This window comes from Hemiscyllium ocellatum, chromosome 47 (assembly GCF_020745735.1).
Source record: "Hemiscyllium ocellatum isolate sHemOce1 chromosome 47, sHemOce1.pat.X.cur, whole genome shotgun sequence".
In the NCBI taxonomy this organism is placed as follows: domain Eukaryota; kingdom Metazoa; phylum Chordata; class Chondrichthyes; order Orectolobiformes; family Hemiscylliidae; genus Hemiscyllium; species Hemiscyllium ocellatum.
Genome location: NC_083447.1, coordinates 133,118 through 193,812, shown reverse-complemented (window position 1 = coordinate 193,812; position 60,695 = coordinate 133,118). Strand labels below are relative to the sequence as shown.

The 60,695-nt window shown below is 45.0% G+C and overlaps 1 protein-coding gene across 3 annotated transcripts; it reads right to left on the bottom strand.

Annotated features, from left to right (window-relative positions):
* Nucleotides 1–7,099: 7,099 nt before the first annotated feature.
* On the bottom strand, nt 7,100–57,906 carry shkbp1 (SH3KBP1 binding protein 1). Of its 3 annotated transcripts, XM_060855943.1 has the most exons (18): nt 57,769–57,906; nt 41,338–41,391; nt 41,039–41,084; nt 40,805–40,878; nt 39,738–39,796; nt 35,222–35,302; nt 34,819–34,983; nt 33,632–33,722; nt 32,808–32,998; nt 31,057–31,172; nt 30,882–30,969; nt 30,055–30,171; nt 27,538–27,708; nt 26,014–26,169; nt 24,762–24,858; nt 23,128–23,312; nt 21,396–21,528; nt 7,100–8,208 (listed from the first exon to the last, which is right to left on the bottom strand). In XM_060855943.1, exons 1-18 carry the CDS (start codon nt 57,822–57,824, stop codon nt 7,626–7,628), a joined length of 2,463 nt encoding a protein of 820 aa, XP_060711926.1. In that variant the 5' UTR covers nt 57,825–57,906; the 3' UTR covers nt 7,100–7,625. The 3 variants fall into 3 exon arrangements, with proteins under 3 accessions (XP_060711926.1, XP_060711927.1, XP_060711928.1); XM_060855944.1 differs by lacking the exons at nt 39,738–39,796; nt 41,039–41,084; nt 41,338–41,391; nt 57,769–57,906; XM_060855945.1 differs by lacking the exons at nt 34,819–34,983; nt 35,222–35,302; nt 39,738–39,796; ... (2 more) ...; nt 41,338–41,391; nt 57,769–57,906 and adding an exon at nt 34,199–34,335.
* Nucleotides 57,907–60,695: the final 2,789 nt, after the last annotated feature.

The following is a 60,695-nucleotide window of genomic DNA, read 5'->3' as shown; positions in this document are numbered from 1 at the left end:
GATCATCAGCTAATAGTGTAATATTTTAATTTCAATATTTAATTAACTTCCCTTTGAATCTATTAAAATTAATTATCTATATCCCATACTTCATTAAGAAGCTGTCATTTTTTCTGTGCTGGCCCACTTCCTTTTAACCTGGCACTGTAGTGAAATTGGATTTAACCCTTCACACTCCGAGCTCCATGGGATCATTCAAAGTTGGGGAATTAGCTTAATATCTCATCTGGAATACAGCATTGCCAACAGTGCAACACACTCACAACACTGGTCTTCAATGGTGACAATGATGATGGAACAGTCAGTGATCAGGATGAGAAGCACTGCCTCAGGCTGAGGCTTTCCACAGAGAATTGGATTTATATCCATTGGTCATGGTAAAAAGTTGGAGGAGTGTGATCAGAGGAGCTGCTGATGCAGACACATTAGCCTCTCTCTGTGCTGTAACTGTAGATTATATGAGTATAGCTTAAAGATGTGTTGCTGAAAAAGCACAGCAGATCAGGCAGCATCAAAGGAACAGGAGAATCGACGTTTTGGGCATAAGCCCTTCTTCAGGAATGAGGAATTCCTGAAGAAGGGCTTATGCCCGAAACGTCGATTCTCCTGTTCCTTTGATGCTGCCTGACCTGCTGCGCTTTTCCAGCAACACATTTTTAAGCTCTGATCTCCAGCATCTGCAATCCTCACTTTCTCCTGATTACATGAGTATAGACCATTATCTGTTTTAGGCTTAGTTGAATGAAGCAAATATCAGCCACTGAACTTGACAATGAGTTCTCTCTCCTGAAAAACATCAATCATACTTCACAGGAGTATGGGATTTCCGAGGCCATTTTAAAAAAGGTAGGTCCTTCAAACTAACTCATAGCTCGTCATTCAACTCAGTCCCCTGTTCCTGCTTTCTCCCCATAACCTTTGATCCCTTTAGTCCTAACAACTATATCCAACACTTTCTTGAACACATTCCATCTCTATTCCATGTTCAGCCTTGAATGCTTTTTGAGAGAGAATTTCTCCATGGGTTGTGAGCCCAGGTTCTGGACTCTCAGTCATTACAAACATCCTTCCTGTGTCTAACCTGCCGAATCCTATTAGAATTCTATAAGCTTTTATGAGAACTTCATATCCTACCAACACACCCCCACTCCCACCCCAACCCCCATTCTTCACTTAACTTGATGTCAACCCAGAAACTTGTGGATTTAACAGATTGCGTACATTTCAATGTTCAGATCAGAACTGAACACGCAGTTTCTGGTAACAAACCCAGGAACATGAGGTAATTTTGCCACCAAGATATTCGCAAGTCTAACGGGAACAGGCAGGAAATATAACCAAAATTGCACCAGGATTTTATTCATGTTTGGGGATTGCATTCTACTATTCATTAGGGGATTGGCTGACAGTAACTGAAAGGCTTAAAAGATGAAGATTTCATGCTTTGAGAAGATCTCCCACACACATCATAAAAACCTAGGCCTCGATTCCTATGAAATTATCCCAATTAAATCAAATTCTACCTTACTGAACTGTCATCATTTCTCACTTGTCTTCTGAACTGCATATCTTTTCAACTATTCCAAAAGGAAGCCAACCTCTTCTCTCTGGAGTAACTTGTAAATAAATTTCAGCTTGAAGTGTATTCACCCTGCTATTAGCAAACTTTATTGCCATCTTGTGGAGAACTTTCAGGTTTTTACAATTCCATAAAGTTTTCAGAAGGACCATTCTGTACAACTTCCTGGTTCTCCGAGTGATCCTCTGTCCCCCAGACCATTATTGCCACATGATGGTGCATATAACTCCCATCAAGTAAAACCTCCTCTTCCCTTCAAATTGTTTCAGAACTCCAGAATTTTACTCACTCACTCAGGTCTCTAATTTACTCGTTGTTTCCTGATACCACCTAATCTTTACTGCCTTAACCTTGTGGCCTATTACGGGGTTTCATAAATTATCAATGCATGATCCTACTCCAGTCATGACTTTTCTACTGAGGAAGCCTTTGGTCCTCCAGAGTTGACAATGCCATGGCAAGTATAGAGGTTGGTGAAGGTCTAGACCCAACTAATCTAAACGTGCTCCTGATCAGACCCCATAGCCTAGCTTCTGTGAACACAAGGTCCTGCAAGATTCCTACTTCACAGCCAGACTTTGATCACATTTCCTCATCGCATCTGTGCTCACCCACCTCCACAGGCTCCTCATGAAATCACCCCTTAAATTTTATAATTCTCTTTCTTGCTTTTAAAGGCTTCATCTCTCCCCAACTTGGATATCTCCTCCAACCCCAAACCTTTTGTTTTCACATTTCCAACTGCGGCATTCAGTGGCCCCAGCAGAGAAGGGCAAACAAAAAAAAAAATGACCAATCTGGGAATTTAGTGAGAGTGGGAATCCTCGAACATCCATGATGGGAAAAAGTGAAATCTATTTTTAAACCTTTTGAATTGAATAGCTCACTTTAAAGGCCGTAAGAGTCTTAGAATGGCAAGGCAGGAAGCAGTACATGGTATCGTCATTTAAGTAGCAATCTGGGGTTAGGGGATAACAGATGAATCAGGAGCAGGAGGTGGTCATTTGCCCTGAGAAGTCTTTTCTGACGATCAATAAGATAGTGGTTGATCAGTTAGTTTCATATTCCACATTCTCACCTGCTGCTGCATTTAAAGATGGACTGCTTCAGTACCTGAATGTATACTGTTCAGCACCAACCATCAGCAAACATCCCCACTTCTGACCTTATGGTAGAGGGACGGTCAGATGAAGCAGGTGAAGATGGTTGGGCCAAGGACAATAGCCTGAGGACAGTATTACAGTGGCAGAAAAGACATTTCATTAGGTCTCATCTATTGAGATTGTATGGGCTGAGGTTAGAAACAGGAAAGGAGAGCTCATCCTGTTGGGAGTTTTCTGTCCACCCTATCTGACCCTCTGATTATCTTATATCTCAATTAACTCACCTCTCAATCTTCTCTCTAATGAAGACAGCCTCAGCCTTTCCTCATAAGACATTCCCTCCAGACCCGGCAACATCCCAGTAAATCTCCTCTGAACCCTTTCCAAAGCTTGCACATCCTTTCTATAATGTGGTGACCAGATCTGTATGCAATACTCCAAGTGCAGCCACACCAGATATTTATAAAGCTGCAGTATGGCTTTGAAACTCAAATTGCTCTACCAATAAAACCTAACACACCATATGCCTTCTTAACATCCCTATAAACCTGGGTGGCAACTTTCAGGGATCTATGCACATGGACACCAAGATCTCTGTTTATCTACACTACCAAGAACCTTACCATTCGCCCAGTACTCTGCACTCCTGTTACTCCTTCCAAAGTGAACCAATTCACTCTTTGCCACATTACACTCCATTTTCCACCTCTCAGCCCAGCTCTGCAGCTTATCGATGTTCCTCTGTAACCTACAACACCTTTCAGCACTACGCACAACTGTACTTAATGCCATCCACAACTTTACTAAACCATCCTTCTACATCCTCATCCAGGTCAATTATATATTAAAAAAATGACAAACAGCAGTGGCCCCAAAACACTTCTTTGTGATGCACCACCAGTAACTGAACTCCAGGATGAATACTTCCCATCAACCACCACCCTCTCTCTTCTTTCAGCTAGAGAATTTCTGACCCAAACCACTAAATCACCTTCAATCCCATGCCTGTGTATTTTGTGCAGGAGCCTACCATGGGGAACCTTATTAAACACCTTACTGAAATCCATAGACACCACATCTTTACCCTCATCCACCTGTTTGGTCACCTTCTCAAAGAACTCAATAAGGTTTGTGAGGCCCGACTACCCTTCACAAAACCATGTTGACTATCCCAAATCGACTTATTCCCATCGAGGTGATTATAAATACTCTCTCTCATAACCCTTTCCAACAATTTACCCACAACTGAAGAAAGACTCACTGGTCTATATTACCAGGGTTGTCTCTACTCCCCTTCTTAAACAAGGGAACATTTGCTATCCTCTAGCCTTCTGGCACTATTCCTGTAGATGATGACGACATAAAGATTAAAGTTAAAGGCTCTGCAATCTTCTCCCTGGCTTCCCAGAGAATCCTAGGATAAATCCCATTCAGACCAGGACATTTATCTATTTTCACACTTTGGAGTGCAATGTAGCTAAGTGTGAAGTCATTCATTTTGGTAGGAGTAACAAGAAGATGGATTACTGGGCTAATGGTAGGCTACTTGGTAGTGTGGATGAGCAGAGGGATCTTGGTGTCAATGTACACAGATCTCTGAAAGTTGCCACCCAGGTAAATAGAGCTGTGAAGAAGGCATATGGTGTACTGGGCTTTATTGGTAGAGGAATTGAGTTCCAGAGTCCTGAGGTCATGTTGCAGTTGTATAAGACTCTGGTGTGGTCGCATCTGGAGTATTGTGTGCAGTTTTGGTCGCCATACTATAGGAAGGATGTGGAGGCATTGGAACGGGTGCAGAGGAGGTTTACCAGGATGTTGCCTGGCATGGTAGGAAGATCGTATGAGGAAAGGCTGAGGCACTTGGGGCTGTTCTCATTGGAGAAAAGAAGGTTTAGGGGAGATTTGATAGAGGTGTACAAGATGATTAGGGGTTTAGATAGGGTAGACACTGAGAACCTTTTTCTGTTAATGGAGTCAGCTGTTACTAGGGGACACAGCTTTAAATTAAGGGGTGGTAGGTATAGGGCAGATGTTAGGGGTAGATTCTTTACTCAGCGGGTTGAGAGTTCATGGAATGCCCTGCCAGTAGCAGTGGTGAACTCTCCCTCTTTATGGTCATTTAAGCGGGCATTGGATAAGCAAATGGAGGTTATTGGGCTAGTGTAGGTTAGGTAGACTTTGGTCGGCGCAACATCGAGGGCCGAAGGGCCTGTACTGCGCTGTATTTTTCTATGTTCTATGTTTGCAGAATTGCTAACACCTCCTCCTTATGAACCTCAATCCAGTCTAGTCTAGTAGCCTGTAGCTCAATATCCTCCTGGACAATATTTCTTATCCAGTGTGAATACTGATGAAAAATATTTGTTTTGCGCTTCCCATATCTCCTCTGACTCTACGTACAACATCCCACTACTTTCCTTAATTGGCCCTAAGTTTACTCTCGTGTCGAGAATGTGGGGTGCTGGAAAAGCACAGCAGGTCAGGCAGCATCCAAGGAGCAGGAGAATCAACGTTTTGGGCATAAGCCACTCAACAGGTCCTGATGAAGAGCTTATGCCCGAAACATCGATCCTCCTGCTCCTTGGATACTGCCTGACCTGCTGTGCTTTTCCAGCACCACACTCTCCATCGTGATCTCCAGCGTCTGCGGTCCTCACTACCTCCTAATCTTTCTCTAGTCATTCTTTTATTCCTAATATACCTATAGAAAACCCTAAGATTTTCCGTGATCCTATCTGCCAACGACTTCTCATGTCCCCTCCTGGCTCTTTTCAGCTCTCTCTTTAGGTCTTTCCTGGCTAACTTGTAACTCAACCTTCATGTCTCATCCTAACATAAGCCACCTTCTTCCTCTTGACAAGAGCTTCAACTTCTTTAGTAAACCACGGCTCCCTCACTTGACCACCACCTCCCTGCCTGACAGGTGCATACTTACCAACGACATGCAGTAGCTGTTCCTTGAATATGCTCTACATTTCAATTGTGCCCATCCCCTGCAGTTTCCTTCCCCATCCTTTGCATCCTAAATCTTGCCTAATCACACATAATTGCCTTTCCGCCAGCTGTAACTTTTGCACTATCCCTTTCCATCACTAAAGTAAACATAACCAAATTGTAGTCACTATCACCTACCTCCAAATCTAACACCTGGCTGGGTTCATTACCCAGTAGCAAATCCAAGGTGGCCTCGGCCCTTGTTGGCAAGAAACCCTCCTGCACACATTGGACAAAAACTGACCCATCTAAAGTACTTGAACTATTGTATCCCCTGTCAATATCTGGACAGTTAAAGTCCCCCATAACAACTACCCTATTACTCTCGCTCCTATCTACAATCATCTTTGCTATCCTTTCCTCTATATCTCTGGAACTATTCAGAGGCTTATAGAAAACTCCCAACAGGGTGACCTCTCCTTTCCAGTTTCTAACCTCAGCCCATAGTACCTCAGTAGACTAGTCCTCAAACATCTTTTCTACAACTGTAATACAGTCCTTAATTAACAATGCCACATCTCACATTTTGCCATCTTCTCTGTTCTTAAATCCCAGAATGTGCAACAACCATTCCTGTCCCTGCTCTATCCATGTCTCTGAAATGGCCACAACATCGAAATCCCAGGTACCAACCCATGCTGCAAGTTCACCCACCTTATTCCAGATACTCTTGGCGTTGAAGTAGACATTTCAAACCAACCTCTTGCTTGCCAGTGCCTTCTTGCAACCTTAAAATCTTGTATCTGACCTCACTACTCTCAATGAGGAGAAAGTGAGGTCTGCAGATGCTGGAGATCAGAGCTGAAAAGGTGTTGCTGGAAAAATCACAGCAGGTCAGGCAGCATCCAAGGAACAGGAGATTCGACATTTCGGGCATAAGCATTCCTGAAGGGCTTATGCCTGAAACGTCGAATCTCCTGTTTCTTGGATGCTGCCTGACTTGCTGCGCTTTTCCAGCAACACATTTCAGCTCACGGCTCTCAACCTCCTGTACACTGGAACCACAGTTTAGGTTCCCATCCTCCTGCTGAATTAGTTAACACCCCATTCTGTGAAAGAATTAAAAGAAAAACTTGCTGATGATCAAGAGTAGACTAATGAAGCAGGAAGTGGCCAGGTTGACTTTGTCCTTTTTTTGAACATGGGGCATATATGGGCTGTTTTGCGATGTTGTGGATAAATGCAGTTCCTCACCTGAATTTAATGTCAACTGACAACCTCTGTCCATAACATCAAAACACCTCCCACCATCATAGGAAATGTCACAGTGCATCAAGTTTACTCTAGACATAGCCATTCAACAGTGAGAGTAAATGGAAGAGATCTGTCCATTGGTGAAAGACACTTCTGCAGTTACAAGTCTAACACCAGGAAATATTGTAAATAGCACCAACAGAAGTTGAAGAAACTTAAGAAATGCTTCAACTGTTTATTTTATTCAAAATCTGATTAACAAACATTAAAAACTTTACCAATATAACAACTCATAAGCGGTCTGGATCAATCTCTCGTCCAGGACTAACAGGTTTTAATCCTTTAAGAGCTAACATTTCAGTTTTTCCAAAATGTGAACTGCTAAACAGCAAGTGTCTTCCACAGGTGGAAGTTTAAACATGAACGGAGGATAACACCAGGTTCTAGGCATCAGAAACACTCGATGTTCTTTAAAAGCAGCATACGTGGATTAGCTGGGATCAGCTTTTGAGCCGGAATCTTGCTTCCCGAAACAGGGAAAAAGCAGTTGATTTGGGTTGGGCAATGTTTCTACTGATTCAGAACAGGATTTGCAATTGGAGGAGCCAGTTAGAAGTCAGAATGTGCAACAAAGATAGCTTGAAGATATCTGATGAACTAGTGAAGCCGCAAAACCTCAGGCAAAGGAGCTCACCAAGTCCATTGTTCAGGTTTCAGTGAAGCTTCACTGGACGGTGAGTGTTGAGCACTGATAATCAAAATGAGGTCTCATTCATTCGGGGTCTGTTGGCAGTTGCTGACTCCACGGCTGGACTGAGGGAACTGGTTACTGACAACCGAGACTCTACAGAGGGACTTGTCGATGGCACATTGGGTGGGACAGTTCTGATGGATACTGTTGGACTGGGTGATGTAGCTTTTAGCCCCTGTACAGAATCAGACTGACCTAGGGTTCTACTCCTGTTCAATAATCTATCAGACTCATGGCTAAAACGACGGAGATCCATGGATCCATGAAATTCATTGCAACGTGCTAACTCTTGGCATCGTTCAACAAAGCTTCCTCTTTGCCCTGCCCTGCCATCGCCTTCTGCAATGGCATTTTCATTGCTTGGACCGTCCGCTTGGATGGAGGAGCTGCGTAATCTCACTTGCCTGGGGCTCCCACTGGGAACATCACCTTTATCCAATGAGGTCCGGCTGGAAACAGATGATTGCAGACTGCACACACTGGAAAACCGCTCCTGCAGTCTAAGCATCATGGGGCTGTCTCTCCGAATGCTACCAGTCCCATTCCGCAACAACTTTTCACGGAATCCATCAACAATCTGAAACTGGCTGTTTCAACAGAAAAAGGAAAGAATTGCAACAAAACAATTTCCACTTGAACACAAAGCACCATGATGCTATCCCAACTGAACACTACCATGTCTCTTGGAGATCACATCCTTATGATAATACCCTCACTTCCTGCTGCATTTTTCCTGTTACAGTTTGTTCCCAATAGTACAAAGTTGAAAGATTAAATTGGACTATCTCCCTGGACATTAATGTAAGACTAAAGGGTTAAACTGTACTGTCTTCCTCCAGAAACTGAACATTCTGGAAGTGTGTAGAGACAACATGCATGCAGGAATGTGGATGACTCCGACTCCATTGAGTCAGTCATTTACCACTACTTCCCTACTATTATCAAATTAAACTCTCATTCAGTTCTTCCATTCAGAAATACTTTCATAGCCATCCCCCAGCCAATCAGATTCATTTGCGTGATCATCCCCGATACTGAAGCCTATCACACCTACATTGTCTGGGAAAGCAGCAGAGCTAGAACTCATTTGCAGGGCTGCCCTGAAGCTAGGTCATATCACACGGATATTGTCTTGGGGAATCAGAGTCAGGAAGTCATTTGCATAATGTTTCTCTAGAATTAGGACATTTACATGTACATGTTCTCCGAGGATGACCTCGTGCTACCATTGTACCTGGGGTAACATGGTTATCGAGGTGGGAGAGTGGCCAGAGTATCTGTGAACATTACCAACTGACCTGTATAAAAGAGGATGCGTTTTCTTTGTTCGGGAGCCTCATTTTTACTCAACTTCACACGACCAGCGAAGAGTGTCAGAGGGGTCAATTAGCTTGTACAAACTTTAATAAATTAACTGTTTGCAGAAGTTGGTGTGTGGAAATTGCATCTTTTGTGGGAAACATCAGGAAATTAACCTAATATGTGGTGCAACGGTGGGACTCCAACATACAGAGTTTCCAGGCAGACTGAATAAGCTATCACTTACGTGTAGGTGGAGAGAGATGGATGGGCCCATAAGGTAACATCAACCTTGATCATGCTCTCTAAACTTAAAATTCAGTCGACCTCTTGTTTCCTGGGACTCAATGGTGACGGAATCTTTGAGGTAACTGCACACCAACAAGTCACTTTGTACAGAAAAGGTTTTTAAATCAGAGTTAGAGACCCCTAGGAAGCAGAGAGGTTGAAGCCCACCCACCCTGGAATTCAGAGGCTAGAATCCCCCACACAAAGGTCAGGAATGTGAAGCAGGTACAGCAGAAGTTCCATTGAAGTTAGAGAGAGAAAAAGAGAAAACATAACTATGGGGCAAACATTAGATAAGTCAGGGACAGGAACCTCTTTGTATCGATTATGTCAGGATGACCCTCAGAACCAGAAATGACTCAGGCCTCTGTTTAAATAAGAAATTGGGCAATGAAATCTGGCTACTAGGAGGGATGTGGGACATAGAGAAATGTTTAAAGGCCGATGAGGCAAACTACAAGCGCAACGCAGGCACTCAGTGGAAAAGTTTAATAACTGCTGAGGAATTGAAAGACAAATCTAAGCAGAGCAGCTGTGATAACAACGCCCGCCAGAAAGCGATTAGGTTATGTGATGTGATAACAAGGGTAACCCTAAGCCTTGGGCAGTGTTGAAGAGCCAGTGCATGGACAATGATCTAAATAAGAGAAGGCAAGAAACGCTAAGAGACACTAGACTGACCAATGAACCAGGATTAAAGCACCAAACCCAGCTACCGGCCGACAGCAAAATGGAGGTACTTCTGGACATGTGTGGTGGGCTGATATTTTTCCAAATTGGTGACACTGATGAGCAGAGGAGGATTGGCAATTCCCACCCTCCAACTCCCCACCCCCACCATATCAGCCGCTACACCACCTACTACTCCTGCTTACATCATGACACCCCGACCTCCAATGTGCCAGCCTACACCCACCACCCCTACCGTACCCTTCACTGCCGTTCGCGCCCCCCCACGTGCTATCCCTCAGCCACAGGGATGTCCTGACCAGAACGAGGCTCCTTCAAGCTTCGCTGACCCAGTTGCTTTCAGGACGCAATCAAACACTTAGAAAGACGAAGAGACAGGCCCTTTTGTGAAGTGCAGAGAACAGGGCACATCATCCTACAACTCCAACCCAGACAATGGCAGCGAGCGTGACAGGCCCCACTATTACGATCCCGAGAGCATGGACTAGCCCAGAGAGGTAGCAAATGAATCAGCTAAACCCAGCCATCTAACCAAAACAGAAACGGCAACATCACCCACAAACATGAACAGAGACAGTTCCCTACCTGGACAGTCCCTAACCCAAACCCTGACGCAGCGGGAGATGCCACTATACAGGTTTATACCCCCTGGAAACCCCAAGAGACGTGCTCGATCATGTCCCATGCCCCTAACTGAAAGTCAATTCCAGAGGATTTCGCTGATTATGTTACAGGCACAATTCAAAAATTCAAATGGATCAAGCCACACCTCAGGACCTCTTCAGTCTGTGTTGCATAGCTTTGACCCCAAGCCAGGGTTCTAGGTGGAAAACCCAGTTAGGGGTTACAATGATTGGGAGACCTTTTCCAGAGCCATTCCCCAGCTGGGAATCAAATCCAGGCAATTATTGGGGTGGGGGGGGCTCTCCAGAGAACCCTACAACCACCGGTAGATGTAAACTAGAGCCTTGGAGTGCTGCCCAAAGCAGGAGGCGGCCAATTCAGATTTTTGGGATCGGTTTTGTTCTACATACTCCACCTATGCAGTGGGTGGCACAGTGGTTAGCACTGCTACCTCACAGCGCCAGAGACCTGGGTTCAATTCCTGACTCAGGCGACTGACTGTGTGGAGCTTGGACGTTCTCCCAGTGTCTGCATGGGTTTCCTCCGGGTGCTCCGGTTTCCTCCCACAGTCCAAAGATGTGCAGGTCAGGTGAATTGACTATGCTAAATTGCCCGTAGAGTTAGATAAGGGGTAAATGTAGGGGTATGGGTGGGTTGCGCTTCGGCGGGTCGGTGTGGACTTGTTGGGCCGAAGGGCCTGTTTCCACACTGTAAGTAATCTAATCTAATCTACATACTCCACCTATGCAGGGGTCACCGTTTATAATGCGGGATATCCCTCCCCCCAGTTTAATACCCTACTATTACAATGTAGAACCAACTATATTGATTGCCAGTAATATGCAAGTGCTCTTCTCATTTGTGGATGGGTGTTATCTGGCCATAGTCCTAAACAGGCTACGGTCAAGCATGAAATGATACAGTAGCATCCCCTGCCAGTGTCCCTGTTACAGCCCCCGATGCCCTCAGGAACCATCCGATGGGACCCCAGCATTGACCCCAGGGGTGGATCGATGGATATGACCATCCATATACCACTCACCCGAGTAGCTGCAATGCATCTTGACATCTATTACAGTCACCCCTGACCCCATGATGGTCCACCCCCACGCACAAGGACACGGCCAATGCAGACCTGTTTTCACCATGGTGCAGATGGTCATTGGCAGCGAGACTGCCCACTGCTGCACCCACAATATGGAGCCCTCAGCAGGGGGCAAGTTTACTTCCCTGGAGACACCTTCACAGTCCGATTAACCTTCTTCCTGCTTTACCTTGCCCTGACTAAAGACCCAGAGGATGAACCGGTCGTGTGCCTGAAGGTCGAGGGTAAAGAAATCCTCTTCATGATTGATATCGGCACCACTGCCTCAACACTCGAGACCTCCTGTGTGCGCCAACATGGGGTTTGGGATCTCACCTACCTCTATACACCCAAGTGGTCCAACTGGGCCGGAGAGGAAGTATCCCTTAACAGAACCACTCATGGTTCGGTTTGGCTGTACTGTCCAATTTGCTCAAACCCCTAATTTAGGCATTAACCTGGCAGGGAGGGATTTGTTTGGATCTAATGCGATCTGTTGAATTATAGCCAAAGGATTTTACGCCTCCTCTACAAGTCCCCGATTCCCACGTAACCCTTTGTAATGATCCCACTAGAGCCTCCACTGAGCTGGCAGCCCCCTTCCTAGAGTCCACTGTCACTGTTACTTTAATGGGACACATTGAAGGTGACCAGGGATCCGCCCACTTGGTAAACGTTCCTGTCCACCTCGGCAGCCAACCTGGCCCCCACATTACCTTGTCTGTGAATGAGGGATACAGAGTGAAGGCCCTGGGATTTTAAGCACAGCAACAGTCAGACCCTAGTATCACCGACCAGATCCAACTGCTGACCAATGAGAAGTTAACTTATTACTCGAGCCCTTTCACTGTTGCAAGGTTTACTGTGCCACTATCAGCCCTGACACGACCCCTCAGAAGAACCCTTTCCTGACCTTGGGTTGGCCTCTATGCACCCTATGAGGTAGGGTGCACTCTGTGGATCCCATCGAGGTCCAAATTACAACAGGAGTAGAACTGCCTTTGATACCTCAATACCCCCTAAGACCAGAAGCTAACTTTAATACACGTGTTCCTCCAACAAGGAGTCCTCGTTCCCTGCCAATCATCTTGTAATACCCATTCTACCTGTCCCATAGGCAAGACACTAGAGCGGAGGTTAGTACGGGATCTCCAATAGAGTAATAGAATAGTGCAGCCATTACACCCGGTTGTGCCAAACTTTGCAACCATTCTAAGCAATATCCCTGCCAGTGCCTGTGTTTTCACCATAGTTGACCTATAGCATGCTTTCTTTGCTCTCCAACTGGCAGTGGAGGCTCAGTATGTGTTTGCTTTTACCTTTAAGGATTAGCAGTACACTTGGACACACCTCCCCAAAGGATTTGTCCACTCATTCACTCTGTTCTCCCAGGTATTGCACCGACAACTGAGTTCTGAGTAGGACGACCTACTCCTAGCTAGCTCCTCGAAATCTGCTAATATTGCAGATACCAACCATCTCCTAAATGCCCTCCAGTCTTGGGGATACCTTATACTATCCAACAAGGTTCAGCACACCCAGCGACAAGTTACATTTCAGGGGAAATTGCTCAGCACTTCAGAATGGCAGTTGACCCCGGACCACATCACACCTGTCCTGACAAACCCCTCTACCCAGGAGCGCCAAGCAGTTGCATTCCCACCAGGCCCAACACCTTACACAGGCTCAACTTAGCTGTTACGAGCTAGCCCTTCCTAACAACCCCCTTCTGGATCTTCTCCCACTGCTTGACCATAAACTGGGCGACTTTCCTCGGTGTCCCTCCAGAGGAGCTTCCCCATCCTCCCCATGACTGCCTTTTGCACAACAACTTAGGAGTAACAAGAAGATGGATTACTGGGCTAATGGTAGGCTACTTGGTAGTGTGGATGAGCAGAGGGATCTTGGTGTCCACGTACACAGATCTCTGAAAGTTGCCACCCAGATAAATAGTGCTGTGAAGAAGGCATATGGCGTACTGGCTTTTATTGGTAGAGGAATTGAGTTCCGGAGTCCTGAGGTCATGTTGCAGTTGTATAAGACTCTGGTGCGGCCGCATCTGGAGTATTGTGTGCAATTTTGGTTGCCATACTATAGGAAGGATGTGGAGGCACTGGAACAGGTGCAGAGGAGGTTTACCAGGATGTTGCCTGGCATGGTAGGAAGATCGTATGAGGAAAGGCTGAGGCACTTGGGGCTGTTCTCATTGGAGAAAAGAAGGTTTGGGGAGATTAGATAGAGGTGTACAAGATGATTAGGGGTTTAGATAGGGTTGACAGTGAGAACCTTTTTCCGCTAATGGAGTCAGCTGTTACTAGGGGACGCAGCTTTAAATTAAGGGGTGGTAGGTATAGGAGAGATGTTAGGGGTAGATTCTTTACTCAGCGGGTTGAGTGTTCATGGAATGCCCCGCCAGTAGCAGTAGTGGACTCTCCCTTTTTATGGTCATTTAAGCGGGCATTGGATAAGCAAACGGAGGTTATTGGGCTAGTGTAGGTTAGGTAGGCTTCGGTCGGCGCAACATCGAGGGCCGAAGGGCCTGTACTGCGCTGTATTTTTCTATGTTCTATGTTCACTTCTTGACAACCCCAGAGCAGACCTCTCAGAATGCTCCATTGCCCACACCAGATTTAACTCTCTTTGTGGATGGCAGCTCACCCCAGAAGTGCCTTTCAGGATATACAATCGTAAGCCTCACAAACACATTGGAAGCATCTAATACAAGGAAAACAGTGAACCTCTACACAGACTTTGGCCCCACTGAGAATTCCCGACCTCCTCAGGCACCCCTATTCACAACACACTGTAGGTCCAAAAGCTCCTTAAGGCCATCCTCCTCCCGAAGCAATTGGCCACAACCAAATGTGCTGCCCATGTCACAAACACTACAGATGTCAGCCACGGCAAAGCCAGATGTGACCGAGCCACCAAGGTTGCAGCAAGGGTTCGTGCTTCAATCGTCTCCACTATTAACCGGCAAGCACCCAACCAAAAACCAGCCTCAAAAACTCAAGGTACAGCATTTACAGGAGGACACCCCTGATTCAGAAAAGCAGATATAGTGGGCGGCACTGTGGCTCAGTGGTTAGCACTGCTGCCTCACAGCGCCAGAGACCCGGGTTCAATTCCCGACTCAGGCGACTGACTGTGTGGAGTTTTCACATTCTCCCCGTGTCTGCGTGGGTTTCCTCCGGGTGCTCCGGTTTCCTCCCACAGTCCAAAGATGTGTGGGTCAGGTGAATTTTCCATGCTAAATTGCCCATAGTGTTAGATAAGGGATAAATGTTGGGGTATGGGTGGGTTGCGTGTCGGTGTGGACTTGTTGGGCCGAAGGGCCTGTTTCCACATTGTAAGTAATCTAATCTAATATAGAAGACGCACAAGTGCTCACACTCTATGCCAAGAGGCCTCTGGATCACTCCAGTCGGTCAAGTACGTATACCTTGTTACCAAAGCTCATTGATTGCCTTCACACTGATACACACTCTAGCAAGGGGGGAGAGAGATCGTATTATGTTGCGGATCTGGTGACCAAGGCAGTTCAAAAAGCAATCAGACCATGTCTGATATGTCAGCAAAATAATTCAGGTCAAGGGGTGTGGTGTGTAATAGGAAAAACCCCCTTGCCAGCTGGTCCAATTGACTGTATTCAGCTTGATCTTATTGAACTATCACGCATACACTGCTATAAGTGTTGCCTTGTGGTTATTGATGTATTTAGTAGATGGATTGAGGCTTTTCTCATTATTAATAACACAGCCTCAGCAGTGGTACGATTACTTCTAACAGAGATCACACCGAGCTTTGGAGTGGCCTGACAGCTTAGTTTAGACAATGGCCCCTACTTTATAGGGAAAGTTAACACAGAGCTGTGTGAAGCACTTCATATCCAACAGCAATTCTATTGCACCTACCACCTCCAGGCATCAGGGATAGTGGAGAGGGCAAACACGACCCTTAAAACCAAATCGACCAAGCTGACATGTGAATCAGGCCTGAACTGCTTGAAGGTCTTGCTTTTGGTCCTATATCACATCAGGATTACCCGCACTCAACTACGGAGTTGTCAGCAGCTGAGATAATCTACGGCCGACCCAGTAAGACCTCTTGGGATGTAGACACAAACCCATCCACCTGCATCGACCTTAAGTGGGAGCAGCAGCTGAGTATAAACGAACCCGGAATACTACAGCTAAGGTAAGACAGTTTGTTTTAAAATTACTTTCCGGTAGCGGGCAATGGTGTTTTTTTTCTCTCTCTTCTTTGTGGGCGGCACGGTGGCACAGTGGTTAGCACTGCTGCCTCACAGCGCCAGGGACCTGGGTTCAATTCCCGACTCAGGCGACTGACTGTGTGGAGTTTGCACGTTCTCCCCGTGTCTGCGTGGGTTTCCTCCGGGTGCTCCGGTTTCCTCCCACAGTCCAAAGATGTGCGGGTCAGGTGTATTGGCCATGCTAAATTGCCCATAGTGTTAGGTAAGGGGTAAATGTAGGGGTATGGGTGGATTGCGCTTCGGCGGGTCGGTGTGGACTTGTTGGGCCGAAGGGCCTGTTTCCACACTGTAAGTAATCTAATCTAATCTCAGAGAGCGGGAGAAGTAGGGGGAAGTGACGACGACCAGAGGGGCAGCCGGGAAGGAAAGCAGTGAGTATATAAATTAGGAAGGCGGCTAAACCCGAGACTCTACAACTGTAGTGTCTCCCACCCACCCTCCTCTAACCTCCTTAAGAACTCTGTTTTTTTAAAGGTAAGGATTTTCTATTTCTTTACCAGTGAGTGGTTAAAAATGTACTTCTTTTGTATATCTATTAATTCTTTTTTAGGAAAAGACTATAGCAGAGAGGTATCAGAAATATTTTAACTCAAACCCGTACAAAGTAACAAAGTAATTAACTAAGTAGAGATGGCTGGGCAGGTGCTGTGCTGTAGCTGTATGATGTGGGAGCTGGCTGATCCCATTGTGAATGGCAGTGACCACATCTGCAGCAAGTGTTGGTTGCTGGAAGAACTCCGGCTCAGAGTTGATGATCTGGAATCTGAGCTTCAAACACTGTGGCACATCCGGGAGGGGGAGAGTTACCTGAATGCTTGGTTCCGGAGGCGGTCACACCTGGGAGATTAAGTAATTCACATTCAGCTAGTGATCAGGGACATCAGAGTGTGACTGTAAGTGAGGCAGGTAGGGGGAACCTGAGTTCAGGAGTGGAGGAGCCTCAGCCCTTGACCTTGTCCAACAGGTATGAGATTGTTGCTCCCTGTACGGAAGAAGAAAAGGGCTCTGGACAGGATGAGCCAACTGACCAAGGCACCATGGTGCAGAAGGCCATTCAAGAGGGGGGAGCAAATAGACAAGTAGTGGTTATAGGGGATTCTATAATTAGGGGGACAGATAGTATCCTTTGCAAGCCGGATCGGGAGTCTCGCATGGTGTGTTGCCTGCCCGGTGCCAGGGTGCGGGATATCTCCGACCGGCTTGAAAGGATATTGGAGCGGGAGGGGGAGGATCCAGTTGTTGTGGTCCACGTTGGTACTAACAACATAGGCAAAACTAAGGTGGAGGACCTGTTTGGGGATTACGAAGCACTAGGAAGGAAATTGAAGTACAGGTCCTCAAGGGTCATAATCTCCGGATTACTGCCCGAGCCACGTGCCAATTGGCATAGGGATAAGAAAATTAGGGAAGTAAACACGTGGCTAAGGGATTGGTGTGGGAAAGAGGGATTCCACTTCATGGGGCATTGGCATCAGTTTTGGAACGGGGGGGGGATCTGTACCGTTGCGATGGTCTCCACCTGAACCGATCAGGTACCAATGTTCTAGCGAAGAGGATAAATAGGGTGGTCAGTAGGACTTTAAACTTTTGAGTTGGGGGTGGGGTGGGGGAAGGGAAAGTGAAAGCGACAGGGAGTATGGAGTTAAATGGAAAGATAAGCAACAGGATAGCATATGTGCAGGCGGATTTAAACTCGAGGCAGACTGGGAATGCAGCAAAAAGGAAGGATAACTTAGGACATCTTATGACTTCCAATACCTCTAATGATAAAGTTAGCATTAAGGCACTTTACCTGAATGCTCATAGCATTCATAACAAAGCAGATGAACTAATGGCGCAGATCATCGTGAATGATTATGATGTGGTAGGCATCACAGAGACATGATTACAGGGGGGTCAGGACTGGCAGTTAAACCTCCAAGGATTTTCAACTTATCGAAAAGACAGGGAGGTGGGCAGAGGGGGTGGGGTTGCCTTGTTAGTGAAGAACAAAATTAAATCGATGGCACTGAATGACATAGCGTCGGATGATGTGGATTCTGTGTGGGTGGAATTGAGGAACCACCAAACCAAAAACCCATAATGGGAGTTATGTACAGACCTCCTAACAGTGGTCAGGACTAGGAGCGCAACATGTACCGGGAAATAGAGAAGACATGTCAGAAAGGCAAGGTCACAGTGATTATGGGGGACTTCAATATGCAGGTGGACTGGGTAAATAATGTTGCCAGTGGATCCAAAGAAAGGGAATTCATGGAATGCTTACAGGATGGCTTTTTGGAACAGCTTCTCATGGAGCCCACAAGGGAGCAGGCTATTCTGGACCTAGTGCTATGTAATGAACCAGGCTTTATAAAAGATCTTAAAGTAAGGGAACCCTTAGGAGGCAGTGATCATAATATGGTAGAGTTCAGTCTGCAGTTTGAAAGAGAGAAGGCAAAATCGGATGTAATGGTGTTACAGTTAAATAAAGATAATTGTGAGGGCATGAGAGAGGAACTGACAAAAATAGACTGGAAGCAGAGCCTCGCGGGGAAGACAGTAGAGCAAAAATGGCAGGAGTTTGTGGGTATAATTGAGGACACAGTACAGAGGTTCATCCGGGGAGAGATTAGATAGCCATGGCTGACAAAGGAAGTCAGGAAATGTATTAAAGAAAAAGAGAGATCCCATAAAGTGGCCAAGAGCACTGGGAAATCAGAAGATTGGGAAGGCTACAAAAACAAACAGAGGATAACAAAGAGAGAAATAAGGAAGGAGAGTATCAAATATGAAGGTAGGCTAGCCAGTAATATTAGAAATGATAGTAAAAGTTTCTTTCAACACATAAGAAACAAACGATAGGCAAAAGTAGACATTGGGCCACTTCAAACTGATGCTAGAAGCCTAGTGATGGGAGATAAGGAAATAGCAGGAGAACTTAACAAGTACTTTGCATCAGTCTTCACAGTGGAAGACATGAATAATATCCCAAAAATTAAAGGGAGTCAGGGGGCTGAGTTGACTATGGTTGCCATTACAAAAGAGAAAGTGCTAGAAAAGCTAAAAGGTCTTAAAATTGATAAATCTCCTGGCCCTGATGGGATACACCCTAGAGTTCTGAGAGAGGTGGCTGAGGAAATAGCGGAGGCATTGGTTGAGATCTTTAAAAAGTCACTGGAGTCAGGGAAAGTCCCAAATGACTGGAAGATCGCTGTTGTAACCCCCTTGAAGACAAAAGATGGAAAATTATAGGCCGATTAGCCTAACCTTGGTTGTTGGTAAAATTCTAGAGTCCATCATTAAGGATGAGGTTTCTAAATTCTTGGAAGAGCAGAGTCTGATTAGAAAGAGTCAACATGGATTTAGTAAGGGGAGGTCGTGTCTGACAACCCTGTTGGAATTCTTTGAAGAGGTGACAAGTAGGTTAGACCAGGGAAACCCAGTGGATGTGGTCTATCTAGACCTCCAAAAGGCCTTTGATAAGGTGCCACACGGGAGGCTGCTGAGGAAGGTGAGGGCCCATGGTGTTCGAGGTGAGCTACTGGTATGGATTGAGGATTGGCTGTCTGATAGAAGGCAGAGAGGTGGGATAAAAGGTTCTTTTTCGGAATGGCAGCCGGTGACAAGCGGTGTCCCGCAGGGTTCAGTGTTGGGGCTGCAGCTGTTCACATTATATATTAATGATCTGGATGAAGGGACTGGGGGCATTCTAGTGAAGTTTGCCGATGATACGAAGTTAGGTGGACAGGCAGGTAGTACTGAGGAAGTGGGGAGGCTACAGAAGGATCTAGACAGTTTGGGAGAGTGGTCCAGGAAATGGCTGATGGAATTCAACGTGAGCAAATGCGAGGTCTTGCATTTTGGAAAAAAGAATAAAAGCATAGGCTACTTTCTAAACAGTGAGAAAATTCGTAAAGCCAAAGTACAAAGGGATCTGGGAGTGCTAGTCGAGGATTCTCTAAAGGTAAACATGCAGGTTGAGTCCGTGATTAAGAAAGCGAATGCAATGTTGTCACTTATCTCAAGAGGGTTGGAATATAAAAGCACCGTTGTGCTACTGAGCCTTTATTAAGCTCTGGTTAGGTCCCATTTGGAGTACTGTGTCCAGTTTTGGTCCCCACACCTCAAGAGGGACATACTGGCACTGGAACGTGTCCAGCGGAGATTCACACGGATGATCCCTGGAATGGTTGGTCTAACATACAAGGAACACCTGAGGATCCTGGGATTGTATTCATTGGAGTTTAGAAGATTAAGGGGAGACTTAATAGAAACTTACAAGATAATACATGGCTTGGAAAGGGTGGACGCTAGGAAATTGTTTCCGTTAGGCGAGGAGACTAGGACCTGTGGACACAGCCTTAGAATTAGAAGGGGTCAATTCAGAACAGAAATGCGGAGACATTTCTTCAGCCAGAGAGTGGTGGGCCTATGGAATTCATTGCCGCAGAGTGCAGTGGAGGCTGAGATGCTAAATGTCTTCAAGGCAGAGATTGATAGATTCTTGATGTCACGAGGAATTAAGGGCTACGGGGAGAATGCTGGTAAGTGGAGTTGAAATGCCCATCAGCCATGATTGAACGGCGGAGTGGACTCGATGGGCCGAATGGCCTTACTTCCACTCCTATGTCTTATGGTCTTAATATTATGGGAGAGGAATTGCAGGCATACTTTTGGCAACAAATTCATCTCTAAAAGTTCCTTCACTCACAAACCGGCAGGAACTCTCAGGTCAGGAACGCCTTCGGATCACCACCACAAACAGTGAACCAGGACTTGAACGACCCAAATGAACTTCCCAACCTGCAGACAAGAGAGCTTGTGCTGATCCAAAACTGGGACCGTCCCAAGCTCAGACAGGGTGGAGAAGACCGTACCAAGTGTCCTGCGAATGCCAATTGCAGTCAAGGTCCAAGGACAAAGCAGCTGGGTCAATTTAAGTGACTATTAATGATGGTCCCCTCAAACAGCCTAAGTACTGTACTCAACCTACAGCACAAGCCTCTGTTGCAGCTTTCAGCCGAGAGGACACTGTTTTATGAGGCTCATATGTATTTGCATGGTAATTGGACTGTATGCTACCCACTCCCCCAGTCAGTAGATGTGTTGTTTGTTGCCATTCCCAGGTGGGACCCCCTTAACCTATACATGGTAGATACCTCAAACACCCCCTGTGTAGGCCAGAGTGAGAGGCTTAGAAGGATGGATTCTGGTCATTGTGTAGAGCTGATATATTAAGAGAAGACTCATTTCCCCAAACTACATGGGAGCCACAAGCTATCCACTTTGCTTCTAGGGACGGGGCTAGAGTTTTGCCTATGCCTTGGTCCCCACAAATGCTTGTGCCCAGAAACAAAGTACCCGCAGGCATTGCCTGGTCAGTGATGGAATGTTCACCTGCACCTGTGATGAACAAAGGTGCTTAAATGTTACTGCAGGACAGTAATTTATTTATCTTTGATCGATATTCAAATCCCAGTCTCAAACACACTAACTTTCTGCACCTTAAATTTCTTTTTCTTTCATTGAATTACCTGGATGATGAGGCCCGCAGCATGATAGGATGAGCACATGATTCTGCAGGACTCATAGCTGGTGTTCGGGACAACGCAATGTCACATTGCTCCAGGTGTCGCAGGAGCTCCTGTTCTGTGGGACCGCCAGAGTCTAACAAAAAGAGAAACAACATTGAATGAGGACGTCCTTTCTCCTTCCCCATCCACTTTGCCTCAATTCATGAACTTCCCACGTGAGCCAAGTGCCAACCAATGAACAGCGTTAAACCAGCCTCAGTTCATCACATTCAGGCAAATTTTAAACACCCAACAGAACAATGACTGGGCCAGAAACAGTTAGTAGCCCTGCTACCCTTCACCCATGTCTCCTGTTCCCTGCCCTCTCAAGGCCCACCTGCCATCCCAAACCAAAGTCCCACCCTAGAGGTGGAGAACAGGACTAGCCAGGGGTTGGGTGGAGTGGTCAGTTTCTGGTGTTTGGTTGTTGAATGTGACCACACATTGATAGACAGGAAAGCTAGCTGTGAAGAGGACAGAATAAAGTTACAAAGGATTAGATAGATTAAGTGAGGGGACAAAGATCTGGTAAAATGTGGGCAAAAGTGTGAAGCTGCCCATTTTAGTAGGAAGAGTAAAGAGCTGTTTCTAAATAGAGAGATTCAGAGCTCTAAGATCAGAGATCTGGGTCTCCTCATGCATGAATTGTAAGTAATCAAGATAGCTAATAGAATGTTAGCATTTATTGTGAGCAGAATTGAATGCAAAAATAGGGAGGGAACGCATCGGTTATGTAGGACATTAGAGGGACCATTAGAGAGAGTACAGATTACAGGCAAATTTACTTAAGAAGGGATGTAAATGTATTGGAGGCAGTTCAGAGAAGGTTTATCAGATTAATGTCTAGAATAGAATTAGAAGAATGAGAAATGACCTTATTGAAACAGACAAAGATTCTGAAAGATCTCAACAGGGGAGAGGCAGAAAGGTTGCTTTCATCTGTAGAAAAGTCTAGAACAAGATGACATCACTTCAGAATGAACAGTCAGTCATTGAAGCCAAAGATGAAAAGGAACGTCTGTGAATCAAAGGAATCCTTTAATGCAGGGGGCTGGCAGGTCTGGGTCATTAAGTATTTTCAAAGCTGAGTGAGACAGTTTTTTTAATTCAGGAAGGAAATTGAGTATGATCAGATTGGCCATGACCTCACTGAATGGGGGAGCAGATTCAATAGGCTGAATGGCCCATTTCTGCTGCTATGTATTATAAGCAGATAATCTGACGAGGAAAGGTTGGACAGGCTCGCCTTGTATCCACTGTTGCTTAAAAGATTGAGGGGACTTGAAAAACATTAAAAAGATCCCGAGCAGTTTTGGGTGGGGATGGAATTTGGAGGTGGTGGTTTCCTCTTGTGGGTAAATTTAGAATGAGAGTCATTATTTAAAACTGATATGCATAAAATGTTTTTTTCTCACAGAGTTATAAGACTTTGGAACTCTGTACATAAAAAGCTGGTGGAAGCAGGGTCCTTGGATATTTCTAACACAGAGGGAGAGCTTCTTGTTAAGCAAAGGTGGTGAAAGGTCACTGGGAGAGACTCGGATGTGAAGTAATCAGGTCTGCCATGATCTCACTGGATGGCGTAGCAGGGTGAAGGGGATGAGCAGCCTAGCCTTGCTACTAATTCATATGTCTGCATGAAGCCGGGATGACTCTGAACCCAATTCCCTCATGCCCCCAACTGCCCACAGACCTCTCCTGGCTGCCTTGCCAGATGTCTCCATCGCAGTGGTAAGATCCCACATCTGGATGCTGCCATCAGTGTGCCCGGTGAAGAGGTAGCGACGGGCACGAGAGCTGATGCGGCTTGAACCCTCACATTCGTGTACAGTAAACGCAGTGATTGCGGTGCCATCCACGGAGGAAATTGCGCAGATCCTGCGGGGGAGATACCCCGGACTCCGGGGTGGGGGACAACGAGAATGGGGACAGTGAGAGAGGACATGGGGAAATGGAAGTTGGGGGCAAGGGGAGTGTGACAAAGAAGGGCAGGATGGGAGGGGAAGGTGAGGTGAGGAAGTAGGAGGAGGAAGAGACATAGACAAAGAAATAATGAGCCTGTGTTTTCTTGAAGGATTTCTCCCATATTAACTTCTGACATTCCTATTTGATCCTCAACCTCACCCAATTGATCAGCCAGTCATCAGGATAACATGATCAGCTGGAGGCTCCCAGATATTGAACTAGGAGAGACATTCCAAACTGGCCACGATTTCACTTTGGTGTTCAGTGATTGGCCCACAAGAGGTTAAATCTGCCTCTCCCTTACTCCTCTACTGAGTTTGTCAAGCTGTCCCAGTGCCTCTGACCTGCTCCCATGGAACCCCTTCTGCAGCATCAGCACTGCTGTCATGAAAGACACTGCATCAGATTCATGCACAGCAAGATCCCACAAACACCAGTATGATGATGACTAGTCTGTGCTGGTGACTGACCAGGACTTCCAGGAAAACTCTCTGGCTCTTCCTCAAAAGATCACATTGTACCATTTTATGTCAATAGTAAGGGACTGTTTTTTAATGTGCAACCTGAACAGCAACATCTCACTTGAAATTCTCTCACCTCTCAAATTCCACCCCTTCAGATTTCAGCTCCTCACCTGAGGCAGGAATTTGCAAGCCTTTTCCCCTGCAAAACATGCCTCAGCTACAGATTCCCACTGCCTCCAAACACACCCACACCCCATTCCCACCTAAGGCCATACCTAGTAACTTTCACACGATCAACACCATAATCATAAAACTCTTCCTGTCTCTTAACCTGCACCAATTCCCTCTTCACTTGTCACCTCCAAGCTCACAATGGATAAAATAACATGTTGATTTTAAAATTCTTGGTCACATTTGCCAATATCTCATGACCTCAACCCTTCCTAACAGTCACCTCCTCCAGCCCCAATGCCTCCCCCTGTTGTCGCCTCCTCCAGCCCCAATGCCTCCCCTCTACTGTCACCTCCTCCAGCCCCAATGCCTCTACCCTGTCACCTCCTCCAGCCCCAATGCCTCTACCCTACTGTCACCTCCTCCAGCCTCAATACCTCTACCCTACTGTCACCTCCTCCAGCCCCAATGCCTCCCCCCTACTGTCACCTCCTCCAGCCCCAATGCCTCCCCCCTACTGTCACCTCCTCCTCTAATTCTTGCCTGTTGAAAGCTGCCTCATTTTAAATTCTTCCAAGGTATCTGCAGCTGCCTGGTCCCAAATTTTTTCTTTCAAAGACTTCTTAAAAATTGATCTGTTTGCACTGTTCTGGAAAGTACTTTACAGTTTATCTCTATTAGCTGGGCTTGTCTGGCCAGGTTTTGTGGTTCTCGAGGGCTCCTTTACCTCTTGCCTGTTGAGGATAGTCGCACAAAGAGTTGATTCGTGTCAGGAACAACTTTCTGGATGAAAACCTGCTCATCATCTCGTTCCCCAAATGGGCCTGTAACAGAGAGGGTGGTGGTGGGGGAGGTGGGGGAAAACACAGTAGGAAGTTATTCACCGCAATAATGATCAGGGAGAGTCAGGCTTTCTGTAAAATGCATTTGGGTTTCAGTGAAGGAAGGCTGTCATTCTGATATGGTCTGACTCCATGTGTTTTCAGCAATACAGTTAGCTCTTGGCAACCCTCAGAAATAGTTCAGAAAGCCCTTTCCCAGTACTGTACCTGCTGCAGAAAAGTTGGAAAAGGATCAAACTAGATGGAACACCCAGCATCAACTGGGGTACCAGGAATAGCACACGTGCTCTGCCCTCCTGAGTTTAACAAGTTATTGTACCCAACATCTGAGAACTGGGAGAATCAAGAGAGCTGTCCCTCAGACTTTGGAAACAACATCCTGTTGTACTCTGAGGCTATAACCCTAATCCTAACCTACATCACTGTATGGTCATCGCGAGCTGAGCATTTTACTCAGTTTCTCTCTCCACAGAACCTGATAGGCCTGCGGAGTGTTTCCAACATTTTTTATTTTATTTTAGAATTCCAGCATCTGAAGTAATTTTGTTTTTGTACCACCATCACCATCCCTGGATAGATCTTTCCCACCAGCAGGATAGACCCAGCAGAGATGGAAACACAGTGGGATACAGTCAGGAGAGAGTTTCCCTGGGAGTCCTCAGCATTGACTCCAGCCCCCATGAAGTCCCATGGCTGGAGGTTAAACATGAGCAAGGAAATCTCCTGCTGATTACCATATACCGCCCTCCCTCAGATGATGAACCAGTACTCATCCATGTTGAAAAAGGTAGCAAGGACATTATATTCTGGGTGGGGTCTTTATTGTCCATCATCAACCGTATCCCAATAATACCAATTCTGACAGAGCTGATTGAGTCCTGGCTGCTAGTTTGGTTTAGAGAGAAAACCAAATGAGGGATAAACCGAGTTTCCTTCACCAGCTGCATCTGAGAAACACCGACAGCAGATGGGAGAGTCGGGGAGCAGGAGGGGCAATTAGAGTGCGGGTGACATGGGCAAGTTACACACTCTGGGAGATCAGACAGAAACCCTTAATCCTGTTCCACCTGTTACCTGGAGAGTTTGCAGGGTCTGGACTCAGCCCTACACCTCCATAACAGTCTTACTGCCTCTTACCGATTTCCAATCCCACCGAACATCCTCCATGACCATCCAAATCTTCCAGGGACAGGATTTTAAATGATGCCAGTGGAGTTGAGCCAGGCTGTGTGGAGATCATGCCACGGAATCTAGTCACAGTCCACGTCCGAACATGGTTACTATCTGCACAGACTAAATAAAAACACATACCTCACCACTTCCAGCTTTTCAGACAAATTGATCACGTGCCTCAAAAGCCCCATACTATTCATCTGTAGGAGGCTTCACAATTTTAACCTCATCCTAATGCCAAAACAGACACATGGATTTGATACGTTGGCAGGAGACTGGGGATGGGAAAGAGCATAATCCATGGACTAGCCCCATGTATCACATGGGATTCGGAGAGAGCTTGCTAACTAGATACAAAACTAACTTGACAGTAGGAGGCCGAGGGCGGAGGCCGAGGGTGGTTGTTTTTATTTTACTAGAGGCCTGTGATCAGTGGCTTTCCACAGGAATCGGTCCACTTTTATCTGTCGTTATATAAATGATATGGATGAGAATATAGAAAGAATGGTTCGCAAGTTTGTGGATGACACCAAAATTGGTGGAATACTAAACAGTGAAGGAGGTTATCTACAATTACAAAGAGATCTTGATCAATTGGATCAATGGGCTGACACGTGGCAGATGGGACCTTAATTTGGATAAATGTGAGGCATTGCACTGTGCTAAAACAAACAAGGGCAGGACTTATACAATTAAAAGTCGGGCCTTGGGTCATACTGTAGAACAGACAGACCTAGGGGTTCAGATATATAATTATTTGAAGTTGGCATTACATGTAATAAAGGCACTCAAGAATATTTAGCACGCTTGCCTTCTTTGCCCAGACCTTTGAATATAGAGGTCAGGACATGTTTGTACAGAATGCTGGTGAGGCCTTTTCTGGAGTACTGTGCGCGGTTCTGGTCACCCTGCTATAGGAAGAGGATTCAGAACAGATTTACAAGGATGTTACAGGTAATGTTGGGTTTGAGTTATGGGGAAGAGGCTAGATAGGTTGGGACTCTTTCCACTAGAACATAGGGGATTAAAGAGTGACCTTAAAGGAGGTTTATAAAATCATAAGGGGTATAAGTAAGACAAATTGTAGCTGTCTTTTCCTAAAATAGGGGATTTCATAACTAGAGGGCAAATTTTCAGAATGAGAGGAAAAAGTTTCAAAAAGAAATGAGGGGCAACCTTTTATGTTTAAAAGCACAGTAGTTCGTAGGTGGAGTGAATTTCCAGAGGGAGTGGAAAATGTGGGTATCATTACAATGTTTAAAATACATTTGTCTGGGTACATGAATAAGAAATGTTTGGAGGGATATGGGGCAAATGCAGACAAATGAGACTAGTTTAGTTTGAGATTATGGCTGGCAGTAGGGTTTGGACCAAAGGGTTTATTTCTGTGCTGCATGAGTATGGAATGGGCCGGACTACAGGAAGGGAGTAACTGCTGACCTGTGGTTCTGGAAACAGCAAGAAAGAGAAGGCCGTAAGGTTTCCTACCTGAGATGAGGTTTTTCTCAGAGAGTTTGATCTTTGTGATTGGGCTGCGATGGACACTAAATGTCTGAAAGAGCTGTGGGCCAGACCCCACTGTCTCGGGATGCTGCACAATCACACGGACCATTCCAGAACTTGTCCCATATGCAATCTCAATCCAGTTCCCACTGTCACCTAGGACAAATGATGCAAAACACTGAGTGAAGTTTAAATTGTTAGACTTCAGAGAGCACGGCACTGAAGGCTGTAACCCTGGAACAAGTCGATGTGCATAGTCACATTGTTACTTAGAGATTACATTTTATGTAATTCCAATCAACAGCCCCTCTATCAGTCAGCTCAGATACCAAATGCTATAATTAAACTGTACTCACATTTAAATGGTCTTTGGAAACTATGATTAATAGCAATTTCCATTCAATAGCAACATTCCAGCAAAAGTAGTGAAGATTTGTGCTCCAGAGTATGCCAGACCCCCAAAAAGCTGTTCTGTTACTGCTACAACACTAGCACCTACCTGCTAATATGGAAAATGAAGAAGGTATATCATATACACAAAGTAGGACAAATCTAATGTAACTAATAACTGATTCATTTTTCTACTCTCGATGATGGGTGTGATGACAGCATGGCTTTACGAGGTGTATTTTGTCTTGGTCTTTGTTTTGAAATGGAGAAACGTTGAGACAGACGCACCAAGTGGTCTGTTTCAAGCCATTAAACAGCTTGGGGGGCCTTGCGGTTGTTTTTTGCAACGTTGGAACAATAGAAGCAGCCTGAATGGGTGGGGGTTCAAGCTCTCTCAGAACTAGCATTTTAGTTTAACTTTCAGTAGCTGCTGGGGTTTGGAAACCTTTATAAATCTCTTCCCGCCACAGCGAAACGTTCAAGTCCTCTCTCACACATAGAACATCAAGACTTTCTTCCTGGACTAGAGAACTATACGCAAGACAATTTTACTGAATTTGCCTTTGGCAAGGGTGTGTTTATGGCATGTCACTACATTGGAACGGTTGCTGTTTAGTTGTTAAGCTATCTATTATTCTGTTAAGTTATTCTAATTCTTTCTTACCAATTTAATTACAATGTAAGAATAAAATGTATTTTGCTTCAAGCCTGCTATTCTGACCAATTGAATTGCATCTAGAATACAATGCCTTCCAATTGCCTTTAAACATTAGTAGTAGTTGGGGTCTAGGCTATCTTTATAATATGTTTTGAGGGAGTTTGGTCTGGTCCATACAAGAGCTAGGCAATGCTCATCTCTATCACGAGAATCTAACCTCTATCTCTTGACATTCAGCAACATTATCATAATGGAATCCCCCATAAACATCTTGGGGGTTACCACGGACCAGATACTCAACTGGACGAGCTATAAAATACTCTGGCTCCAAAAGTAGGTCAGATATTAGGGAGTGAGTAACTCATCTCCTGACTCCTCAAAGCCTGTCTACCATCTACAAAACACAAGTCAGGGTGTAACAGAATACTCCCCACTCACATGGATGGGTACAGCTCCAACAACACTCAAACCAGGACAAAGCTGCCCACTTGATTCTCACCACATACATAAACACCCACTCTCTCTCCACTGATGCTCAGGAGCAGCAATGTGTACCATTATAAGATGAACTGCAGAAATTCACCAAAAGTCTTTAGACAGAACCTTCCAAACCCATAACCACTTTGATCTAGAAGGACAAGGGCAGAGATACATGGGAACACCACTGCCTTCAAGCTACTCACCATCCTGACTTGGAAATATATCACAATTCCTTCACTGCCACTGGGTCAAAGTCCCGGAATTCTCTCCCTTACAGCATTGAAAGTCTATCAACAGCACATGGACTGCAGCCGTTCAAGAAGGCAACTCACCCCAAACTTCAGGAGCAATTAGGGACAGGCATTAAGAAATAAATCACAAGATACTAATATTAGCTAAAAACTCAGACATTACCTCCTGTGCCACAGGGATAGTCAATCATTTAGTCTGTTGTGGCAGGATGCCTGAGAATCACAGCAAAACAAGAGGAAATGACTGGCTTGTGATTCATTGCTGTTGTCTACGATGAAATATCCCTCATTTAGCAGCACTGCATTTCTGACCAATGGTCAATACTGCCACCAGCTGCTGATCAGACTTACTGCAATTACAGCATCCAGTGCAAAGGAATAAATAGACTTCAATTTACTGGTAATATCTACATATAGTCAGTCAGATTATAAAATCACCAGAAATCTTACATTTGGGAAGATATGACAAGGCATTTGCACACAGCAAACCCCTGAACAGCAAAGAGTTGGTTTATTGGAAGTAGTGATCCGGAATGAAAAGGAGCTCTGCTCTTTAAATACTGACTCTTTGATTACTGAAGTGGCATTGGAGTAAATGTCAGCAGCTCAGACATTTCCAGCTTCCTTTCAGTCACAAATCTGCCAAGGTGATCCATTCAAGTTAAAATGGAAGATTTAGCCTTTGTACAATAGCAGCCAAAGAGCAATGAAGTGAATACTGACTGGTTTTTGGGGTGAGATAGACACTGAGGGCTGTGATCGCATCTTCATAAGGATCACAATACAGCTCTGTTACAAGGAGGTCATTATCCTTCATCCGCAGCGGAAACTTCTGGACGTCTGCAAAACAAACACCAGTCCAAAATGAGACAGCCAAAGCCTCGAAGGAGAACGGTCACTGAATTCTCTCAGAATATTTACAGCAAGGGACCACTCCGCCCACAGTCTCTTTATTAACCAAAAAGAAAATATCCATCCAACCCAATCCCACTTTCCAGCTCTTAGTCTGTAGCCCCCACAGATTTCAGCACTTTGTGCACGAACTGGTTAAATAGGAGAGGGATTCTATCACGTGCAAGCCAGGACATTCGGCCCATCGAGTCCACACTGAGCCACCCATCCATATCCCTGTAAACCTGTCTTTCCCACAGCCAACCCACCTAACTTACACATCTTTGGACTAAGAGTTTCTGTCCCGGTCAGCCTTTCAAGCAGAGTTCCAGAAACTCACCAGTCCCAATGAGAATTTCTTTTGCATCTCATCTCATCTCATCTCATCCTTCAAGAATTGCTTTAGATCTGTGCCTTTGGTTCTTGGGCCGTCTAAAGGAAATCAGTCTCTGGCCATCAGAACTTTGTTTGCCTCAACTGAACATTCCCCAGAGCCTATGCTCCATAGGCAATAATCCCAACCTGTCCAATCCTATCCATTCCTGGCAACAACCTTGTAAATCTCAAATCCTTCCAACATATGATGATATCTCTCCTGTAATATCTGCTCTGTGTCAGACAAGGAAATGAGCACTGTCAAGTTAAAATGGGTCACTTACCGATGTAGTAAATCGATCCGTTATTACACCCTAGGATCAACAAGGAACCAGCTGTGTCGTAACTGTTTATCGGAACAACATCCTGAATCTGTGGGAGAAAGTAGGTGTGAGAGGGAGGGAGGAGTGAAGGGGAGACAGAGATTTCTCAGAGGGAGGTGTGGAATGGAGTCACTACCTGCCAGTGTTTGGTCACTGCATTCCAGACCCCGACTTTTCCAGTGTGGCTTGTCGCAATCAGTTGATTCCCCACAAAGAACAGAGCTTCCACAGGCACCCCCAGACTAAAGGTTCCTGCAAGAGAAGAATTGGGAAGTGTATGGGAGTGAGTTAAATGGACACAGAGCACGAGAGAGAGAGAGAGAGAGAGAGAGAAAAGAAATTTACAAGGTTGCTGCCAGGACTCAAAGGGTCTGTGATACAGGGAAAGTTGGACAAGCTAGGACTTTTTTTTTTAAGAGCATAGGAGATCGAGGGGGATCTTATACAAATGAATAAAGATCTGAGAGGCACGGATAGGGTGAATACACAATTTTTTTTCTAGGGTTGAGGAAATCGAGGTTTAAGGTTAGAAGGGAAAGAATAAAAGGGAACTTGAGGGGCAACATTTTTTTTAAACACAGAGGGTGGCATGTTTGTGGAATGTGCTGCCAGCAAAAGTGATTGAGGCCAGTACATAAACATTTAAACAGCATTTGGAGAAATAAATGGATAGGAAAAGTTTGGAAGGATATGGGCCAAGTGCAGGGAAATGGGGTCAGCGTTGGTGGACATTTTGGTCGGAGTGAACTGTCTCCTGCTACAGGACTCTATAACGCTCTGACCCACTGGCATGGACTCTCACTGGGGTATGGGTCTGAAACCCTTAGCATCTGCACAATTTTCCACTGATATTTAAACAGGGAGAGTCAATGAGACCAACTGGGATCTCATTTCACCCAGTAACCACAGCACTCTCTGCTTGTGCATGATCAGCAGCAGAGTGTGGTTCAATCGCCCACCCAAACAAGATCCTGCTGGCCACTGGGTGACACTTGGAAATGCATGATGTACTTTGGTACAAAGAACAAGTGAATACAGGATAAAATAAAGGGAACTGCTCTAACTGTTGTGTATGACAAACCTGGATGGACATGTAGTTGTTAAAGGTGCCAGGACAGGCAGAAGGTGTTGTCAATAAAACAAAAGTACCCTATGTTTCATGAATTGGGCACAGAGTATGACAGCAAGGAGAGTATGATGAATTGATACAAGACACTGGTTAGACATCAGCTGGAGTATTATGACCAGTTGTGTGTCAAACTGTAGGCTGGATGTGAATATATCAGATAGCCCTCTTCTGCACGGAGAATTCCCCCATGGATTTGAAACTTCAATTATGACCACTAATTGGAGAAATTTGGAGTGTTTTCCCTGGAGAGGGGAAGGCTCAAAAAAAGATCTGACAGAGGCTTTCAATATCCAAGGGGTGTGGACAGAGCAGCTGCTGAATGCAAATGAATGGAGAAGACAACGGCACTCTTTTCAAGTGTTTTGCAAAAGAAACATGGAAGGTGAGGAAATCCTTTTCTCCACAGTAGGGTATGAAAGATTTGGGTATGCAATGCAGCACCTGGAAATGTAGTGGAGACAGATTTAATGGAGGCATTCAAGAAAGTATTGGATGGTTTTTAAATGGAAACAATGCAAAGGAATATGGGGAAAGGCTGGAGATTTGCATGAAGTTAAAATGCTCAGTGAGCCAGTAGATGCAGACAGACAGACACACTGTGGGAATGGCTTTTTTCTGCACCATAATGTTTCTGAGAGCCAGTTGTTGGCACAATGACTGCATGTCATAGCAGACCAGCAGGTAGAGACAGGCAGAGGCAGGCAGGGTTCAAGTCACCTTTGCTTGTGAAGCAGTGATTCAGGATGAAAGCATCATACCGATCTCATTCCCGGTGCCACCTTCATGAATGGCCCACAGGATAATCTCGTTGCATGAGGCCACAGCCACCATCTTGTCGTTGTCACCCAGGGATCCGCCCATGACCTTAGCATTCAGTGCCACACGTTCAATGACCCAATCTAATCGTGGGCTGGAGAATACCTGCTGCCAGCCAGATGACTCCTTCAGTCTGACAGAGACAAAACAGAAGAGAGTGAGGAGCTAGTAAGGAGAGAGTGCCAGTGAAATCCTGACCTCAGATAGTCAGGCCTTATGCTGGGTTTCTTTTTTTTTGGGGGGGAGGGGGCGGGAAGAGAAAGAAATGGAGAAGAGGTTGCCCCTTACAGAGTAGGGGTCTTCCTCTTCTCCACATTCCCCAAAAGCAAGGAATCCCCCAACAGTGTTGTTTACTTTATATCAAGCGGAACCTCAGAGGTCTCTAAGATGACATGAACAGAGTGAATAGGAAGCAACTGTTCCGCCTAGATAAAGGGAAAATAACAAGGGGGCATCACTTTAAAGGTGGCAGGAGGTTTAAAGGAGATGTCAGGAAATCCCTCTCATCCAGGGGAGTGTGGGGATCTGGAATGCACCATCTGGAAGGGAAGGTAAGATGGAAACTTTACAACTTTTTATAAGTACTTGGATGAACACTCAATGTCACAATATTCAAGGCTTTGGGCCAATTGCTGGAAAGTGGGGCGAGAGTAAATTTAACATTGTGTCAGTACGGTCAAAACTATGGGCTGAAAGGCCATTCGAAGCCAAAGAGGAAAGCTGAGGCAATTACAAGGTACATTCAATTTGGGCTTTGCACACTCACCTGTAACACACCACAAATTGGGTGTAGACCACTGCAATCCAGTTGTGATGTCCTCGGACAATCCGCACCATCCCAGGATTGGCTATCGATCCTGTACCAAGGGGAAGGAAGCACTTAGTGCCCAGAGTGAACTCGCTCCATATAACCAGCTGAGTGCATCCAGTTTCAGAGCTGGAACACTCCTTCTGATCACATCTTTATTCATTCCAGTAAGCAACTTGGTAATTTGGGAATTGTTAAGCGCATCCTGGGAGAACTCCTGCTCCCATCCCTGTGCTGCACGGAGTTCAATACAATTCTAAAAAGTCTGCATGAGAGAATTCTAACCAGATGTAGAGTGAGCACTGCAGCCACCAGACCACCACCTGCCCTGGCCAAAAGGCTCCAACCCAAATGTAATGCTTTTTGACAAGGACAGCCCATCCCCCACAACCTCCAGTTGCACACCATCCTCCAGTTCCTTCTGTAACTTTGTCAAGCTCAAAACTTACTCTCAGTTGGGGCTATGGATGTGGACAACCACAGACTACAGATAGATGATCACAAAGGCAACATCAAAATACTGACCTTGCTGGTGATACAAGTCTTGAGAGTTAATCAATAACCTGAAGGAGTATTGTCTGGTAACTTTCATAATATTCATTCCTCTGAGACTGAAGTACAAACAGCTTCATGGGATCAATTAGGCTTGGAGGCTGTGATGCAGAGTAACACCAACAGCGCCAATTCCAGTACCAGTTGAGATCACTGTGAAGGGACCATCTTGTTAGTCTTGTGCCTCTAGTTAAACTCACCAACAGTCAACCTTCTCTAACAAGCGAGCAGCCCATGTACCTCTGGGATTACAGCCACTTGGATCCCTTACTTGCTTTTAAACCGAGTTGCAATGATAATGGCAATGCTGCTTTTGGATCCCTCCTCTAAATCCCAGCCTCCATTTCTCAATCATTCCCAGTCAATATCACCAGGCACAGAGTTGCACACTCGCACCCTATTTCTATCCCAATAGTTCAGGCATGAAATTCAGTTCCAGCACAGAGTCCTGACTGCCAAGGTCAAAGGTCATAATTGAGCAAGGGCCTTCTTGGCCTCAGGACCAACATTTTGGGAACAGAGGAGAAGAGTTGCACAGCCTTGTTGACAGACTTCTGAAATAGTGTTCATGTAGTGTGTGACCTTGTACCCACCGTTCCCTCGCTGTTCCAGAAGCTTTCCCAGAATTCCAGCATTGCCCAGGTTGGGTGGCATGGTGTTGCTCCTTCGTACAGGAACTCGATCTGCAGCCTCCTGCCGTGACCCCACAAACTGTGGCCCAGCAAGACTGTGTCGATTCTGCCTTATTGTTGGGATCACTGCGGACAAAAAAAATGTCAAAATAAGAATCGAGAAGCAAGATGTGGTGATGGTTCCTCATTGTGCCCCTACCACCCTTCAATGGAGGGAAGTCAAGACATACAAACAATTCAGTTCCTTTAGCCCACTGTGCTCACTGCCCCCACCCTGGCACTAAATGGTCAATAAATGGAGAATGACTTCTTCAGCCATCAGCATGTTGCGAAAATCAAGCAGAAAAAAAATGAATGAACGGACCTGGTGGAGGTAGGTATCCATGGAACAAGACGTTCCCACATGAAGAGCGTTCTAAATCCTCGCACAGTTCCAGTCGGCGAACTGGGAAGAAAGGAAATAAGACATGAAAATGTGAAACTTCAATAAGGGGCCCAGTTTGGAATGGGATAGCTTCACCACGTGCCCAGCCTTTGGAAGAGGGGGTGGGAATGTGGGGGGAATCATTGCAGGAACAGTGAGTATGATGCAGAACACAGCCTCTTTGCTATCCTTCCATCCAAGGCTCTGATAGAGTACAGCATTGCTAGAGGCGTCATCTTATGGATGAGACATTAAACTGAGACGGTGTGTGTACATTAGCTCGGAGAAAGCGAGGATTGCAAATGCTGGAACTCCGAGTCAAGAGCGTAGTGCTGGAAAAGCAGAACATAAAACAGTACTGCACAGGAACAGGCCCTTTCACCCATAATGTTGTGCTGAACATGATGCTAAATTAAACTAATCTAATCCCTTCTGCCTGCTCTTCGTCTATATCCCTTCATTCCTTGCATATGCATGTCTTTATCTAAAAGCCCCATGAAAGCCCCAATCATATCTGCCTCCACCACCATCCCAGCAGCATGCTCCAGACTCCTACAATTGCATAAGAACAACTTGCTGCTCACATCTCCTTTCAATTCCTCCCCCCCACTCCCCCCCCCAGCCACCTTCAATGCATGCCCTGTAAAAGGCAACACTAAGTGTGGCCTAATCAAAGTATTATAAAGTTGCAACATGATTAGCTGACACTGGTCCTCAGTTCCCCAACCAATGAAGCTTATCATGCCTTTTACCATCCTATATACTTTCAAGGAGCTATCGATTTGAACCGCGAGATCCCTCTCTAGATCAATGCTGTTCAAGGTCCTGTCATAAACTGTATACTTATAACATTTTACCTCTCACATTTACCCGCATTAAACTATCTGCCATTTCTCTGCCCATATCTGCAGCTGATCTGTATCCCCATTTATCATTTGACAACCTCCTACACTGGCCACAAGCCAATCATCTTCATATTGTCTGCAAACTTACTAAGCCAACCACCTACATTTCCATACACGTCATTTACATATATCACAAACAGAGGTCCCAGTATGCATCCCTGTTGAATAGTAAGGGACCTCCAACCGGAGATACACCCTTGCACCACAACCCTCTCCAGCCGGAGATGTACCCTTGCACCACAACCCTCTGTCTTCTTTGGGCAAGCCTAGTCTGAATCCAAGTTGCTGTGATCCCATACATCTCAATCTCAATCTTAATCTTGTCGAAAGCCTCAGTAAAATCCACGTGGACAACATCCACTGCTCTGCCCTCACCGATCACCTTTGAATATTTCAAGGTGACAATCAAGTTAGTCAGACATGATCTGCCCTGCACAAAGCCATGCTGACTTTCCTTAATAAGCCATTCTTTTCCAAATACATATAAATCCTATCCTTAAAAATTCTCTCCAATAGCTTCCCAATCACAGATAAGACACTCACTGGTCTACAGCTTCTTTGATTATCTGCTCGCCAGTCCTCTGGGACCTCTCCAGTAGTTAGCAAGGGTACAAAGATCTTGGTCAAAACCCCAGCAATCTCCTCTCTCAATAACCTGGGGTAAATACCATTGGGCCCTAGAGACTGATCCACATTAATACTCTTCAAGAGACCCAACACAACTTCTTTCTTGATCTCAAATACCCTAGTATATTGACACACAAAGCGCAAATCTCACCATCCTCCATATCCTCCTGGGTGAATACCAATGCAAAGTATTCATTTAGTACTCATCCCATGTTCTGTCTCTAAGCACAAATTCTCTCCTTTATTCTTGAGTGGTCTTACCTTCTCCCTAGTTACCCTCTTGTTTTTAATGTATCATAGAATCCCTTTGGATTCTCTTTAACCCGACTCGCCAAGGTAATTTCTTGCTCTTCTAATTCCCTACTAGAGTTCTTTCCTGCTTTATATTCCTCACAGGTCCTGTCTGATGTAAACTTCATAAACCTTAGACATTTTGTTTTGCCTTTTGACTAAATTTAGAACCTTCCTCATTACCCAAGGGTCCCTAATCTTGCCATTCTTGTCTTTCCTCCTCACTGGAACATGTAAGCCCTGAGCTCTGATCAGTGAGTCTTTAGGAGAAAGTGAGGACTGCAGATGCTGGCGATCAGAGCTGCAAATGTGTTGCAGGAAAAGCACAGCAGGTCAGGCAGCATCCAAGGAGCAGGAGAATCGACGTTTCGGGCATGAGCCCTTCTTCAGGAATGAGGAAAGTGTGCCAAGCAGACTCAGATAAAAGGTAAGGAGGAGGGACTTGGGGGAGAGGCGTTGGGAATGCGATAGGTGGAAGGAGGTTAAGGTGAGGGTGATAGGCTGGAGTGAGGGTGGGGGCGGAGAGGTCAGGAAGAAGATTGCAGGTTAGGAAGGTGGTGCTGAATTCGAGGGTTGGGACTGAGACAAGGGATCCTTCCATATCCGCCACAAATTCACCTGCATCTCCACACACATCATTTACTGCATACGCTGCACCCAAAATTACCTCCTCTATATTGGGGAGACAGGCCACCTACTTGCGGAACGTTTCAGAGAACACCTCTGGGACACCCGGACCAACCAACCCAACCATCTCGTGGCTCAACACTTCAACTCCCCCTCTCACTCCACCAAGGACATGCAGGTCCTTGGACTCCTCCATCGCCAGACCATAGCAACACGACGGCTGGAGGAAGAGCGCCTCATCTTCCGCCTCAGAACCCTCCAACCACAAGGGATGAACTCAGATTTCTCCAGTTTCATTTCCCCTCCCCCCCCCCCACTTTGTCTCAGTCCCAACCCTCGAACTCAGCACCGCCCTCCTAACCTGCAATCTTCTTCCTGACCTCTCCACCCCCACCCCCTTTCCTTAAGCTCCTTCCACCTATCGCATTTCAAACGCCCCTCCCCCAAGTCCCATCTCCCTACCTTTTACCTTAGCCTGCTTGGCACACTTTCCTCTTTCCTGAAGGGCTCATGCCCGAAATGTCAATTCTCCTGCTCCTTGGATGCTGCCTGACCTGCTGCGCTTTTCCAGCAACACATGTGCAGCTCAGTGAGTCTTTAAACAACTTTCACTTGTCTTATAACAGCTCGCCCCAATTAACCCTCCCTAGTTTCTGCCTGATACTGATGTAACTTGCCCTCCCCCAATTTTGTACCTTGCCACAAAGTTCTAACTTAGCTAGCTTCAAACTTTGGGAGTTGTGATCACAAAATACTCTCCCCACTGAAAGGTCAGTCTCCTCCCAGGCTCATTAGCCAATACATGGCCCCTCCTCTAGTTGGAAACCCTCTTGGATACACAAACTCTGCTCCATCTGAGCCTCTTGCTTTAAGGGAGCCCCAGTCAATATTGGGAAAGTTAAAGTCACCCACTATGACAGTTGTGTTTATTGCATCCTTCAATAATCTGCCTTCATATTTGTTTCTCAATCTCTCAGTCTCTGTTGGGGAGGCTATAGTATAATCTTGTCAGATTGATTGCCCCAGTCTTATTTTTGTCTCCATGGATGAGACCTCCAGGTCTAACATTCTCCCTGATTAGTAATGCAACTTCACCACTTCTACCTTTCCCTCGACCTCATCTAAAACAATAAAACACTGGAATGTTGGGCAACCAGTTCTGTTCCCCTCTCAGTCAAATTTCTAATGGTCATAACAACATAATCCCACATACTGATCCAGGCTCTAAGCTCATCTGCCTTACTTGTACTGCTCCTTGCATTGAAATAAATACATTTCAGCCCTTTAGTAAAATTGTGTTCATTTAGCTGTCTCTGCCTGTCCTTCATTTCTGATTTACTGGTCCTAAATATTTAACTTCTCCACAATCCCTCCACTTGCTGATCTGGTTCCCAGACCACTACCACTCTAATTTAAACCGTCCCCCCTTGGGGAGAATTCTGCTCTTCTTCAGAGGGCTAGCCAATACTTATCCTCGACCTAATCACAAAAATAAATGATTAATTAGATCCTTATGGTAGTACTGTTTGTGAGATCTTGCTGTGGACATGCGGGACCTGGGCAAGCTGCACTGGAATGCAGAGTGGCACGGCGATCACTGGATGGGACATCAAGGACGATACAGTGGGTTAAGGCTATTGGAAAGGGACCTTGAAGAGGTGGTGGATGACATTTAGGAACATGTCAGAATGAAGGAGATGGCTGAATTGGTTTGGAGATTCTGGATGACACGTGAAGGAAAGCATGTCAGTTATCACCCCAACCGCACTGCTCCTCTCCCTGCCTCCCTCAACCCCCACCCTCCACTGCACAGCCCCTCCCTCTCCACCTCACTCCCGTCGCACAATCCTTCCCCCGACTCCCTTTGCACAGACCTGCCCCCTCCCTGACTTCAACCATGCAGCTCCATCGTCCCCACTGTACAGCCCCTCCTGTTCCTCCCCCATCCCCCCACTGCACAGACTCTTCCCCCCACTCTCCACCCCCCCCCCCTCCCCCTCACTCACCCAGTGGAGCAATTCCATAAAATTCTGCCTCATGCCGGAGTGTTGCAATGTTCACATCCCTGAGAAAACCAAAAATCAATTCAATCCCAGAGAATTCCACACAGCTATTGAAGTAATTTAATATTAAATAAATCGCCATTAGTGCCAAACGACAGCTTTTCCTCTCTTGACAACGATCACTCCCTCAACTCCACAATACTAGAGGCCAATAGAGGGCAGGGACGTTACTGAGGTGGTGCCAGTCACTTCAGGAAGGGAGAACATGCTTTCCTTCTTCCCTCATTTCTCCCAGGACAGGTACAGCCCAGGTTAGATACAAAGGAAAGCGTTCTCTGAACTGTGTGCACAATCCACTCCCTGAGCAGACAGACAGGGGCTGAAGGGTTTTGCTGTTCTCTGCTTTGGGCCTAGTCAATTTAGTGGCTCATCGAGACAAGGTTAATGAGCTGACCAGCCACCTCTCTCCAGTTATGTCTAAGGCCAGCTGGTCCTGGGGTCAAGCATACAATTGCACCAATATCATAGAATTATAGAATGCCTACAGTGCACAGAGGCCTTTTGGCCATTTAGTCAGCACCGACCCTCCAAAGAGCATCACAACCAGACCCAGTGCCTATCCTTTACCCATAACCCCACATAAATCATGGCCAATGCACCAAACCTGCACATCTTTGGACTATGGGAGGAAACCAAAGCACCCAGAAGAAACCCACACTGACACACGAGAACATGCGACCTCCACACAGACACACGAGAACATGCGACCTCCACACAGACATCTGCCCAAGGCTGCAATCTTGCTCCCTGGCACCATGAGGCAGCTTCATGCTTCTCCCAGTCTCTTGGGCAGACTAGGAACCAATAATGGCCTGGAGTGAAATTTTAAAGTTTCTCTCAGAATTATTATTTCAAGAGGCAGTTAGTTAGTTGTTTCTGTAAAGCAGACAGGTACATCTATCACTGTGTCATTGCCAAACACTCCTGGATCAACACTCTGATCATTTTCAGGTGAATGAACAAGGTGCTCTTCCTGCAGACAGTTCCTTTAGCATGCGCTGTCGATGTACCTGGCATCCAACTCTTTTGTGCGGAGAAAATTCAAAATAGATGTGAAGACGGTAGGATCTCGATCAATAAAGATCTAAATTAAACAGAGGGAGAGAGAGAGAGTGAGAGATGTTGGTGAGTGCTGGGCAGAGAGTTAGCCTATTGTGGGTCAGCATTTAATTCTGGATTCAGAATGAATATCTACTGAATCGAGCTTTGGTTTCTTATTGAAATGGGCTGTGGATTTTACTCACTGCTCCAGTTTCATCCTTTAACGTCGAAATTCTTCCACTCAACAAACTGAAACAGAACAAACAGTATCAGATCATTATCACAGAGTTAGGTTTGATATGCCCCATATCTCAGTACGCCCAGCACCCAGTGTCCACTCCTCATTCACAGCAAAGCTAATTCACAAAGCATCCTGGGTGAGATTTGTTTCAGTAAATCTGGATAGGGCAAAGTAGGGAAATAAATCCCCAATCAGAAAACCCTGCCTTGTGAATGTGGTTTCTCTGGAAAACTGGAAACTTAACCAGTGAGAGTATCTTACCTTGAGAAAAAGGAATCTGGAATCCAAGTGAGAGTCTGTCTTGAGGAACTGAACCTAAAGATATTCAAGGAAACCAGAAAAAGTCAGTCACAATATCCATCTCTCTCACACACATCAAGAGGGAGAGGGAGAGGGAGAGGGAGAGAATATCTGATACACTCTGACACAGGCGTTGGGGTGATTAACTGCACTCTTGCAATTTGTCATTATCAGATATTTTCATATAGAAGGCTAACCTTCCTTAAAATGCGTGCAGAACCATGAAAATTATATGTCTTCCAGTAGTCCACTGACTATCCCTATTGATTCACTTCATAGAGACACAGATATAGGCCATTTGGCTCAGAGCACTTGTATCATTGGTTATGGTTGTGGTTGATCCTCTCAATACCAAAGGCCAATATTTCCTTTGATGCCTTCACCCTCCAGAAATCTAGTTTATTTCCTAAATATATTCAGTGACTTCACTTCCACAGCCTTGTGGTGGAGAATTCCACGGGTACACTAGCCTCAGTGAATGCATTTCTCCCCATACCAGTCCCAAAGAACCCTGTTTCCTGAAAGTATAATCCCATATTGTAGCCCTACATCCCCTCCTCCCCAACCAGGAAAAACCCCTCAATCCTGAATCCACTTGGTCCAACCAGAACTCTGGAATGAGACTCTATCTAATTCTAAACACCAGTGAGGTTAAGTCCAACTGGCTACAAAACAGAGAGGTGCATCGGTTATCGCTGCATAAAGAAATCATAAAGGAACCATTTTGTATTCAACTAATTATTGGGACAACATAATGAGTGCTCTTAAAGGTTTACAAATTCAAAGGTTCTGAGAAAACCAGCGGACTGCAAGGACCTTCATATGTAAATTCCAGCAAAATTGAATTGGCTTTGAGCAACAATGACCATAGACACACATTGAACTCGAAATGTCAACTCTGCTCCTTTCTCTACATATACTGCTGGGTTTCGCCATTGCTTAATGTTTTAGTTTCAGATCTCCAACATCTGCAGTATTTTGGTTTTATTTGATAACAAAACGCTCAGTTAGTGAGTTTTGAGAAGATTTGTAGCTCAGGTTGAGGTTCTGGATGTCAGTTTGTTCGCTGAGGTGGAAGGTTCGTTTTCAGACATTTCGCCACTATCCTAGGTAACATCATCAGTGAGCCTCCAGATGAAGCGCTGGTGGCATGGCCCACTTTCTATTTGTGCGTTTAGGTTTCCTTGGGTTGGTGATGTCATTTCCTGTTCTTTTTCTCCAGGAGTGATAAATGGGGATCCAAGTCATGTGCTTGTCGATAGAGTCCTGAATGCCATGCTTCTAGGAATTCTCATGTGTGTCTGTTTGGCTTGTCCTAAGATGGGTGTGTTGTCCCAGTCGAAGTGGTGTCTTTCCTTGTATGTAAAGATACTAGCGATAGTGGGTCATTGTTTTTTGTGCGGCCTAGTTGATGTTCACGTATCCTGCTCACATCCATCAACATCAACCTGGCCAAGGAAACACTGACTACATTACTAGAAGAACTGAAGACACATACACCAAACACCATCAACTTTATCAGTAAGGACAATATCGTCAAGCTAGTGGACCTATGCAAAACCTACAGATAAACCAATGGAACACTCACGGGATCTCCAATATCAGGGTTCTTAGCAGAGGCAGTAATACAGAGATTCAAACAAACAGCTCCGCCAACCATCCAACCCAAACTTTGGGACTGCTACATGGTTGACACCTTCGTCATCACTAAACAAAACAAATTAGAGGAAACCTGCAGGACCATCAATAATACACTTACTGGCATAAAATTCACTAAACAGGAGGAAAACAACAACAAACTTCCATTCCTAGATGTTACAGTGGAGCGAACAGCCAATGAGGAATTTCAAACCAGTATCTACAGGAAAACAACACATACTGACCAAATACTGAACTACAGAAGCAATCATCCCAACACCCAAAAACAAAGCTGCATTAGAACATTATTTCAATGAGTCACCACACACTGTAGCACAGAGGAACTATGAAGAGCAGAGGAAAATCACCTATTCAGTGTATTCAAAAAGAACGGGTACCCAATGAAAACAGTCCTCATGTTTCTCAGCAACAAACCCCAACCAGCAGACAAAACTCGTCCAGAAACCCTAGCCACTCTTCCATACATCAAAGACATCTCTGAAATGTCTGCCAAACTACTCAGACCTCTTGGCATCATAGTAGCCCACAAACCCACCAACACACTAAAACAGCAGCTAATGAACTGGAGAGATTCATACAGACAAACAAAACTAATGTCATTTACAAAATACCTTGCAAGAACTGTAACAAACATTACATTGGACAAATAGGCAGAAAGGATACATGATCATCAACTAGGCCACAAAAAGACATGACCCACTCTCACTAGTATCCTTACATACAGATAAGGAAGGACACCACTTTGACTGGGATAACACATCCATCCTAGGGCAAGCCAAACAGAGATATGCATGAGAATTCTTAGAAGCATAGCATTCCAACCAGAACTCTATCAACAAACACATTTACCATACACGAAGAAAAAGAACAGGAAATGACATCACCAACACAACAAATAGAAAGTGGAGCATGCCACCAGTGCTTCACCCAGAGGCTCACCGATTAGGTTACTAGTATGGTGATGAAACCGAACCTTCCAGTTCAGCAAGCAAACGCACATTCAAAACGTTCAGTGCTTGGGTCCCAAGCAATGTTACTCCAAAGCTGTGCATTTCTGATGAAGGGCTTATGCCCGAAACATCGAATTTCCTGTTCCTTGGATGCTGCCTGACCTGCTGCGCTTTAACCAGCAACATATTTTCAGCAATGTTACTCCAAAGCTGTGCACAGCCACTCCAATCCTTTGTGCATGGCAACTGGAGTCAGCTCCAATCATAGCATTTTGGAAGTCACTGTTGTGCACAGCTAATTACAAAATTAGAGGGAATGCTGGTCCCAGCAGTTCACTATCTGCAATGACATGGATTTGGGGGCCAATTGTAATATTCCAAGTTTGCAGATGTTGCAAAATATGGCAGGAATGAGAGTTGGGAGAACAATGCAAAGAGGCTGCAAGACATTGTAAGGGCAATAAGGTGGCTCAGTAGTTAGCACTGCTGTCTCACAGCACAAGGGACTCAGGTTCAACTCCAGCCTCAGGCCACTGGCTGTTTGGAGTTTGACATTTTCCTCGTGTCTGCATGGATTTCCTCCCACGTTCCCAAAAAAGGATGTGCAGGTCAGGTGAATTGGCCATGCTAAATTGCCCATAGTGTTAGGTGCATTAGTCAGGAGCAAATATAGGGAAAGGAGTCTGGGTGGGTTACTTTTTGGAGGGTAGGTGTGGACTTGTTGGGCGAAAGGGCCTACTTCCACACTGTAGGGAATCCAATCTAAACAAAAAAGAGATTATAAGTGACAATATATTTTTAATCTTCAGGACAATAAACTGAAATACCAAACTTTACTGCAGGAGGGTTTATCAACCCAAAAATGAACTGCTGCATTTCCTTTGCTCCCTCCCCCATCCTTTCACCAGAGTGAAAGGGAAAATTTGAGAAAGAGCAACACCTAGAGTCTTCTGAAATAATGACATTCTGCATGCCAACGACCTTCTGATTGGGTGAACTGCAGAGTGTTGCGATCTCCAAATACCAGAGCAGAGCCATGAGAGAAACATGTAAAGCCTGCACTTTGCTGGCTTCCTGTTCTCACAAACATGACTCGCCCACATCCACCGACTGGCAAAGCCCCATGAGCTGAACCATCAATATTCAGCCTGCTGCTCCACTGCATTTTCTACATCAGTCATGAGCATCTTTTTAAAATTCTCTCTAAAAGTGCAGGTCTTTTGTCATCCAGGCAGCTCATGACTTATTTGCCTACCTTTGAGGGAATATCTTTGGAGGGAGCTCACTGTTCAGCTGTTATTTTTCCCACAAACCTTTAGCTGAAATGCATTTTTCCCAGATCCATATGTACCCAGTTGGAGTTGGCATTCTATCAGTTTATAATTGTCACTCAAGACTGATCAGTATCCCTTTTTTATAGTCACTCTAGATTTAATCACAATCAACACTGCTCCCAAAAGTTCTCCCATTGACATTCAGAGGGACATTTATTTGGCCCATTTTGATCCAAAGATCCAGGTCTAGCTTTAGATAATTCTCCTGAACACATTCTAGGAACCTTGTTCATTTCAGTTCTTACACTACTCCATATTCCAATCTATACTCAGAATTAAAACTGCCCTCTGTAACTAATCAATAGTTCTTGCACTTCTCCATAATTTCCGAAAAAGTTTGTTTTTCTGTCTGGTTCCACTAGATGACACCAAGTAAAGCAACTGCAACTTTTCTGTTCCTTAGTTTTAGTCAAATCAATTCTGTCTCAAGCTCAGATAATGTTTACTTTCACTACAGAAGTGCCCGACTGATTCAATATCTTCATTCATTTTCCCATTTTATCTCCACACTTCCTGAACAGAACATTGTGTGTTCAGAAATATTTAATACCTAGTTCAACTATTCCACGAACCAGGTCTCAGTTATAGACACAATATACTTCCACGTGGAAATCAGCACTTGCAACTCACCAACCACATCTACCACATTCCATGCATTCACATACATACAGCGTAAACCTGAACTTAGATTTTAATCAGTTTCGCTGACTCCACCCATTAACTTTAAATTCCTAATCTTTGTGTGATCGAGTTCACCTGCATTTTGTACAGCTTGCTATTTCTCTGATGTTATCTCTGGTTCCCACACCCTTACCAAATGTAGTATAAATTTTCCACAACAACACAAGCAAAACATCATGAAAGGTACGCAGTCTGGGCTCTATTTAGATGCAGCCCATATGCCCTGGACAAGTCCATCCTGAGCGCAAGAATCTGAAGTCCTTGATTCTATAACACTTCTCTGTGAAAATAAATTATAAGTATAAACAACTTCTTGCGATTGTAGATTGAAAGTTAACGTTCTCTCCTTCAGACCCTGACAATATATAACAGGGTAGTCTGCCACATCAGTACAAAAGACAAGGGTGAAAACTTTGCATCCATCTTCAGCCTCCTCCAAAGGTCTCCAGCATCACAGTGTTCAGCCAATTCAATTCAGATGATATTGAGGAACAGTTGGAGACTCTGGATATTGCAAAGTCTATGAGCCCTGACAATATTCTGGAAATAATGGTGAAGATGTACGTTCCAGAATCTGCAAAAATCACTGCTCCCAAAGCTGCTTCAATACTGCCCCAACACTGACATCTACCAGATAATATGGAAATTTGCTCAGGTGTGTCCCGTACACAAAAATCAGGTCAAATTCAACCCAGCTAATCATTGCCCCAGTTTTACTCTCAATCATAAGAGATGGAAGATGTCATCAACTGAGCTATCAAGCAGCACCTGTTCAGCAATAATCTGCTCAGTGATGCCCAATTTAGGTTCCTCCTGGGCTGCTCAGCTCCTGACTTAAAGTGTGTCTGCTTTAACGCAAGGAGTGTCAGAAAGAAGAGTGTTGAACTCAGAGCATGGATCAGTACTTGGGACTATGATGCTGTGGCCATAACAGAGACGTGAATTTCACAGGGGCAGGGATGGTTGCTAGTTGTTCCAGGGTTTAGAACATGTGGAGAGAGAGAGAGAGTGGAGAGTCTGCGTCACAGCTACAGAAATGAAGGTTGTCAAGGAAGGTTTGTCTACTGAGTCAGTATGAATGGAAGTTAGGAACAGCAAGTGAGCAGTCACCTCATTGGGGGTTTTCTACAGGCCCCCTAACAGCAGTAGATAGAATGAAGATCTCATAGGTGGGTAGATTTTGGAAGAATGCAGATGTAGCAGGGTTGTTGGTATGGGTGACTTCAACATTCCCAATTTTGACTGGAACCTCCTTAGTGCAGATAGTTTGGGTGGAGCTGTTTTTGTCAGGTGTGTTCAGGAGGGTTTCCTTACTCAGGCCAACCAAGGGAGAGGCCATTTTGGATTTGGTGTTCGGCAATGAGCCAGGACAGGCGTCAAATCTCACGGTGGAAGAACACTTTGGTGACAGTGACTACAACTGCCTTACATTTACCACAGCCTTGGAGAGGGAAAGGAGCAGTTACTGAAGGAAGATATTTAATTGGGGAAAAGGAAACTGATCATAATATGGTAGAGTTCAGTCTGCAGTTTGAAAGAGAAAGTAAAAATCAAATGTAATGGTGTGACAGTTAAATAAAGGTAATTACAGGGGCACGAGGGAGGAACTAACGAAAGCTGGCTGGAAGCTGAGCCTAGTGGGGAAGACAGTACAGCAACAATGATAGGAATTTCTGAGTGTAATTGAGGACACAGTACACAGGTACATCCCATAGAAAAGAACAATTATCCTGGGGAGGGGAGTGATTAGACAACCGTGGCTGACAAAGGAACTCAGGAAATGCATCACAGAAAAAGAGAGCGCCTATAAAGTGGCCAAGTGCACTGGGGAATCAGAAGATTGGGAAGGCTACAAAAACAGAGGATAACAAAGAGAGAAATAAGGAAGGAGAGAATCAAATGAAGGTAAGCTAGCCAGTAATATTAGAAATGATAGTAGAAGTTTCTTTTAATACATAAGAAACAAATGAAAGGCAAACGTAGAGATTGGGCCACTCCAAATTGATGCTGGAAGCCTAGTGATGGGAGATAAGGAAATTGCTGAAGAACTTAATAAATACTTTGTGTCAGTCTTCACAGTGGAAGACATGAATAATATCCCAACAACTAAGGAAAGTAAAGGGGCAGAGGTGAGTATGGTGGCCATTACAAAGGAGAAAGTACTCAATAAGCTAAAAGATCTAATTGGGCTACATCCTAGAGTTCTGAGGGAGATGGCTGAATAAATAGCGGAGGCATTTGTTGCAATCTTTCAAAAATCACTGGAGTCAGGGCAAGTCCCAGATGATTTGAAAATCGTTGTTGTAACCCCCTTGTTCAAGAAAGGATCAAGACAAAAGGTGGCAAATTATTGGCCGATTCGCCTAACCTCGGTTGTAGGTAAAATTCTAGAATCCATCTTTAAGGATGAGATTTCTAAATACTTGGAAGTGCAGAGTTGTATTAGAACAAGTCAGCATGGTTTAGTAAGGGGAGGTCATGCCTGACAAACTTGCTAGAATTCTTTGAAGAGGTAACAAGTAGGTTAGACCAGGGAAACCTAGTGGATGTTATCTACCTAGACTTCCAAAAGGCCTTTGATAAGGTGCCTCACGTGAGGCTGCCGAGTAAGGTGAGGGCCCATGGTGTTCGACGTGAGCTACTGGCATGGATTGGGGATTGGCTGTCTGACAGAAGGTAGAGAGTTGTGATAAAAGGTTATTTTTTGGAATGCCAGCTGGTGACAAGTGGTGTCCCACAGGGTTCACTTTATATATAAAATGACCTGGATCAAGGGACTGGGGGCATTCTTGCGAGGTTCACGATGAAACGAGGTTAGGTGGGTAGGCTGGTAGTTCTGAGGAGGTGGGGAGGCTACAGAAAGATTTAGGCGAACGTGAGGATTGCAGATGCTGGAGATCAGAGTCAAGATTAGAGTGGTGCTGGAAAAGTGCAGCAGGTCAGGCAGCATCCGAGGAGCAGGAAAATCGACGTTTCAAGCAGGAGCCCTTCATCAGGAAAGGCTCCTGCCCGAAATGTTGATTTTTCCCGCTCCTTGGATGCTGCCTGACCTGTTATACTGAAAGAAATGAACACAGGGATGGACTATTTTATAAACGGTGAGAAAATTCATAAAGACAAAATACAAAGGGATCTGGGATTGCTAGTACAGGATTCCCTGTTGACTTGCAGATTGAGTCTGTGGTTAAGAAAGCAAATGTAATGTTGTCATTTATTTCAAGAGGAATATAAAAGCACCGTTGTGCTACTGAGACTTGACAAAGCTCTGGTTAGACCCCATTTGGAGTACTGTGCCCAGTTTTGGGCCCACCTCAGGAAGGACATATTGGCACTGGAGCATGTCCAGCGGAGATTCACGCAGATGATCCCTGGAACGGTAGGCCTAACGATGAATGGCTGAGGATTCTGGGATCGTATTCATTAGAGTTCAGAAGGTTGAGGGGAAATATAGATTAGATTACTTACAGTGTGGAAACAGGCCCTTCAGCCCAACAAGTCCATACCGACCCGCCGAAGCGCAACCCACCCATACCCCCACACTTAACCCTTACCTAACACTACGGCCAATTTAGCATGGCCAATTCACCTGACCCGTACATCTTTGGACTGTGGGAGGAAACCGGAGCACCCGGAGGAAACCCATGCAGACACGGGGAGAACGTGCAAACTCCACATAGTCAGTCGCCTGAGTCGGGAATTGAACTTGGGTCTCAGGCGCTGTGAGGCAGCAGTGCTAACCACTGTGCCACCGTGCCGCCCGTAAATAATAGAAACTTAAAAGATAATGCATGGCTTAGAAAGAGTGGACGCTGGGAAATTGTTTCCATCAGACAGGGAGACTAGGACAAGTGGGCACAGCCTTAGAATTACATGGGGTCAATTTAGGACAGAAATGAGGAGACACTTCTTTAGCCAGAGAGTGGGCCTGTGGAATTCATTGCCGCAGAGTGCAGTGGAGGCCGGGACGTTAAGTGTCTTCAAGGCAGAGATTCTTAATCTCGTGAAGAATTAAGGGATACGGTGGAAGTGCAGGTAAGTGGCGTTGAAATGCCCATCAGTCATGATTTAATTGCGGAGTGGACTCGATGGGCTGAATGGCCTTACTTCCATTCCTATTTCTTATGGTTCTTATCATTCAAGAAGTGTGCAGGAGGGTTTCCTAACACAATATGCAGACAGGCCAATAAGAGGTGAGGCCATACTGGTTTTGGTTCTGGGTAACGAACCAGGCCAGGTGTTAGAATTGGAGGTAGGTGTGCACTTTGGGGACAGTGACCACAATTCAGTGACTTTTACTCTAGTGATGGAGAGGGATAAGTGTGCACTGCAGGGCAAGAGTTATAGCTGGGGGCAGGGAAATTATGATGCGGTGAGGCATGACTTAGGATGTGTGGCTTGAAAAAGTAGGCTTCAAGGGAAGGGCACAATCGATATGTGGAGCTTGTTCAAGGAGCAGCTATTGAGTGTCCTTGATAAGTATGTACCTGTCAGGCAGGGAGTAAAGGGTCGGGTGAGGGAGCCGTGGTTTAATAAGGAATTGGAATCCCTTGTTAAAGGGAAGAGGGCGGTCTATGTAAAGATGAGGTGTGAAGGTTCAATTGGGGCGATTGAGAGTTATAAGGTAGCCAGGAAGGATCTAAAGAGAGAGCTAAGAGCAGCAAGGAGGGGACATGAAAAGTCCTTGGTTGGTAGGATTTCTATAGGAATGTCATGAATAAAAGAATGACTAGGTAGGAATAGGTCCAGTCAAGGATAGTAGTGGGAAGTTGCGTGTGGAGGCTGAAGAGATTGGGGAGACACTGAATGAATACTTTTTGTCAGTATTCACTCAGGAACAGGACATTTGTGAATATTGAGTCACAATTCACTCAGGAACAGGATGTGAATATTGAGTCACAATTAGACTGGATGGCTTTGAGGTATGTAGGGAAGAGGTGTTGGAAATTTTGGAAAGGGTGAAAATAGATAAGTCCCCTGGGCCTGATGGCATTTATCCTAGGATTCTATTGGAAGCAAGGGAGGAGATTGCAGAGCCATTGGCCTTGATTTTTATGTCCTCGTTGTCTCCAGGAATAGTGCCAGAAGACTGGAGGATAGCAAATGTGGTTCCCTTGTTCAAGAAGGGGAGTAGGGATAACCCTAGTAACTATAGGCCGGTGAGTCTCACTTCTGTTGTGGGCAAAGTCTTAGAGAGAATTGTAAGGGATAGGATTTATGAACATCTGGATAGGAATAATGTGATCAAGGATAGTCAGCATGGTTTTGTGAAGGGCAGATCGTGCCTCACAAACCTTATTGAATTCTTTGAGAAGGTGACTAAGGAGGTGGACGAGGGTAAAGCGGTAGATGTGGTGTATATGGATTTTAGTAAGGCGTTTGATAAGGTTCCCCATGGTAGGCTACTGCAAAAAATACGGAGGTATGGCATTGAGGGTGAGTTGGAGGTTTGGATTAGGAATTGGCTGGCTGGAAGAAGACAGAAGGTAGTAGTTGATGGTAAAGGTTCATCTTGGAGTGCAGTTACTAGCGGTGTTCCGCAAGGATCAATTTTGGGACCATTGCTGTTTGTCATTTTTATAAATGACCTGGAGGAGGGGCTAGAAGGTTGGGTGAGCAAGTTTGCGGATGATACGAAAGTCGGTGGAGTTGTTGACAGTGAGGAAGGATGCGGCAGGTTACAGCGGGATATAGATAAGCTGCAGAGCTGGGCAGAAAGGTGGCAAATGGAGTTCAATGTAGGTAAGTGTGAAGTGATTCACTTTGGTAAGAGTAACAAGAAGATGGCATACTGGGCTAATGGTCGGATGAGCAGAGAGATCTTGGTGTCCATGTACACAGATCTCTGAAAGTTGTCACCCAGGTAAATAGTGCTGTGAAGAAGGCATATGGCGTACTGGCTTTTATTGGTAGAGGAATTGAGTTCCAGAGTCCTGAGGTCATGTTGTAGTTGTTTAAGACTCTGGTGCGGCCGCATCTGGAGTATTGGTGCAGGTTTGGTCGCCATACTATAGGATGGATGTGGAGGCACTGGAACGGGTGCAGAGGTGGTTTACCAGGATGTTGCCTGGTATGGTAGGAAGATCGGATGAGGAAAGGCTGAGGCACTTGGGGCTGTTTTCATTGGAGAAAAGAAGGTTTAGGGGTGACTTGATAGAGGTGTACATGATTAGGGGTTTAGATAGGGTTGACCATGAGAACCTTTTTCCACGTATGGAGTCAGCTATTACGAAGGGGCATAGCTTTAAATTAAGGGGGGTAGGTATAGGACAGGTGTTAAGCGTAGATTCTTTATTCAGCGAGTTGTGAGTTCATGGAATGCCCTGCCAGTAGCAGTGGTGGACTCTCCCTCTTTAAGGTCATTTAAGCGGGCATTGGATAGGCATATGAAGGATAGTGGGCTAGTGTAGGTTAGGTGGACTTGGATCGGCACAACATCGAGGGCCAAAGGGCCTGTACTGCGCTGTATTTTTCTATGTTCTATGTTCTAATAGGGAAATCCCTGGCATTTACAGACCAGTCAGTCAGTCAGTCAGTCTTACGTCTTTGGTCAGCATGGTTTTGGAAAAAATTCTGACGGATAGGATTTATGACTATTTGGAAAAGCATAGTGTGATTAAAAGCTGTCAGCATGGCTTTGTGAGGGGCAGATCATGCTTCACAAATCTTATCAAATTCTTTGAGGAGGTGACGAGACAGGTTGATGAAGGTCGAGCTGTGGATGTGGTGTATATGGACTTCAGCAAGGCACTTGATAAGGTTCCCATGGAAGGCTCATTCATAATGTTAGGAGGTACAGGGAGACCTGACTCTCTGGATTCAGAATTAGTTGGCTGACAGAAGGCAGAGTGATTGGAGATGGAAGATAGTCTGCCTGGAGGTCAGTGTTGATTGGGGTCCCGCAGGGCTCTGTTCTTGGGCCTCTGCTCTTTGTAGTTTTTTTATAAATGACTTGGAGGATGAGGTTGAGGGGTGGGTTAGTAAATTTGCCAATGACACAAAGGTTGGAGGAACCCTTGATAGTATCAAGGGTTATTGCAGGCTGCAGCGTGACATTGACAGGTTGCAGAGCTGGGCTGAGAAATGGCAAATGGAGTTAAACCTGGATAAATGTGAAGTGATGCATTTTGGAAGGTCAAACCTGAATGTTGAATATAACATTAAAGACAGGATTCTTGGCAGTGTGGTAGAACAGTCGGATCCTAGCGTTCAAGTGCATAGATCCTTCAATGGTGCCACCCAAGTGGAGAGGGTTGTTCAGAAAGCATATGTATTTTGGCTTTCATTAACAGGGGAATCAAGTTTAAGAGCCGCAAGGTTTTGCTGCAGCTCTACAAAACCCTGGTGAGACCACATTTGGAATATTGTGTCCAGTTCTGGTCACCTTACTATAGGAAAGATACGAGGCTTTGGAGAGGGTTCAAAGAAGGTTTAACAGGATGCTGCATGGACTGGAGTACTTTCGAAGAGAGGTTGACTAAGCTCGGACTTTTCTCGCTGGAGGAAGAGGAGGAAGAAGAGAGGTGACCTGATCGAGCTATACAGGTAATGAGACAAATGAATAGAGCTGAAAGTCAGAGATATTTCCCCAGGGTAGGATTGACTGCCACGAGGGGTCATAGTTTTACGGTGTTAGGAGGAAGGTATAGAGGGGATGTCAGAGGTAGGTTCTTTATGCAGAAAGTTGCAAACACATGGACTGCTTTGCCAACAGCGGTGGTAGAAGTAGAGTCATTAGGGACATTTAAGCGACTGCTGAACATGCACTTGGACAGCAATGAATTGAGGGGTGCGTAGGTTATTTTAGATTAGGATTAATCCTCGGCACACTGTTGTGTTCTGTGCTGTACTTTTCTATGTTTGCCGATGATTACACAACATTCAGCACTATTTCCAACTCTTCAGACACTGAAGTAGTCCATGTTCAACTACAGCAAACTTGAACAATATCCAGGTCTGGTCTGACAAATGGCACGTAGTATTTATGGCCCGCAATGACCACAGATTGTTCTGCCATAATGCGCATTGTTAATACAAATTGGCTATAATATGATTGACGAATTGTGGACATTGTTTGGATCACGTGACCTTTCTACTGAATAGGTATAGCCATTGGGTATCTCCAACGGGTATCCACAGCACGATTTTCTATAGTGGTGGGTTGCTGAGTAACAACTGTCACATTATAGCAGAATGACCTTTTCCAACATGAGAGAAGCCAAGTGTCACCCCATGACATTCAATGGTGTTACAATCGCTGAATCTCCAACATCATCCTGGGGGTTACCACTGACCAGAACTAGCCATATAAATACAATAGTCAAAACTTGTGGCACTGGAAAAGCACAGCAGATGCTGATGAAGAGCTTATGCCCGAATGTTAACCCTCCTGCTCCTCGGTTGCTGCCTGACCCATATGCTTTTCCAGCACCACATTTTTTGACTCTGACCTCCAGCATGTGCTGTCTTCACTTTCTACCACAATATAAACACAGTAGCTATGCGAGCAGGTCAGCAGCTTGGAATCCTGCAGTTAGTGACAACTCTTGACTCCCCAGGGCCTGTCCACCATCTACAAAGCACAAGTGATGGAATATTCCACACTCGCATGAGCAAAAAAAACAACTCCAACAACAGAAAAAGCGTGACACCGCCCAAAGACAAAGTTTGATTGGCACCACATCCATAAAACATTCACTCCCAGCAGCAGCAGTGCATACCATCCCCAAGAAGTACCGCAGTAATTCACCAAAGTTCCTTTGACAACACCTCTGAAACCCAAAACCATTTTTATCTAGAAGGGCAAGGGCAGTAGATATATGGGAAGGCCAGCTCCTTCAAGTAATTCAACGTCCTCACTTGGAAATACATATCTCCATTCCTTCACCGGCTAGGTCAAAATCCTGGAACTCCCTCCCTAAGGGAATTGTGGGCCTACCTACAGAAGATGGACTACAGCATGTTAGCTTTTCAAGGGCAATAGGAATGGGCAATAAATGCCAGACCCAGCCAGTGACACTCATGAGTGAACAATTTAAAATTAGACAATAATAGCAATGAGTTCGAACAGATTAAGGATATTCCAGGTCTGTAGTGTTGTTCTTAGTATCCACAGGCTAGAGGATCAAAATTATTGGCCAGGATTCCTGCCAGTGACTTAATATAACTTTTTTTCAAAAGGCCTTTATTGTTGTTCAGTAACTGTGTCCAGTTCCAACTGGATTTTTGTGCAGGTCTACTGACCGTTACAGCTATCTTCGAGCTATTGAGCGATCTCTCAACCACTATTCTCAACTGGGGTCAGTTCGCTCGATGTAAGATTTGAGACCAACGTGAAGACACTTCCTTCTGAACCTTGCCTCTCACCTGAGATATGGTACATCTCTGGTTTAGCTCAACACCAGTTATCTGAAGGACAGAGTGATTTTATCTATCTGCTCACACCACCTCATCCATAACCTCAACTTCTGTCTCCAGCAGCATAACTTTGTTCCATCTCAAAGCTGTCTCAATCTAGCTTTTCCATTCAAACCAAATCTCACCCGCTGCTATCACAAAAAAAATATTTTTCTCCCTGTCAACCATGAAAGATTGCAAATTTCAACAACTCATGATACCAACACCTTTCTGAATCTTTCTGGCTCTTCATTTTGTCTGAATCCCATCACATCTCCACCTTTTAAACTCATCTTGAGTATCTTTTCACTGTATCTCTCTGACCTTGAACTACGTGCTGTCAAATGCCTCACCTTCAGCTGCTTTTACACCTAACTCGGTGACCCACATTTAGCACTACCCTGAGTTCATCACCTTTGTCTCTGTACTTGCTTCTTCATCAGGAATCTTTCACCTCCCACCAAGATCTCTACGTCTATACCCATCTAGATGTCAAGACACACTCTTCCACCACTTTACCCACCTGCGAGCCCTAGTGAACCCATCCCCCCTCCCATCACACACACTTTCATACAGCACCTCTCCATGCGAACACCTGCACTTTTATCCCTTTGCCATAAGAATACTCCCACAAAAAAAAACTCTATTTTCTCCAATTTACAATCCAGTGTGCACTGCTAATGGTACAGTTTGCTCAAATTTGGACTCCCCAATGATAGCTGAGTGCCAACTTTGCAAAATATCACCATTCAGTTCACAAGCAGGATCCCACATTCCAGCTACCTGTCATTTTAAATCTTGACCAGACACTTACTCTGCCCTTGGCTTCCTGCGCTGTACCAACAAGACCTGATTGAGGTGTACAAAATCATATTAACACCAGCCCCTCTCTCGAGCGAGCAACTTACAAACACTCTACTAAATTCAAACATTTCAAAAAGAAAGCGGTGTTGACAATTTAAATTGTAGGAAGGATGTTGGCAATGATTCTATGTTTTTATATTGACATCTCCCATAGAACCAGCTTTGGTTTCTTCACTTCCTCATCTCCCTTTGCCTTGCACCATCAAACTTGGAAGTGATGCTGCCTGTGGTTGAGTAGTCTGTTTTCCTCTAGGGCCAGAGGTGGTGAATTGGCATTTGCATGAAACAGTGAGTAACCACTAATCACTGAACTCAGCATGAACCACATAACAGGTCATCAGGCCAGGTGCCCAGACAGCCTCTGACCCTCTCAGAGAAATTTTCAATCAGGGTAAAGCTCTTGCCAAGAATGTCATTGGGACACCAGAGCTGCTCCTCACTCCCTGTAGAACATCCCACCTCCCCCCACTCAGGAACTGGCATGGGATCTGCAGCAGTCTGAATAAAAGAAACACTTATTCATAATCTTGGGTTTGTGCCAGAGGCGAAGATGGAGACAGGTTCCAGTTACTGAAACTGATAGCTATTGTCCAGTGGTCACACTCTCATTTCCAGACCAGATCAATCTTGAAGGGGGGGGGGGGGGGGGGGGGGGGGGGGGGGGGGGGGATGTTCTGAAGAAGGTAGGGAGTCAGAACAAGTACCTTCTGGGGTAGGTACAGGGCCTTGGTCACCCTCTGGGGGGTGGGGGCTGTGGGATGGAGAGTTACAGGATTCAGCAGCAGCATTCCAAGGAAGAACAGGAGGTTTTTTTTCTCTGACATTCTAATGAATAATTACCACTGAACAACAACTTGCATTTAAATTGCAGCATTAACGTAATAAAAATGACATTAAGACCTTCACAAAGGATCATTTTAATCAGTTATCACACTGAGCTACACGAGGCAGCTTGGTGCTATATAAATATAAATTGTTGTTTTGTTGTTGCGAGAAACAAAGAGGAACTCTTGAGACAAAGCAGCATAACTAAAGCAGACAAACCGATCATTCCACACAATCTTACTGTGCACATCAGCAGCAACATTTCCTACATTACATCAGTGATTACATTACATTGTCTGTGAAACATTTTGGGACGTTCAGAGGTTTCGAAAGGTACAATCTAAATGCAACTTTTAAAACTATTCTCTTGGTTCAGTCATAAATAACAGAAAATGTAACCCTGGAGTCATAAACCAAAACATGAACATATTTCTCTGTGCAGATGCCGCTTGACTACTTTCAGTATTTGTGGTTTTAATGGTAAAACAGAACTCTCAGACTCAGTCCAACACAAACACCACTGATTAACAAAGTCGTTAAATAGCAAATGGAAACAACAGGTTATTAAACGCAGAGGTTTGGAAGCAGTTTTTACTGAAACAGCTCCAAGTACCCAACTCAGGGCAGTGTCCCTGATGTCAGGGGGTTTTTAATGCCCAGTTACTGCCAGTCTGTCCTTTACCCACCTCTTTCCTCCCACATTGAGATGTATAATTTCTCCAGGCTGGGGCACATTTGCCATTTCACACCATTCCAGCAAAACTCAGCCAATTGCCAACTTCCTCAAACTTTATCTTCAAACAAGTTCATCGAACTTTGGGTGTGTTTTACTCCCACCCCCGCCACCAGCGGATTGGCTGTGATCTGTTACAGTCATGCAGGTTTTACTAGCTGATTGGTCACATTAGTGATCATTCAAAGGCCTTCCTGAGCCCCAGGATACTTTGCATCAGTATCAATGGCTGCGTTTTTTTTAAAGGGACATCAGCCCCCAGACTAGCACACTTTCTTAAAGTGACAGCACACCGAGACTAAGTTGTAGAAATCCAAGAGAAACAAACTTAATTTTTTGAAATAATGACCTCCTTACTCAACAGGATGTGACCTACTAAACATCTCCGATTTAGTTAAAAATCACACAACCACAGGTTATAGTCCAACAGATTTATTTGGAAGAAGTTGCGTTTGGAGCACTGCCCTTTCATCAGGTAGCTGTGCAGCAGGATCATAAGACACAGAATATACTGCAAAGGATTACAGGGTCATACTGCTGAAATTATATGTTGAACAAATCTAGATTGCTATTAAGGCTTTCATCTTTTAGAACAGGTTGCAAGTTTCGGTTCATTAATATATGAATTCCTGAACTTCTTTCAAGTCACATTCTCGAGATAAAGAACAAAGAAAATTTACAGCCCAGTAACAGGCCCTTCGGCCCTTCAAACCTGAGCCAATCCAAGTGTACTGTCTAAACCTGTAGGAATTTATAAAATGTTACACGGATTGACTGCCTGCAGATTGTATGCTGTTTGTGCAAAATAGAATGTATCCGCAAATATAATTCTGAAAATGCAAGTTCATCCCATAGATGTGAGACAGTGTGTGTTTGCATGTAAGCATGCTTGGAATGGTGTGTGTGAGATTGCCATGGTGTATAAGCCTTTGAGAGAGTGTACACGTGTGTGTGTGTGAGTGTGGGGGGAATGTAAATATGTGTGTATGAGAGAGAACATTGCATGAGAGAGGGTCTGTGTGATTGTGTGAGTATGTAAGAGTGTTTGTGTGTGTGTGTGTGTGTGTGAGAGAGAGAGAGAGTGTATAGTGTAGTGGGGTCACCTGTAGTGTGACATGAACCCAAGTCCCGGTTGAGGCCATCCTTGTGGGTACCGAACTTGGCTATCAGCCTCTGCGCGGCCCATCTGTGCTTTTGCATATCCCCAAGTCTGCCTTGGAGGATGGACACCCAAAGATCTGAGGCAAAATATCCCTGATCGCTGAAGTGATCCCTGACTGGGAGGGAACACTCCTGTCTGGTGATTGGTATGCAGTGTCCATTCATCTGTTATCGTAATGTCTGCTCAGTCTCACCAATGTACCATGCCTCGGGCAATCCTTGTCTGCAGAGTATGAGATAGAAAATGTTGGCCAAGTCACATGAGTACCTGTCATGTACACAGTGGGTGGTGTCACCACGTGTAATGGTAGTATCCCTTTTGACACTCTGACACATCTTGCAGTGGCTGCCATGATAGGTTTGTAAAGGCACTCTTCATTGTTCAGACTGGGAATACTGTTACTCAAGGACTTTAGATGGGTCAGTTTTTATCCATTGTGTGCAGGAGAGTTTTCTGACATAATATATAGACAGGCCAACAAGGGGCAAGACCACATTGGATTTGGTACTGGGTAATGAACCCGGCCAGGAGTTAGATATTGAAGTTGGTGAGCACCTTTGTGATAGTGACCACATTTTGGTTATGTTTACTTTCATGATGGAAAGGGATAGTATATATGCAGGGCAAGAGTTATAGCTGGGGGAAATGATGAATAGGATGAGGAAGGATACTGGGGAGGTTGGGCATAATTGAAATGTGGAGCATATTCAAGGAACAGCTACTGCGTGTCCTTGATAAGTATGTACTGGTCAGGCAGGGAAGAAGTTTTCTAGTGCCAGAGCCTTGGTTTACTAAAGAAGCTCAGTCTCTTGTCAAGAGGAAGAAGAAGGCTTATGTTAGCATGAGATGTGATGGCTCAGTAAGGGCACTTGAGAATTACAAGCTAGCCAGGAAGAGCCAGGAGGGGACATGAGAAGCCATTGGCAGTTAGGACCAAGGAAAATCTAAGGCTTTCTATAGGTATATCAGGAATAAAATAATGACTAGAGTAAGATTAGGGCCAATGAAGCATATAGTAGGAAGTTGTGGCGTGGAATCAGAGGAGATAGCAAAAGCACAAACTGAATACTTTTCATCAGCATTCACACTGATCAGAAAAAGTCAATGTTGTTGAGAAGAATACTGAGCTACAGGCTACTAGACTAGATTGGATTGAGATGCATAAGGAGGAGGTGTTAGCAATTCTGGAAAATGTAAAAATAAATAAGTCCCCTGGGCCAGATGGGATTTATCCTAGGATTCTCTGGGAAGCCAGGGAGGAGATTGCCGAGTCTTTGGCTTTGATCTTTATGCCATCATTGTCTACAGGAATAGTGCCAGAAGACTGGAGGATAGCAAATGTTGTCCCCTTGTACAAGAAGGGGAGTAGAGACAACCTAGAAATTATAGACCAGTGAGCCTTACTTCGGTTGTAGGTAAAGTGTTGGAAAGTGTTATAAGCGTAAATCATCTCGATAAGAATAAATTGATGAGGGATAGTCAACACAGTTTTGTGAAGGGTAGGCCCTGCCTCACAAACCTTATTGAGTTCTTTGAGAAGGTGACCAAGCAGGTGAATGAGGGCAAAGTGGTTGATGTGGAATATATGGATTTCAGTAAGGTGTTTGATAAGGTTCCACACATTAGACTATTGCACAAAGTACACAGGCATGGGATTGTGGGTGATTTAGTGGTTTGGAACAGAGTAACAGGAATGCAGAATATTGGGCTAATGGTAA

What these genes read in the sequence shown, in the direction of transcription:
- shkbp1 (XM_060855943.1), bottom strand. Translation starts at nt 57,824, where the DNA reads ATGGCAAATGTGCCCCAGCCTGGAGAAATTATACATCTCAATGTGGGA. An exon ending in TAAAGGATGAAACTGGAGCA is followed by an intron (nt 40,879 to 41,038) that starts GTGAGTAAAATC and finishes TGTTTAATTTAG; the next exon opens with ATCTTTATTGATCGAGATCC. An exon ending in CGGATCGATTTACTACATCG is followed by an intron (nt 30,172 to 30,881) that starts GTAAGTGACCCA and finishes TTTGTTTTGCAG; the next exon opens with ACGTCCAGAAGTTTCCGCTG.